Source organism: Sinohyriopsis cumingii, chromosome 6, assembly GCF_028554795.1.
Source record: "Sinohyriopsis cumingii isolate HCF-2022 chromosome 6, ASM2855479v2, whole genome shotgun sequence".
NCBI lineage: Eukaryota > Metazoa > Mollusca > Bivalvia > Unionida > Unionidae > Sinohyriopsis > Sinohyriopsis cumingii.
In genome coordinates, this window is record NC_142966.1 from 103,565,440 (window position 1) to 103,637,528 (window position 72,089).

General features: G+C 33.9%; 1 protein-coding gene across 3 annotated transcripts; it reads left to right on the plus strand.

Annotated features, from left to right (window-relative positions):
- The first annotated feature begins 22,608 nt into the window (after positions 1–22,608).
- On the plus strand, positions 22,609–32,470 carry LOC149797598 (uncharacterized). 3 transcript variants are annotated; one of them, XR_016421852.1, is made up of 5 exons: positions 22,609–23,218; positions 23,500–23,654; positions 25,793–27,646; positions 28,484–28,571; positions 32,228–32,470. XR_016421852.1 is itself a non-coding variant. In XM_089962488.1 (4 exons), the coding sequence occupies exons 1-4, from the start codon at positions 23,097–23,099 to the stop codon at positions 32,292–32,294; spliced, it is 333 nt and encodes a 110-aa protein (XP_089818614.1). In that variant the 5' UTR covers positions 22,609–23,096; the 3' UTR covers positions 32,295–32,470. The 3 variants fall into 3 exon arrangements, 1 of the variants encoding a protein (XP_089818614.1); XR_016421851.1 differs by lacking the exon at positions 23,500–23,654 and having other exon boundaries at positions 25,793–25,881; positions 27,592–27,646; XM_089962488.1 differs by lacking the exons at positions 23,500–23,654; positions 28,484–28,571 and having other exon boundaries at positions 25,793–25,881; positions 27,592–27,646.
- The last annotated feature ends 39,619 nt before the right edge of the window (positions 32,471–72,089 follow it).

Consider the following 72,089-nt stretch of genomic DNA (forward strand, 5'->3'; position numbering starts at 1 on the left):
TAAAAAGATAATATTTCAGAAAAAATAAAATATAATCTCAGAAAAAATAAAATATTTCAGAAAAAATAAAATATTTCAGAATAAATATATAATATTTCAGAAAAAATAAAATCTCAGTATAAATATATTCTCAGAATAAATAAAATCTCAAAATAAATAAAATCTCAAAATAAATAAATCTCAGAATAAATATAATCTCAGAATAAATAAAATCTCAGAATAAATAAAATCTCAGAATAAACATAATCTCAGAATAAATAAAATCTCAAAATATATAAAATCTCAGAATAAATAAAATCTCAGAATAAATATAATCTTGGGAATAAATATAATCTGAGAATAAATAGAATCTCAGAATAAATAAAATCTCAGAATAAATAAAATCTCAGAATAATATTTCTGATCAAAGATCTACACGTGGTCAGGCCCAGTTACCGAAACTTTCATTTTCATTTTCACCAGAATTATTTTGTACTACTTCACCAGTATCGAGGTTACTCGCTAACATAATTTTTCTTAATAGTCTTAAGCGAGTACTAATTGTTTTCTTTTCCTCGTACTCGTGGGATAACTCCAATCTAATTTTTTCTACTGCGGCAGAGAGAGGAACGAATTCCTTCACCTGATTGTCTTCTACAGTAGCCAGCGACCGGAACATCGCCGCCTGAATCCGTTTCATGAACTTGTATTCAGATGATAGTGTGTGTATTCCTTGGTTTTTAGGTTCTTGTAAAATTTCAAAATCAGAAACTATTTTTTCAGGATTTAGTTCATCGGATATATTAATTTCATCTTTTTCCAATTTTTTAATAGCAACAATTACATCATTAATATTTTCGTAGTTCATTATTTAGTATATATATATTTAAAATAAAAAAATATTTCCCCTATGAACATCTATTCGAGTCTTTTAGCAATTTCAAGGAAGGGGCACACAATGAATGATTGAACCTCTATTCGAGTGTTTTAGCAGGTTCAGTAAGTATGCAATGAATTAAGGACAGTACAATCCAGAACTCGTAGCTTGCCATCGTAGCTTGCCACCGACCAGTTGTCAGTCATGGAATTCGATCCTGCGGCCTAGAGCATCACATCCAGATGCTTTACCAATTGAGCTATCGAATTCATCTAACACTCTATGTTTCAAAGGGTATTATATAGCTACAGATCGGTTTAAATATTTCTGCACTAAAACAGCGGTTCTGAATAAATTGTAAATTTCTGCATTAAAACAGCGGTTGTGAATAGATTGTAAATTTCTGTATTAAAACAGCGGTTCTGAATAGATTGTAAGTTTCTGTGTTATAAACAGCGTGTTCTGAATAGATTGTAAATACATGTGCATTAAAAACAGCGGTTTCTGCCAAGATTTCTCGTAATATCTTGCACTAACAGCGTGTTCTGTACTATCACGGCACCATTGAACGTTTTACCACCTACAGATCGGTTTAAATATTTCTGTATTTCTGAACAGATTGTAAATATCTGCATTAAAAACAGCGTGTTGTGCCTCGATTTCTCATAACAGGTTTAAAAATAGCTCACTATATTGTACGATGTGAAATACGTTTATTTTTCTATTTTGTAAGTTAGAAACCATAAATATCTTTCTTTGGTATTAATTAATTACGACGTAGATGATTAATTAACCAATTACGACCATAAAAAAATCGGAAATCTACGAAAAAAACTATATATCACAGAAGTAATCTCCCTTTTGCATTATCAAAAATTCAGTAGTGTAACAATGAGGCTTTCTGACAGAAAAGGATAAATGGTCAAAAAATGGTTATTAAATATAATTCGAGGTAATGATGATAGTTTATTTCATTAACAATATTGGAAGGTGATTTTCTGTTTATATTTCCTGGAAAGAGTGGATTTATATATATTTTCCGCGACAAATTGAACTGAAGGTGGATTAATATCAAAATATTTCGCAGCCGCGTTCATCGATTGAAATATAATTTCTTCGCCAGTTTCTATGTTTATAGATTTTACCGGCCACCTTACAATTGTTTTACGTCTCCCAGTATTACCACGTGCAGAATTCTCGCTCTGTGTAACAGCTCGAAGATTGGATAAATTATTGTCAAATTTTCACCCCGTTGATATGATCGATTACAAGACCGTCTTTGAAAACTTAGTTAGATAATCCTCCACGGATTTTATAGCGTTGTTATTGACGTTATATTTTTGTCATAATAGCTGTGTTTTCCTCGCACTCCAGCACTACATCGCAGACATGGTATTGGTCCTAAGCTTCCACGGTGAACGTTTTGCATGTGTTGTCCGCAGAATTCCTTTTTACAGGATTTATTACAACGAGTCAATGAACCCACCATGAGCCATTTGCATTGAGACATTTTATACATAATATTTTAATTTAGATATTTGCTTGAAATATAATATGAACGAATTCGATAGATTATCCCGAATAAAGCCCCTGAGCGGAGATAAATTTAATCTCGACAGAATATCTCCTAACCTACCGATGCAAGATTTGGTTGATCCGAAAAACAAAGGTTTGATTAATAAAATTCACGACGCCAAGAAAGAATTTCACACAGATGGTGCATCTCATGTCTGGTCAACGTTCAAGATTATACGCAACAAAAATATCATCGAAGCTGTGATGAAGGACAAACGAGCAGCAATTATCATCAACTATCTTGATAATCGCAAATATCTTTTCAGAATAAAATTTGTCGTGTTGACAGAAACAGATGATTGGATTATCCGTGACAAATATGATCCTGTCCACGGTAATAAAAAACTGTCGTACTATGTAAACATTCCAAACCAGGTCTATTGACAGGTATTGACAAACCGTATTATGAACGAGCATATCCTGTGACAGCGGTTATTTATGGAATCTATATGATAAATGAAAAACCCAGCGTTGATAAACTGGCGCCGATGAAATTTTCAAAAATAAATTGTGTGGCTGAACGAGTAACAGAACATTTTACCGTTTCGACTCGCGGAAACGTTCTAACGGATAAAAGACGTAAAATAATAAACACATGGGAAGAAATGGTTAAAGATACCGGTGCGTCTATCAAAGATGTCGCTGAGTTAGGAAAAAGATTAAAATTTCCAATAACCGTAGCGACGATAACAGGAGAGATTTTGTATGAATCAAAATATAGATCAAAAGGAGATTCGATCGAAATTATTGATCATAACGCACACGCATGGAGTAACGCAGTAATAATATTTCCACGAGATCGAACTGTTAAAATTCACCGCGGAGACATGTTTGATTTTATTAACGAAATAAGTAAAAACGATCCTGTGTCAGTATGGTTATTTCAGTCTTGCGTGGAAGAAAAAAAGCAATTTGATCAGTTTGTGAGACCAAATGGCGTTATTTATCGAACAAATCTTCTTCACGAGAAAATGAAAAATCTTGCACTGCAATATACTGATGACACTGACGAACTATTGAGCAACTGTTTTACTGTTCCGTCAGTTGCGGCTCATTTTGCTAGAAAGAAAAATTCGTGGAAACCAACTAGGTTTGATTTTCTCAATGACATAGTATCCAGTTGTGTTGAATATGGACACGGCGGACTATGGAATACTAAATACAGTCACAGAGATGTTATTTCAGTTGATATGGTCGCGTGTTATCCCGGAAGTTTTCTTGGATACGGAGATTGTTCTGTGTATTTTGAGCGATTCGGTCATCCGACGCACGAAATGACGCGAGTATCGATAAATGGACCATTACCGGATTTTGACCTGACTGGATTTGCTCGTATCGAGTCATTCGAAATGTCTAAAGGACTTCATCCAATTTGTTATGTTTGGTTTGGAAAACATTTTTTAGAAAAAATGTGGACACTAATAGTGCTATTACGGTACATGCTTGATTGTGCGATATTAATATCGCTGACGATCAGCGAAGCAATTATATCATATCGAAAACAAACCGAAGTTTGGTTACCAAAACAAAAGGAGTATTCGGATGAAACCGATTATGAGAACAAGATTACAAAAGATCTTGGTAGAAAAATAATCGGCAAGTTTACACAAGGAGGAGCATATGATCACAGACGACATTGTACAAGATTGATCATGGATGATGCTGAGTTAGATTTCATAATCGCTGATACAACGAACAAGAACACGTTTATAAGTCGAGAAACAGCTTTCTTGTCAAATGGAAAGAAACTAGATACAATTGTGAGCTACATGGATGGTGAGTCACCTCAGTATATTCATTTAAGTTCTTCAGTGTTAGCGTACGTTTCAATAAACCTATGATCGATAATAAATAAGGTTTCTACACTCGCTGTCAGAGTCGCTACTGATTCGTTTTATATAAATAAAAAACATTCAATACTGTTAGAAAGATTAAGCATAGGCACTTATGCATCGTGGGGTTCGTGGAGAATAAAAATGGAATATATACTCGATTATTCCGAATCCGCTGATGTTGCGGTTAAAGATATTTACTGTAAAAAATATCAAACATTAAAACTATCGTCGACAACTTCGTTGTTACCATCGATATACGATCCAATAACTAGACATAAAACAGTTTATCTAAACGGACTTGGGGTTCTGGTAAAACTAATCGAGCTATCGAACTATTTCAGAATTCAGATATGATTGTGCTAACACCTACACATAGACTAGCGCGAGAGATGAAACAACGAGGAGTACAATCATGTACTTATCACAGCTTTTTCCGATGGAAGGGTGACGCATGGACATCTTTAAGGATAGGCAAGAAATATATTCCAAGGATTATAATATGGAATGAAATATGCACTGTACCGCTAGAAACAAAAATATTTCTTGATTGGTTATTAACAAGAAACACTGCTGTGATAATGTGCGGCGATCACGGTCAACCATCACCCTTAGCTGGACCATCTCCACATGATTGGCTGAAAAATTTCGTTGACCACTTCGAAGAAGTATCTGATGATCATAGAGCACTTGATGCAACGTTGAAGGAATTTAAAAAATTAATCAGACTACAACCGAATAAAATTCAGTGTGAAGTAATGCGCGAGATAATTTCAGAAACACCCATGAAAGATTTTCTGCGCATGTGGAGACCAAACGATTTGATAGTTGCAAGTAGAAAGATAGTTCGTGATACCCTTCAGCGGGAGTTGTTTCAGTTACAACGAGAAAAGCTTCCAACGTTGCCAGTTCCGTTATGTCATCGACCAGCAGATACACGACGGCAAAATATTGACGTTGATATACCAGGACACTTGACAGAGTCAAGGAAACAGAATCTTGTGTTGAATGATATTATCACAGTTGATGTTGATGTTGTTGAAGATGCTCTACGTGCTGATAAATCCCCGTGGACGCTTGGATACGCGATGACAATTCATTCATCTCAGGGATTAACTATTACTGATACAGTTGTTTGGATCGTTGATGATCGTATCGAATGGTCGAACCTAGTTTATCTTGCAGTGTCTCGAGTTAGAAAAATATCTCAATTAAGACGAATCGTCATGGACTCGTCAGTGATTAGTGATGACCTCGATCGTCGAGGCCTTGACGAATGTCAAAGCGATATAATAAGAAACAAATTATCTGGTTATAAACAGTGTGATAAAAAGGATAAACGCGATTTTGATCTTGATGTTGATTTTATTAATGCGCTGAAACAACAACAGAATAATCATTGTGCAAGTTGTAATTGTTTAATGTTATGGCGGTATCTGAAAAATGATCCAAGACAATTTACCGTAGATAGAAAAAATAACAATCTTGGTCATACACGAGAAAATATTATGTTGACCTGTCTTGAATGTAACCGACGTCAGGGTGCTGGCACCCTTGGCGCTAGTTAAGTGATTTGGGTGGTAATTGTGTGTTATCGGGAATTATCTGTAATTGTTCACGTACAAATCCACGTTGAGCAGCAGTTGAATCCAGTCTGTAGATTGCGGGTCTACCTGAGGATCTTGTCACGTTGGATATCTTATGTGTTGCAACACTCCAAATAGGATCAGTCGCTCTTTTTTCACCGCCTACAAGTTCACCGGGCTCGTATAAATACCTGACAGTGATATTACCTAATAATGGTTATGCTGAAAAATCACGTCGTTGTATTGGTATGTACGCGCTTGCAATTGCTTTGATAGGTTTCATGTTGGTTGTTCGAGTAATCTCATTATTTAATGCAGTTATCACATTTGGTAATCTTGCCACCCATTCACGAGATCTCGTATCCTGAATCAATTCCTTCTCGTATTGATATCCAAATAACCGCTCAGCAAGTGTTTGATTAAATCGTTCAACAATTGCCTGATCACGATGAATTGCAGTATGTCCTCGTCGTATTTTGGTATTGTGTTGCTTCATTAACGATGATACTTGACCAAGATATTCCTTGCCAGGATCAACTTGTAGCAGCTGTGGCCATCGTAGACCACCTCGTTGATAAATTCGTTTAAAACCATCGGCTACCTCAGATGCTGTTTTCGTTGATAGCGGTTCTGCATCTTTATATCTACTTGCAACATCAACAACAGTTATCGCGTATTTGTACGTTTTTTACGCACAGTATCATGTGGTATAAACAGAATATCAGCTTGATGAACTTCATTAGGAACACTGACACTGAAATGTGCAAATCGAATTTGCTTAGGTGGCGGTAGATAAATTTGCCCTATTTCCTGTTTGGATAATCACGCTTTAGCAGTAGAATGTTTAACCGCTGCTGCATCAGCGAGTTTACTAATTGCTGCATTACCCTTCCAGTATCCAATTGGTGAATAATAAATCGATTCCATTTTATATATTACCAGCCCCTAGTGCTAATTTACCTTTCATCGCGGATCTTACTAACCAATTAGCTAATTTTTCTTTGATATTTTTATTTTTTATAGAATCTAGCGCATGAATTAATTTCACATCTGCAATATGCCTATATTGTAGATCATTGCTTTTATATGCAACATCATGAGCATGGCATGCTTTATCAATAGCGTTTATTGGTTCCTGGCCTGGTTTTGGTTGATCCTGATTATCAAGCCTGATATCGAGTCGAGTACCAGGACCGCAATAATTATATCCTGGTAGGTGTTTTTCTCCTGGGTATTTAGCCCACGGAGTTCCCGGTAATTTTGTTAATTTTGCTGCAATATCACCTCCGCGTTGCTTTTTTTTTTAACGCTGACTTTGTCCCTGAATTATAACCGGGAATAAATTTAAACTTCTTTGTACCACACCGCGTACACTTACCCGTAACCGCTGATCTGTTATTTTTTATGGTAATAGTTGTTAGTGTATCCGTCGGGGTACGCGTCCTGCACTTCACACAATATAAATTCATGGATATTTTATACAACATGGATATAATTGATTTCTCAGCGACAAGAAAACGAGAACCTGTCAAGCACCATCCTGCGTTACCAAATTCAATTAGAATGATAATAATAGGACCATCTGGAAGTGGAAAGACACAGTTGTTACTCAATCTTATAATGAAATGGTTAACGTGGGATAAATTGTATTTGGTAGCCCGTCAGTTGATGATCAACGATGTTATAATGTGCTTAAGGATTTTAATGAAAACGCGCAAATAGATAAAGATAACGATGTTATCGAGTTTATAACCGATATTGATGAAGCACCATCAGTTGATTCCATAGACGGATTTGTTAATAATTTAGTTGTATACGATGATATGATGCTGGACAAACAATCAAATCCAGCTAGGATTTTTTCTGGAGGTAGACATAAAAACACCGATGTCATTTATGTTACTCAACGATACACACAAATACCAAAAGTGGTCAGAGATAACTGTAATATTTTAGTTGTGTTTAATGGAGTTGATACACACACGTTGCGAAATACTCATCAAACCTGGTGCAGCGGTGACATGGATATAATTAAATTCAGAAACTTCTTTTCACGAGCGCAAGCTACTCCGCACGGGTTTATAACAATAAATTTGCACGATCCTAGAACAAGATATCGAATCGGACTCGATAAAATATTTGGATAAATTAATAGTAGCTGAGGGGGGCATGACCTCAAGTTGATTCGTTGTTTTTTTTTTTTTTTGTTTTTTTTTTGTAATTTCACGAGTTTTCAGATCAGAAAATAAATGGTCTAATTAACCGGAGAATCCTCAATCATTTATTTCAAGCAAATATTCAGCTCGAAATATTTTTAGTTAGAGGCCTTATTTCGGTTTTTGCACGCTTCCAAAGTCGGTCTGTTCGCCCCCTCTGCTGCTACACAACTGTGCCCTTGAAAGAGACCTGATTTAGGGTCAATACACATGGCTGTTCAGGACCGGATTTTCGCCCATTGTCCTACAGTGGGCAATATCTGACATCGAACTACACGCTCTTCAAAACGGTCAACGTTTATTCAGTCCTCAAAAAGTACATGTAGGTAGTATATGGGAACACTATTGTTGCAATAAAACATGTTCAATACGCATATTCCACACTACGTTTCTCGAAAAAAATTAATAGTTATTTTTATAGTTTATGTATATGAATAAGCTTAAAGACTGAGGAGGAGATAAGATAGTTCAATAATCAATCAGTAAAAATAAAGATATGAGTTCGAAAACTAAACGTCTAACATAAGTAATAAACATTGCAGTGATTGATAAACTGTGTGACATCCTCTCGTGTGTTTCATTTATTTGCATTAATTATTAGCAGAATATACATCACAAATCACAAAATATGATAATTGTTGAAATTTACGCATAATGATTCAAATGAAAGCATACAGTTTCTAAGATGATTATACGTTTTATAGAATCAAATGACATGCTGAGTTTAGGTGTATTAGACGTTTTGTAACCCAACGAAGATAACTACAGTTTAATCTCTCAGTCATAAAGCAGGAAAAGAAAGCAACATTACCGTAGATATAGTTTTTTGTAGAAAATTTTAGAATAATTAAAAGAAGGTAAGTTAAAACGTTTGAAGAGAGTTTCAGATCGTAGAATATCGAAATTTCGGGAACATTAGAATGGTTTTAATGCGTAATTAGAAATGATGAGCTGTTGTATAAAATTTGACACCCAATATCACTACTGCCTAATGACTGCGGAACATCTCTAATATTTGTTGTCCATTAACAATGTAAAATCCTCATTGTGTGTCATTAATATTTTGTATTCTAATCTTTTCATTAATTACTACTTCACAACATATGCACAGGAAATAAACATATTTCTTACTAATATCCACCGAAAGTTCCGCAAGGAATGGATAAACCAGAGTACTTTTCTCGCAGGTTTGTTCTTCTCATATAAAATGTGAATGTATCTCTTTAATCGTGTACATGCCCGGACGGCCATTTGCCCAGATCAAACCGTCAAATATGTTATGAGTTATTTATTTATCTTTCTTACGTATTAGATCGAATAGTAAAAATATGTATTAGAACACATATTAAATAGTTTAAAAAAAAAAAAAAATTTCACTTGTCTGTATGATCACATGTATGTATTCTCTCTCTTTGTCACTCTGTCTGTCTGTATGTCTCTCGATATATCGATCGATCGATCGATCTCGATCTCGATCGAGGTCACGGGTTCTAACCCCGGCCGAGTCATACCAACGACTTTTAAAAATGGTACTAACAGCTGCGTCGCTTGGCGCTCAGCATTAAAAAGTTCGTGTTAGGACTGGTCGGCCTGGGGTCAGGATAATGTGACTGGGTGGAACATCATGATACATGTCTGCAGCATGATGCACCAGTGCTAGACATCGCTATAAACTGCCACACTGCAGACATAGAAGCGATACGACTGAAAAAAATTTCAAGCTCCTTTAAAAATCTAAATCACACATAAACACACACACACACACACACACACACAGACACAAACACAAATACACAGACACACACACACTCCTCTCTCTCTCTCGTTTTGTATGTTTTCTAGATAAATTGTTTTAGTACCATAAAATTAAGACATTCATAGGTTTACACACGTGGAGAGGAATGTTTTAGCATGCTAGAGGGAGGGACAATACATTTCAGTCTATCGATATGAAAACGATATAACCACCCACCCATAATGGTTATACTTGCTTTCTCAGAGGATATCATATCTGTTATTATTTGATCCATCTGTCTGCACACACAGGTACTATCATGCCTTCACATTGTGCACTCATGGACGTACGTGTACACATAAAGAAAAGCTCTAATGCTGTTTGTATATGTTATTCAATATATTGCATATTGAGGTGTTTGTATATGTTATTCAATATATTGCATATTGAGGTGTTTGTATATGTTATTCAATATATAGCCTATTGAGGTGTTTGTATACGTTATTCAATATATTGCATATTGAGGTGTTTGTATATGTTTTTCAATATATTACATACTGAGGTGTTTGTATATGTTATTCAATATATAGCATATTGAGGTGTTTCATTTTAAAAAAAGTTTGCTGTTGGGTTTCATTTATAAAGCAAACGTATTCATTTGTGTGTTGTGTACTTTGCTATTCACATCTGCATAGCACTTTGTTGTTGTTTTTTTTTAATATCTTATCGTTTTTTTGTTTTTTTTTTTTTTTTTTGGAAGCTAATGATGTTGTTCCGTAAGTATTGATTGCATCCATTTTCAAGTAGCCATTGATTCTTGTCTTTCGGAATTCTCAGCTTTAAATAATTCTCAAAATAGTAAATTAGAATAGCTTTTTGGTCTCTACACCACTTTGGATCTACTGCATTTTTATTGTTATTTATATTATTGCTCTTAATGGTGATATTGTGAATATCATTATTATTATTATTATTATTATTACTATTATTATTATTATTATTATTATTATTATTATTATTATTATTATTATTTGATGTTTGTACAATAAGTGCGGGGAAAAACTCTTACTAAAAGCACGATACTTTGGTTGAATGGAGTTGGTTTCCCTTTCAGATCCAGCTCTACTGGACTGTTTATATCTAAAGGACTGTGTGACTATGATTTACATATCTCTTTTCCAAGGAAAAGCAAACTATAGCGAAAAGATATTTGAAGTAGTTGGACTATTGATTATCGGCAAATACACAGTACGTATTTCATAATGTACCAACATTTTGGAGGCACTGTTATGAAAGGTGAACTCCATATCAAGAAAAATAAAATTCCCAAGCGATTGGGGTACCAGCTGGTACACAGCCAAACAGATCAAATAATAATTTCCCTCTAAATGATCTTGCACATGTTGTAGTTGAACACGCAGAAATATCCCCTATGATTTCCGAGACTTTCTAATTAACACTTACGTTAATGATATAGAATAATGCAGAATCTTGTCCGGTCACAGTTCATTTACTGGTAGCACTTGTTTTAAGTTCAAACTGTACTGGATACAGTATAACACACACGTAACGTCTTAAATGCAGGATTGATAAACACCCATAGCAAGCACCGGTGTGGACTCCGACGTTATAATTAAGTCAAACATTAAAAAAAATTCCCGATGGACACGGCTTTTCAACTTCCAATCTGCTGTAACAAAATGACGGATGACCACACGTTTTCGATTTATTTTCTACGTCTAACTTCACCAATGTAATTGCAGTAAGACAGGTGGAACAAGAGTCTAATTTGTTTCGTCAGCAAAGGGTACATATATTAATAATTATATTTCAATGCAGCCGAAAAACAGAAAGTGACCGTGAGATATACCATCGCATAGGGTAACGGGATCGAGAGAAGTTGGGTGTGTGGGTTGCTGTTAACTCTAAACGTAATACATGTAATATTCTTTTAGGTACGCTTGAAGGTAGGCCCCAGCCTGTATAACCTTGCAATGAACTGTGAAGAAACCCTGCTCACTCTTCCACGTTTCGCGGGGGCGGGGGGGGGGGGGGGGGTGGCAGGTCAGGTGGTAATCGTGTAGATCTTGCTTGTGCTGCTGTCGGACATTTAGCTGGTTTCTTAAAGCCTTTGCATTAGGGCAAAATTGAATTTATAACGGTTGTAATGCTACCATTCAGACCATGAGATCTCATCCACCTGTTGTTTCGATACCACCATGTCAAGCAAAATGCTAAATCCGTAGTCTCCCAATACACAACCGTTTTCGATATTCTTTCATGTATCTCTGTCTACATATTTGTTTGCAGAATGTTATCAGCAATGTGATTATACCATCATCAATCTGAAAAACAAAGTCCTACAAGTACATCTACTGAAGTGTTGTTCTATATTTGAACAAAGTGACATAAGTACATATCTAATTATGCTTTAGCCATGATGGTAACAGGACACTTGACTATTTTATCCATGCTGAAGTTACCCGATACGCACTGGCCTAAGCGTATTTTAAACTCACTTCACGTGCATTTTATACTTTCATACTTTCAGCTCACCCCACATTCATGATAATTTATGTTTTAACATGTTGAATTATTGTATTTTCCCCTGGGTGGCCGAGTGGTGTAATGCGCTCGCCTTTTCGATCACTGGCCACGGATAATGTGGGTATGTTGACAGTTTCTCCCCGTTGATCTATGGTTCTCAGCAGGCTTGTCCCAGTTTCCTCGCCAACAATTATTCTGGCCGACATGTATGGACAATCATGTACTAAACTAAGGTGTTAAATCCACAACAACAATAACAACAAGAACGTTTCTGATAATGTGTATAGGGCAAGATGGATATGTTGTGAAAGCGAATTAAAATTGTTATATATATATTAATTTGTTTTGTTATATTTTTTCCTATTATTATATATTATGTATAATTCTTTGTTGGACTTCACCTTGTCCAGAATCAAGTTTATGTTTTGCCTGAACATGGTCATTCATTTATAAACGACAGAATACATAACTAGATATTTATTTTGTTATTGTGAATTAAAATATTAGGATTATAATCAATGGAAGCAATCACGTGTATCTGAGTCTAGGACATTGGACATCATCCATGTTAAACCTTGTCTACCTGATGTTTCCCATATTCCATATTAAAATTTTAGTAATAGACATTATCTTGATGGCAATTTCGAAGTCTAAAAATTAACTTTTGACCCTCATCTTGGTTATATTATTGTGCCTGAGCTTGGTATATAATTTTGTTTACTTGACAAATTACTCATTCCTGCATTAACATCTTTAGCGGAATCAATCTTATTGCTGTATTCAGATTTTCATTTGAGTGGAATTATTTATTCAAATTAGTATTCAATGGAGAAACATAGTGTTCATCTGTAATGTTCTTGGCCTGGACAATTAATCTGAAATTGTAATCAATTCAAACAAGAACATTTTGGATTATAATACTGTGTCACATCAAAAGACAGTGAGCACATCATCACACTTCAGGCCATTGGCACATTAACACATTCAAGACTAGAGGCCTATCAATACATTCAATAGTGCACTCTCACTCACTCACTCACTCACTCTCGCTCTCTCTCTCTTATTTCATAATTGCTGATTATTTTATAAAGTATGTAGACGAGTCTTTAATTTTGCTGTGAAATGTTATACGTCGTGATTAATGTACTTTTGGCCTATTATACAGACATTGTAAAATATCTACCAACATTTGAGACTTTTTATTCTTTGTAGGAAAGAACCTAGATACATTAACTCATTTCCAATCACATTTTGTTTAATTATACGACAATAGAACATGTTTTAAACAAAATAAAAGTAAATAATTGTGCCTGAGGCTATTAATTTGGCATAGGTCAACCAGTTTAATCTAATTATTGTCAAAAGTACATGCCTGAAATTCGAATGTGTTGATTGGGAGAGTTGTGTATTATATTCATTGATAAAGGAAAATCTGGTTAAGTATTGGTGGTTTACGATTGTAGCTTTCGATGCAAATTTTTAACAAACATATGTACTTATTGAAGTCGTAGAACATAATAGTCTGTATATGCATTGTCTTAGGAGCTTTACTGGACTATGTTACTTATAAAACTTAATATCTTTAAAACATCAAGGTGTTTCTCCCCTATTTCGCAATTCTGGGTTTTCCGAAATTGCGTAGTAGTCAGGTTTTATATCGATGTCTATACACACACACACACACATATATATATGGATGGATGGATGGATGGATAGATAGATAGATAGATAGATAGATAGATAGATAGATAGATAGATAGATAGATAGATAGATAGATAGATAGATAGATAGAAAGAAAGATAGATATTTCTCAATTGTTTTTTTTACACTGGACATTTCTGTTGTGGCAGTTTGGAGTTCTATTTAATTTTTATTCAGATTATTTGGATTCTAAAGGATACATATTTTTCATGGAAAGATTTGAGTGCTCATAGAAAATTCTTAGACAAAGACATTTCATTAAATTTTATTCGAAAATTCAGACACCGGATTATTGTTTGTGAATAACACAGAACTTTAGACCATGCAACACCATAAAGGTTACATTATAAGTAATCGCCTTCCATTTTGGATTCTTTGTCGGGACTCCAAAACTTGAATTCTTTAGAACATCTCATTACTGGGATTTCTAAAATGTAATTTATGGATTATTCTTGGATTATTTTTTGGATTTAATTCTTAATATCGTAAATTCTTATATTTTCAATTTTTACATTTTTTCCCCAGGGAAATAAATCATTTGTTACATTTTTCAAAGCTTGTTGTTTTCACTCTTTCTTTTGTTATAGTTTATTAGACCCTAAACACGTAACATAAGACTGGTGCAATATTGTGGCACCAGATATAGTATTGAATCCTAGTTTGGGAAATAGGGAAGAATTTATATACTTTTCTCTTTACATTAAGTTGCAATTCACATAATATTTCCTACAACTTGGCTTCAGGCAAATCTGGTAGTAAGGCCTGTTTTGCTATACTTTATGTTGGAAAATGTTTTGATCATTTTTAGTTTCTACTTTATAACTGAATACCTTCAACGCAACATCGAGTTTTACGAAATTTCTTATATCTTGCAAATGATACCGTTGGTCTATTAACGTCATGCGCATTGAAAATATTTAAGCTACCTAGTGTAGGGAATGAAGAAGAAAAAGACAGAAAAAATATGGCATTCATATTTCGCCGATTTTAAGCTTTACTTTTAAAATATATCATATTGTTGTTGTGTTGTTTGTTTATTGTTATTAAGTAAGTAAGTATTTTCCGAAACCCTCAAAATATAAGGAGAAGATTTTGATAAATATTCGTGATTTTATTTCTAAAAAGCAAACATTTAACTGTTATCATTTAGAATGCTTATATTCTCGTTAACTCCACTCGTATGTGAAGGGTCTCGTCGAACTCTTAAGCTGTAATCTGTCCATCTTATAACCTTGGTGATGAAGAAACATATACTTTTTCATCTTTTTGATAAATGTGTGAACACTTTGAAAAGTAGCATTAGACACACTATCACGTGTCTTGAAGATATTTGTGTTTGCTGCAGTACGTTAAAAGGACGTTATCTATGTAAATATACATACATATACCTTACCGTATATGCTCACTTATAAGACGCCTGCAGATCAGTGTTAATATTATTCGGTCTACTGGTTACTCTTAACAAACTGCACAGACCCAGACCTGCCGGCTTACAATGCGACGGCAGATCTGGGTATATGCAGTTTGGAGATAGACAGGACTTAGAAGTGAGTATGTCGGGTATTGATGGTGTTCAACTCCTAGGGGAAAATATTGATTGTATGTTTTGTAATTAGACCCGGTGGCTTCAGTTATTAATATTAATTTGGTGTGGCCTATTAAGGTCAAGCTCTGAAGTAGGATTCATCCTGCTGTATCGTTATCATCCACTATAATTTACTTGCATCTGGGCATTAATATGAATGACATCGGACAGTTTAATTTTGGTATGTCGTTATGGGGGGGGGGGGGCGGCATATGTTGGAAAACTTTATCTTTCTTTTATTGCTTTGACGAGTAACAGACTATTAGGCAATTTTACTGTTTATACTTTCTACGTTAATAAAATAGTAGTGTTCATTTAATGATAAGAATATGTTGAGAATCAAACAATGCATAACGGAACAGATATGACTGACTTGTACGTTTTCAGAACAATTACATGCCTATTACTTACATATCTCGGAAGGAGAGATAGTAAAATCTATTGGTAGAAAAATATAAGAAATACACAAATAAACTAGGTTGTGTAAAAAGTAGAAGGTGTACAAGATTGTCTTCAACTAAACAATTTTGTCCACATCAAGGCATTCCGTTGCTCAGGTTTGCTCATTTTGTGTCAGCACCTTTGAATTCAAATGACCAAAACTGATTAACCATTTGAATTTATAACGATTGCCAGCAAGAAGAAAGTATGGAAAAAACAGAATCTTACTACAATTGAAGAGGAAACATATATTGATACATTATTTTGAAATACAAGATAAGTGAAGTGTATGACTTACGTAAAATGTGTAGTCTAAAATAATTTCTACTATCATGTCAATGCAACCTATATTTTATGTATTCCTATTGCTATGCATACAAACTGTATTTAAATTCAAACAATTGTTTTTTAAATTAGGCAAATATAACGAGATGATTAGCTATGCATTTTTTGTCTTATTATATATAATATATAAGTACATTGATCTTCCTGATATGAATAGTTTGCATAAGAAAACCAATCCATACTCCCTTTATGATTTACCATGGAGAGAAAGCTCAATTAATATGACATTGTCATCTATAATTATCAATTTGAATTTCTTCCCGTTTATAAAATAATTGAAACTTACTTGGGTGAGAAGACATGTGACCTCTAAACCTAAATGGAAAGAGCTTTCAACAACTTCCATGCCAGTTATAGATATCCTTTACACTTTTGACATATATTTTATGACAAAGGATTTTGCATGCATTCTGGACTGATGCATTTGCAATATATATTGAATTACATAATAAATTTACTGTAGAAAACTGAGGGTACTTTCATGCAGCTCAAATATGGATGAATCCTGATATTAAAGTTGTAAATTATTTTTTTTATGTACACTCACTGTGTGAAACGTGGAATTTTTGTATGTAAAATGAGTTAATCAATGAAAACGGTTCATGGATTAATATAGATGATGTTTGTAATACGTTTGAAATGCATGTCAACATCTTAGAGTTCAAGGCAAGCTCAGAGCCATCCAGTGTTTTTCTAACAAACATCACAAATATTAATTCAAATATATATGGCCCTTTATCACATAAAACTGTTATTTTGCTCAATAAGGGATAAAAGACTAAATAAAACGCTAAAGGTTAATACTTCTAGGTCAACATCAATATTGAAATGGAATCTAGAATATCAGATTCAATGGAATGATATTTTTCTTGCCTTTTATATTAACTAAGTGTCCTAAACTGAGATGGTTTCGAACAAACGAAATACATATAATTTTACCAACAATTATATTTTGGAACAAAATTAGAAAAGTCTCTACAAGATCGTGCCTTTTATGTAATGACTCCTTACAGACTTTCTCTCGTCTTTCTGCAGCTGTCCCAAAACTGAGTCATTTCTTTTTGGTTGTATAAGGTGGATAAGGGGTAAGTTTAATCATTTATGCAATTTCAAGTTTCAAAAACAGATTTTATTACTGATATAACAGACCAGAATAAAAGATATTCAGTGAACAGTGTATTTTTGTCGCAAATGAAATCAAATATTGATAAATGTAGATTTAACGATGAAACACTGAACATGTTACATTTACCAAGACATTAAGTTAAATTAAATGTCAGAAAAATAGTATGCACATATAAATTGTGGATGGAAAAAGGTGACGACAAAACAGCAAATAAACAAACTTATTTTGGAATGATTCTTACAATGTTTGCAAATCACAACGAAAATTTTAAATAACCTCAGATATGTCTATATTTAAAATCAAACATGTGTGCATTGATTAGGGCATGACCTTATTTATTTTGTTGTTGGGCATATTAGAACGAAAAATGTATTAGTTTTATATAAAAATATATAACGTTGAGTAAATTCAAAGGTAATAATACCATAAATTGTTAAAATACTATTTGTCTCCTAATTTATGTAGTTTTTGAGATTGGTAATAATCATTTAAAATGTTCCAGTGCAAGTATTACCAACGGGTGTAGAAAATAGGTACTGTATAAAACTTGTATGTTAAATATAGTGGTTACACCCATATGTGCATGCGGATATATGTGTACATTGTGTACATGAATGGGTGGACTGATGGATAGCTGCAATCATTTCTAACTAAAATGTTTCAACCAGCATGGAGACTTTGATATTTAGAGTATTACCACTTCTTCAATTGTTGTTCAAGCACGAATACGTTTACGTCTACAAGAAAGGAGGCAACAGTAAAAGGATAACTTAAAATCTGATCATATTTTCAATCAAACCAATGTACGAAGAGTTGTGTGCGGTGGCAGAATGTTTATATATATATATATATATATATATATATATATATATATATATATATATATATATATATATATATATATGGCAGAACGTTTATATATATATATATATATATATATATATATATATATATATCACTTGAAACATGCAGCAATATGGTGTGTTCAGGAACATTCTACCATCCAAATCGAAAATTATGCCAAGTTATAAACAAGCTTAATTCCAGAACATTCTAAGCTCGTCAACAGGGTTATGGCTTAAATCAAAAAATTTATAAATATCTTGGTTACTTGTCAGAATAAAGAAAATCAGGGAGTGACAACCCACAAATCATGGACAAATATTAAGCACACAATATACTTATATATATATATATATATATATATATATATATATATATATATATATATATATATATATATATATATAGCTCATCCCCTCATAAAGAAAAAATTGATTTGTAGCATTAAGTTCGATTGTACATATTTGCCAAATGTACTAATGATATTATAATACATGTAATCAAAATAACATGGGAAGATGCCTTCTGAATGAGACTAAGCTTAAGTACACAACATATACATATAACAAAACAATCTAGTACTGTGTTACCCGTAAAAGTGCACCTGCAATCAGATTATATTTTCTGTTGACGTGCCTAATAGCAATGTTGTATACCAGAGCATCAAACTCCTTTCCAAGAATCTCGGAAGTTTGTTTTTCATTTTTGTAATGAAGGTATGAAGGTTGTGATCATTGAATCGGAGAAGGAGCTGAAATAAAATACTCTTCAAAATATTAACTAGCCAATATCAAGACATACATTACTTTTCGGTTGTGGAAACACTTGTCTGGTGCTTACTAAGTTTTTTAGAAACAATAACACACTAATGATCCATACCATTGTTTTCTTCTTGAATCATTACTTCACCAAATCCTACATCACTTGCATTTAAAATAACATCCACATCAAAACAACTAGCGTCACGTGCTTTCTACCAGGAGGCAGTGTGAACTCAGAGATAGTCTTGGCCTTAACTTATACAGACTGAACCTGACCGTATTCCACAATATATCCTAAAATACTGAGTGGATCTAAGAATTTCATAATGGTTTCCAAGTGATCTTTCCAGATATTGCGGTAGAACTGATGTCATCGATTTATGCGTCACAATTATAAAGGCCAGATGATATTATGTTCTTTAAACTCTTGAATGTTGATGGAGGAGTTTTTAAAAGGAATGGCATGCAAGATGTGACCGACATGAGACATTTCAATGTTGAAAATGATCACAAGATACAAGTAACCAAGCTCAGTCTCACAGTAAGGAAGTCCCTTTTAGAGGACATCAAGACGAGACACTTTTGTATCATTAAAGTAGGACAATCCGGACATAAAAAATAAATTCGCTTCTCTCTACAAAATCGGTAGTATCTCCTTACGACAAAGGAGAAATGGAACATCTGGATTTAAGACTGTAATGGAAGAGGCACCAAATGTCATTCTCAGAATACCCAAAATAGAAGAGTGGATCAGCAAACAAACTTTGGAAAACATTAAGCACAAAAAAACTACCAAGGCGGAGACGATGAACGTATGTCACCGTTTTTTAAAGAGGCTGATAAAAGAATATACAGATAAAAGCAAATCTCCAGAACGGACAAATATGAGGAGCCTATACAACACACCGAAATGCTACGAGGTAACTATATCAATAAACCAAAATGTAGAACGGCATCTAATAAAATGTTGAAAATAGATGAAAGAGAAACACCGAATCAAAGCTGTACGATACTACAGAATATATGAGACAGAGACAACTCCCGAAGACTGGAAGACTGGATTGCACCATTAATACAACCGACAGTAAACGGAAACACTAATTCAACTGCTAATCAACAAAATTGATCACCTACGCTGAAACAACACAATATAAAACTCAGAATGCGTGAAAGTGTTAAAGTACTAGCCTGTTCGGGGGAAAAAGGCTCACTAACAAGAAGGAAGGAAATAAAGAAGCAAAGAAAGCTCATCTACAGGACATCAAAATAGATGGACAGAAAATAGAAAGGATTCATGGGCAGATGGGGAGGGGGCATCGCGCCGAACATGACATATACAGATGGATTCAAGAATGAAGACTAATAAACAAGACATTATCATTACACCCTAGAACAGGCACTACTTGTCAGACAAGTGATAGTAAATATTGAACTCAATACATGTCACCAGTATTCAGTGTTTGCAGGAGGTAGAATGAGACATTAAGTAACATGGTCGTTGGTCTTCACATCCTGGTGTGAGTTACATGCTGCTCTAGAAACTATCCACAGATAAACATTGATACAGGAGTCTAAGAAACAACAAGTGGCACAAATACAATGCAGAGAAAGTGTTTGAGAATAGCAATGCTAATTTTCTGTAGAATACAAAGTCAAAATTTAAAACAAACTTACGCCTTTTTTAACAAAATCCCAAATAGTACTAAACGTTATATAACAAGTCAAAATGTTTGAAGTTCCAATTGAATTCCAGTGGTATTTCAAATACGTTCCAATATTAAATGTATTGATGTGCATGTAGTCTCGAATCTGGTAATGTGCCGATGGCTTGGAATAGTGTGATGTATTAACAGTCTTTTATGTATCACAAAACTATAATCCAAAATCGTTTTGCCTGAATTCACTATTATTCCAAATTAATATTACAGTCCTAAAATATTACTGAGCACTTTGTAATTCCATTGATTAATAATTTGAATTTTAAAAAATCCACCCAAATTAAAACTGAACACAGTAATAAGAATGTTTCTGCTTCATTTGTTAATGCACGATTTAGCAATTTTTCAGATAAACAAAATTATATAAGCCTCGAATAGACCTACATAGCATTTACCATTTTCTGAAAACATTCTATCACTTAATGGAAACTTCCAATGGTACTTGTTGAAATTTCCATATAATGTTTCAAATGAAAGAACACAGTTTCTAATATAATTATACGTTTTATAGAATCAAATGATATATCGATTTTAGGTGTGGCAGTGCTTCTGTACGAGAATGAACAGTGAGAATATTGTATTTCAGGCTTTTGCTCAGGAAGTGCATATTTTGGTTGGTTTCGTCACTCATTTTGAAACGTTTAAGTGATCCTCGTCATTGATCTATATATCCGTCCCTATTATCACATTATTATGCGTACATGCCCAGACATAGATTTCCTTATATCAAACATGGTAAGAGTTGTTTACTTATCCATCTTATGGTTTAGAGCAAATATTGAATTGTTCTCTCTCTCTCTCTCTCTCTCTCTCTCTCTCTCTCTCTCTCGTTTTCTTTCTGTGTTTTTTTTTATAGGTTTATTGTTTTGGTTTCGTATAGTCATAACCATATGTAGAGGACATATATAGCATGCTAGTGTCAGGGACAGTCCGGTTCATCCCACTACATTCCCTAATGGGAATGATATAACCGCACACGGTGGCTATACTTGCCATCGTATCTGTCATTCCTTTATATTGTTTCTTTCCATCAGTTGGCACATGCATGTACTATCACGTCTGCACATAATGCATCCATGGAAACACATGTACGTATGCAGATCTTATCCACGAATGCAGGTGCAATACAACTGATGGCATATTGTCATGGGTTTCATTATTATAACGTTTGCTATAGGTTTTCATTTACATAAAAAATATATTCATTTGTGAGATGTGTTGTTTGATATTCACTTCTGCGTAGTGGATTTTTGTTTTTATTGTCCTGTATTTTTTGGAAATTATTGTTATTTTCGTCATAGTTCCTTGCATGCATTTTCACATAGTTCTGGATTCAAATAAATTGGCAAAATAGGATAAGAGGATATTTTTCTGCATTACTACCTGGATATATATATATATATATATATATATATATATATATATATATATATATATATATATATATATATATATAATTGATCGTATGCCTTATTATAATAATAATAATAATAATAATAATAATAATAATAATAATAATTATTATTATTATTATTATTATTATTATTATTATTATTTGCTATTTATATTCATATTCCTCTCCTTCATCATCTTATTCGTCTAGTTCTTGTTAGTAATAGTAGTATTTTAATCTGATCCAGAATCAATGTGCAAGGGACACATACTCTTACTAAAAGCAACACATATTGGTTGGATGGAGCTGCTTCCCCTGCCAACTCCAGCTCTGCTGGACTTTCCTATGGAAAGCCGCAGGTACCCGGCGGTGATCACAATTTTTCCCTATATTATTATATGGGCAACAATTAGCGGCTCCGATAACAATTAGCGGCTCCTAAAATGACGGTGATTACAATCTTTCCCTATATTTTTATAGGAGCTACAATTAGCGGCTCCTACAACAATTAGCGGCTCCTTCTACAATTAGCGGCTCCTAAAACACTTTTAATCTACGGCTCCGTTAATAAAAATCACAATTTACGGCTCCAGAAACACGTGTAGCTCAGTCTACAAACTACAATCACCGGCTCCTTCCACAGTAACGCCGCTGTAATTTTGATCTCCGTCTTTACTACCGAACGAGATTCGAACGAGATTTCAACTCAAAAACGAGATCTACTAAGCTATTATCTCCAGCTCCTACCATAGTAACGCCGCTGATAATCTTGAGCTCCAATTTATCTAACGAACCGAACGAGATTTAAACTCATAAACGAGATTTTAATCACGTGATGACATATTCGGAATACCATCATCTTATCCGCATAAGTGTGTTGTATCTTAGAAAATGGAGAATTATCGATTTATGTTTTAGAAGAGTGAAGGCCAGTCATCAAATATCATTCGATGCAAGGTATTTTTTTTCCAATAAGCGAATAATTATAAATATAAACGTTTTAGGCAGGTATATTATAAATAAATATCATAATTACACAAACAGCCCCTGTGATCTGTACTGTAGTATAATGCATGAAAGACCTCGAAATTACGTATCTCATGGAAGGGTGTAGTGAGTTGGAGCTTATCGCGTAGGTTGGATTTAAATTGAAATTCTTCAAATGAACTCTTGAGTAAACAGCTTTCTAACCAAATGATGTAATAATTGATGATTTTTGTCTCTTTATATTTAACTAGTCGTTAACTAGAATGGGCAAGACCGCTCCAGTGGCCTAGGGGTTAGTGTCCATCTCGGATGCGGGAGGTCGCGGGTTCGAAGCCCGGCCGATTCATACCAGAGATTTGTAAGAAGGGTAGTAACAGCTGCCTCGCTAGACACTCAGCATTAAGAGGTTAGTGTTAGGACTGGTCGGCCTGGTGTTAGGATTATGTGACTGGGTGGGATATATTTGTGGCATGATGCCCCAGTGCTAGACATCACAATAAACTGAACAACTCTTAAAGCTACGTTAAAACTCCAAAACATACACACTAGCATATGCTAATAGGTATATCATCACGCCATTGGGCACTGTTTTTCTTTGCCTCAGGCTCTATATTTTTTGTATGTAAGTAAAAGCACACAACACCAGCCCCTTATTCAGTTTAAGAAGTATCACGAATGGCTTAACTTTTGCATTAAACACCTAATATTATTGTAACACTTTGTGCTTATTTGCTTGTTTTTACTCAACAGGAATGATGTAGTTTATAACATTCTGTAAGCTTTAAATAATTCTGTACATTTCCATTACGTCGTAATGTAGTCGCACAAATAATAGGGTTATTGTGTCCTTTCATTTCAATATATTTCCACAATTGTCTTTAGTATGGGGGACATGGGTCAGTTATTTCCTCCTTAATATTCAAGGCAGCACTTGCAAATCTGGTTTACTTTGTCTATGTTCAACTGATACTCATGACTTTCTGAAAAGTGATTGTCGTGCCTCAATGAAAGAGTGAGTAACCTTTACTATAGACATTCCTTTAAAAAGGAATATCAGATTAATCAGTCACAGTGTGAATGTGGTATTGAAATTTGTTCAAATGACTGTATATGTCTGTATAATAGCTGGCCCTGAGTTAGTACTTTTATGTTGTCTTTGCTATGTTCATTAAATAAACTTTCTTGTATCATGCATTTTGTACCTTGGCATTTCATTGGTCTTAACTGCTGATATAACTTCCTGTCTGCAGCATGTTTTATGTATACATGCATGATACAAACCAGAAATCACATTATGGTAAATTATAGATATTGACATGGGTGAATTGTAATTACATTCTTTTTTTTGTTTTGTCCCATTTGTACCAAAACAACCACCATCATGTTGATATTGAAATTTACACCAAGTACAAATTATTATTATTATTATTATTATTATTATTATTATTAATACTATGGTGCTTCTATGATCTTTTCAGTAGTGGTGATGATAATAATATTATCATTATCGCAAATAATCCCAGTATTTGTATCATAATGGCACATGTATGTTTGTATTTGTCCCTCATTGCATATGCTTTGATATGGGGGGAGCGGGGCAGTAATACAAATTTCAGTCAGTAAAAGTCATTAAGTTTGTCAGGTTGGAGTTTTTTTAATGGCTTGATCACAAACAGTATAAATGCTTTGCAGAAATAATAAATGTTTTTGTTAAGTATTGTTATGGTATTTTGTGTTGTAATGTTTTTTTCACTGTTATGAAATGGGCCTGTGTGTAGGGATTTAGCCAGGTGACTTAAAGATATAATTTTTATTTGCACGAAAGTTGTGCATTATTTCATGATAAAATAAAATGTGTACATTCATTCAGGGCTGACATCAAAAGTTTATTTCCAAATGCTGTGCACATCGATGGCCCTTCATTTAAAAGCAGGGGCCCTGCCAAATTGATTCAAATTGGGCCCCACGTTTGATAAGGCCATTACTGCATTCATTGCAGAATGCAAAATATTAGGATACAATTTCCATTGGATTTTTCATTATTACCACTAGGAAATACACTGGGTTTATATTGTGCAAGGTGCAGCAATTTTGTGGGGTGGGTGGTCTTCTGTGCCCAAATACAGCCATAATTGCAATGTAAATACTATATACTGTTAGTTTCCAATCTTTTTGTATCAGGAAGACTTCCCAACTTAAGTATTCATTAAGGTTTTATTCCCAACTTTCAACCTAGAAAATTGTTTGTGAAGTCCTAAAAGAAGTTGGCAGGATGTTCCTTGGTGACATAACCAAGTTGCTGTACATTATTTTAGGACAGTAATAAACACGTAAGAATTTATGCTTGCTATAGCAATTATTCATGCTGAATGATTGCACTATATGAGGCATCCTATGTTTTGTTTTATCTTTTGTATTGATTTTCATTGTTAGCGAAATGATTTTATTTTGTTTGCCTTTTTTTATTTTCTGTTACACTTTATTTTATCAATGAATAAAGACCACATTGATAATATAAACTGCACATTGCTATTTGATTTGCAGAGAATTTGCTGATGGAATTGTACAAGAACTAGATAAGAATGATGTAGAATGGAGAAAGAGAAGAAGGCTGCATCAAAAACAATATATCGGTAAAGTGAGTTACAGTGGACAGTATTGCAAATCTTTTTAACAAGTATTCACATAAATTGCATCCCATGCAAACATGAAATATTGCAATAAATTTGTTTCTTAAAAATGAAATCTGTTTAGATGGGTCACTTGATAATAGGGTATATTTGATTACTGTTAGCGTTAGATTACATGTGACAAAGTCCTCCAATTATGATGTTACATCAGTTTGGTTGGGAAATCTATCTGTAATATAGGTCAATCAAAGAGTATCATAATAAAGCAGAGTGATTGTCGGTTATTTGTTTTTAAAAAAAAGGCTTTTCATACATGGTTTACATTAGTCTCATTTAGCATTTGTCCCATTTTTGTGTGTCACAATTATATTTTGAATTTTCAGGGAGTGTGTGATTTAGTCATGAAATGTAGCACATGGATATTTTACCTACTTATGATAGTTTGTCAATTGGTATTTTTCAACACACAGTGCTATTTATATAGCTTGTTTAATTTATGGCATTTCTTCTCAGTACACCCCAAACCATTGTATAGGTAATTAATCAGAAAATTTGTTGTTAGTATAAGCTTTTAAAATGGTTCAGTCTTATTCAGACATTTCCACTTTTAAAGCGTGGTTTCAGATGTTTTCACATTTTTATCAAGGATTGTATTTTGTATGTGTCTGGTACATTTTAATTTTGAAATGGTTTTTTATGGTCAGTGTACTTATCTCTTGCAGGGTCCAAACTATATAAGGCATATTGGTTAGTAAAAAAAATGATTGCCATATAAAAAAAATGTTATTACATGCATTCTGTGAGAGATGGCTTGCTGTTGAATGGCACAGCATTGTATGATATGTAACATTTCTTCCTGTCACATCATAGTTGATGTGGCATTTGTACAGGTCTAAAGAAAATTATTGGTAAAATTATTTCCTTCCTATATATTCTTGGTAAAAATATTCCTTTATAAAACAGGTTTTCCCACCATGCCATGTGATATGTGATTATAGATGTTATACTTACAGCAAGAAAAATTAGCATTTTGTGAGACAAAGAAAGGAATTGTAACTATGTAACCTTTCAGGCATGGAATGTATCTTTTGCTGAATATATCTGACTGTTTGCTTCATTATAACGTGATTCTGCTTATAACACGATCGCAGCATGGCTCCCATTTTTTTAATATAAGGTGACCTCTCTTTTTAACACCTAAATACATGCTATCGGAAAAACCAATTATTCTTATCCCTACCAGATTTATATGATCAAGAGGTTAGTTAAAATTGATGACATTGAACTTTCAATGCACATTTTCTGTAGGGAAGTTTTTCAAAAAATTTGTTAACTCGATCCAGCTTATATTGTGATGTTATTCTTTGGACCCGTGAGCAACGCATTATAAAGGGTTTTACCTGTATGTAATTATATATCAAATTTACAGAGTTATATATTGTCATACACCTAGTACATAATGTTGAAAACAGAAATGTCAGAGTTTGGGATATGATTGGAGTTTATATGATGTATACAGCTCTATCAGAATTTCATTTTCCCCCCATCTTTGTAAGTCCAGTCTAGGGTCATGGGTATGAATATATGGTGTTTTTCAAAAGTGGGGAAAAGATAGGGACAATGTTGCTATGCTGCATACTTTTAAGTCTTGAAATATACATGTTTCTTTATTTCAATATTTTCCTAATGTGATGTTATATTTCCTTTTTTCAGATGGGTATGATAAATTGACATCTTATGGTATTGGCATACATGGATGTATTGATAGGTATGTATGCATACATACATACATACATACGTACATACATAAAGCCACATTCAGTGGTTAGTGTGCCAGACTCAGGTCCATAAGGGGGTGGGTTTTGTATCTTACCATAGGACCAGTCTGTTCTTGGCAAGACACTTGACTCCAGTTGCCACAGCACTAAGTAACTGACCTTCGTTATTATACCTTAAAGCACCAAAACAAAAGTAGCAGAGAAAATACATAAGTGGTTATGATCTGGCAGTCTCAAAGGTTTCTAAAGTTGTGACCCAGGTAACCCAATGGTCATATAAACAAATTAGCAATAGCAAACATTTAAAACTTAAAATTATATTAAGTTCTAGGTAGAACCTTTAAGACCTATGATGGTTTAAAATTTTAAAACCAAAGTTACATTTTAGACCACTCATAAATCATGTACCATAGTTAGCATATTGAACTGTGTTTTTATCTTGAACTGTTTGTAAGTTGCATGACACAGTGAACATACACATGCATACACCACACATACACATACACAAGGACCTAAAACATCCATTGGGAAGACATCTTGATTTAAATAAATTTTATTTACAGTTGGACTAAAATGTAAAAATAGTTATTTTATAAGTCATTATTTTAGTAACAGATGTTTCCTATTTTAAGTGAAGTGCAACATTAATGGGAAAGCTGAAGATTCTGCTGTGAATGTTTATGCAAATTTGTTCTATTCATTCTTCAGCTTTTTATTATATTTCATTTCTGTTATGTACATACAGTTTATCTTGACAATGGATAAATTACCCCGCCATGTGTGATACAATGTATTTTTAAGTAATCTTATTATTCATTTTTTTGCAGAAGATAATATGGCTACATGCTGGAATAACTAATAGATGACCAGATATAGTTGCCTTGTACTTTGTCAATACAGTTGTTAAATCCCAAGGTAAATGACGACAATATCAACTCACATAATGCAAATTATAAAGTAATTACATGTTTATATATATTATTGCAATTGCAGTTAAAATGAATAATTGGCATCTCAGTATTGTCATTTTTTAAAATGAAATCTTGACAGGTATGTATTTGACTTGGAATTGTAAACTGAATAAATTTATTGCAGTGTTTATTATGTCTTCCTGTTCACACTCACGATTTTAAAGGTGGGTATACTTTTTTAATGACTGTTTTATACACCCATACAAGGAAATTATATGCCAAAACAAAGTGTTACTGTAAAAATTGAATTACTTGAAGACAGTAAATGAGATATTCAAATGCAGGATTAACTGAGCTATGTCATCTCTTCTTGGACTATGGATGTAAGCAAAGCTAGATATAATTGGTTGATTGGTCAGTCATACATCTATTTGTTTGCAGGCCTGGTGTCACACATGTAAAGCTTACTATTTTGTACAAATCTTGCATTATCTCTGCTATAGTAACGGCTAAGAGGGGCAGATTTAGAACGTTTATGATCCATATCATATGAATGTTTTGCTCATCAATCTTAATTATTATTTCTTAATTGTCCTTGAAGCAAATACTGTATTGGCATTTGGTTTTGGTATTATACGCAGTGTATCCCCTAGGGGTGCAAGACTGAGAGTCAAAAATCTCCTTGGTGTCAAAACTGGGGGTCAGACTGAGTAAAAAATAAACTTTGGTATCAAAACTGGGGGTCAAATTAAAAATTTGGGGGTCTCTGAAGCTCAAATGAGGGTGAAGGAAAATACTGATTATAGGGGAAAAAAGTATATTACTTACAGTATTCTCATGGTGAACTAGTAATTTTCTCAGTGTCTTTTTGATAACAGAACAATGCTGTTGTACACTACACAATTTGTGCAACTACCACTATGTCACAAGTTTACATGACCAATTTATGTGGTAAGTTGGATTCCAATAAAGTTTGTAAAAATTTAGTAAAATAACAAATCTTGTACATTTCCTGTACATTAGTAAAAATACAGACAGTATTTAAAGGCAAAAGAGAGCTTTAACTTCCATCACAAAAGCCGATATAAATTATTATAAATTTTGTATATGATGCTCCAGGCACTGAAAATGGCATAGTTGCTGCAGTGCAGATGGCCTTCTTAGCAATGAAAATGCCTTCATATATGGTGCATCACATGTAAACCAGGCAGGTTTTGAATTGAAAGAAGGGTAATACAGGTCAGTTAGAAACCATTGCAAGTGCCCTTTTATATATCTATATATTGTATATATTGTTTAACTCTTGTCCACGATTGTAAGGGTCATATGTAAGCAACATATTGCAAAGCTACCTTTTGTCCATGATTGTAGATTATCATCTGAGATGATATTTGTAAACATGTTTACCTGGTTTTGAGTTCAGAAAATTGTTTCGTCCATTAGAAAAAAATGTTCTCATTTGCCAGGTAGTTTGCTAAAAAGTAAAACTATAAAGTAAACAGACCTTACCTTGTTTACAAATTTGATGGGAAAAGGACCCACATCCTATATCTCTTATTGTCTTAGGTTTTTATATAAAGTTTGTGATCAATTTTATATAAAGGTTGTGATCAACACAGTTAACAACATATTCCTATTGTAACATCTCTCAAGTGAAATCTATCTTTTTAGTTGTGTTCAGTTGTAATTTCACACGATATACTTCATTTATTCACTGAAATAACAAAGTGCTTACGGATACTTTTGGACTGTTTTAGGATTAGAGTGAATTCCTTCAAGGACATTCTAGATTATATCATTGTGATGGATAAGATTATCACATCGGCACATTTAAGACTGTTGGAACTACAGCACATTCAAGATTGGAATCAATTTGGAACACCACTGTAATTCATTTGGAACACCTTTTTTCCTTTTGGATCTGTGAGAGCTATTTGGGATATATTTCATAATGTAAGCTACTTTTAAATTTTCACATTATCTGTGAAAATAAAGTATTTGTTGAATTTTACTTGTTGGTTTCACTTTTTTCTCTTTAAGATCTTTGAGGTATAATACCTCTAACTTCAGATCAGCATGCTCATCTGATTGAAAATAAGAGACTTTGCTCTGTAAGTGTTCTATATGTATGAAGTTATGAATGCAAGTACAATTAATATGAATCCTTGTTATACTTTAATACCTCGTATGAGTTTCAAAAAATGAAAAGATGGCAGAAATTGGATTAATTAGTATAGCAGTTGCTTCCCGCTTCATTTTTGTCTTGTCCTAACCATATCTTTGGAGACACCCATTCGGGTCATCATCACATACATCTGGGTCATTGCCATACCACATTTGGGTAATCATCACAAGTACATTTGGAACTCTGTCACACCACATTTGGGTCATCATCACATATACATTTGGGTCACCATCACATATAAATTTGGGTCACCATCACATATACATTTGGGTCACCATCACATATAAATTTGGGTCACCATCACATATACATTTGGGTTACCATCACATATAAATGTGGGCCACCATCACATATAAATGTGGGACATCATCACATATATACATTTGCGTCACAATCACATGTACATTTGGGTCAGTATTATTGTTTCAGGTCCGACGTTTGAAAAACCATTTATATATCTAATGTCTTGTGAGCATTGTCAAGCATAACATGTAATGAAAGATACACTTTTTGGAATCCTTAGAAGTTAAAATATCATCGGTATGGATAGATTGGATGTAATACAATAGTTATTATTTTATGCATGTATTTTCTTTTTCCAGTGAACAGGATGATACAAGTTGTTCAAGTTAATTTGGCAAATTTCCTAAAATTGCCAGATTAAAACACCTGCAGTATTTGTTACATGTATGACACATGCACGAAATGAAAATATGCCAAACCACATAAACACAAAATAGAGATCCCTTTTTCTTTCTTAAAAAAAACCCCTTTGTTTCTCTAAATGTACATTTTCTTAAAAACATTTCTTCTATGATCACATCTGAGTCATCATTTTTAATAGACGTCAAAATACATGTACTCTGTATCACTATTCCAAGCTGTGTCTGAATGTTTTCATTTTGCATAATAAGCTCGTACTGTTTTATGTAGCCTGCACACTTGGTCGGCAAGCTCCAAAACAGTTGGAAGAATAAAATGATCCAGGTCATTTTAACTTTTGTTGGTTTGAGAAACTACACTTTCTTCTAACAAAGATAACTGCTGGTGTTCTCTGTGAAATAAGAGACTTGATAACTTGTTTGAATGGACTTGTAGAATTTGTTCATATGCTCCTCCTGGTGTCAATATTATTTCGTGTACTAAAATTACAGTTTTTTTTTCTCTAAAATGTTGAATTAAAAATGAAGGGAATCTACTTACACCATACATGGTAATTTACAGCAGCTTTTCTACATTTATTATTTTTATATTGTAACCAAACAATGCATTTGAACCTGTTGTAAGCTGTTATTTCAAAGACTTTAAAGAATATGGTCTCTTAAGACAGGTTTATTTTAACAAGTCAGTTATAAGAAGCATTTTAAAAAAATGCTGCTCTATGTCAGGGATGGAATATATTCATGGTGAATGTGGCTGTTAATGCTGGTTTAACTACATCACTACAATTTAATCTTAATACAAATTTTTTTCAGGAGCAGAGAACTGTTAAGCACCAATGACAGAGGAAATTCAGGACCTGAAGGAACTGTGTCAAAATAATTATACAGAACTTGATCCAAATTTTGTTAGAATTATACAAGAAGCAACAGAGACTTATCAGATACCAAATGCAGCCGAAGACTTTTATACTACTAAAAACTTTGTTTTGTCAGAAGTGATTACAAAACTGTATCATCAGATGTAACAGAACAAATTAAATTGAATTATTATTATTATCCATACAGTTATTATCTTTACTACCATGACAAATATAATGTTTGCTTTTTACATCATGTGCTTAAGAATGAATCTAATTATCAAATCACATCACTAGCATATACCAAGAAATTAAAAGCAAATATTGTACAATTATAATAACTATGGTCTTATGAATAATGACATTATGTTAAGGTAACAATAAATACAATTCGGAGAGAGGAGCTGAGAGAGTGAGATGCAAGAAAAAGTTTTTATTCTTGCACACAGTCCTCCCTACATGATTGCCATATAATAAAATGTAATTTGTCATACAGAAAAACCAAGATAATCAAGCATGATTAAAGACTTGTAATGTCACATCTAAAGGCATTCATTAGTCTAAGCCATTGTAATTGTCATTTAATAATAAAGGCTGACTTAACGGGGAATACAGGTTCATCAGCTATTGACACAAGTGCAAGTAGAATCTACATCAGCCAATTTTTCTTTCATCAAAACAAATTAACACTTTTTGTCACAAGATCATATATAATAAGACTTTCAAGTAACACTTCATCTTGTCATTGCATCAAGCTCTTAAATATGAAGGAATATTAATATTGACTTCATTACCGATACATATACAATTGAAGAAGTATACAGGGCTCCCATGCTACTAGGAAATTTGGAAAAAGTTGGAAAAAATGATAATTTCTTTTCTGAACATGAAAATTCCTTGAAGTTTGCAAATGTTGATGAAAGTCAGGAAAGTTTGCAACTACTTGATGACAGAAACAATTACGTAATTGAGTTGTAACTGATTGTGAATTATATTTATTGAGTTCTGCCCAGAATATTCGGAGGTTGCAGTATGGATCATTAGGGTGGTTACCATAATTATAGTTGTTGAGTCAATCTTAACACTCACTGGATTAGATTAGAAGACTGGTTGTTTCACAGTCAGCTTGATATTGATATTTTTTCTGACATGAAAGGTTTGAAAACCAGTCTAGCATCACAAGACACCAACATGTTGTCGGCAAATTGTAGCCGCATACCAGATGGCCTAGCAAACTTAATGCTGTTACCCCGAGGCATACCTACATGAAACCGATATGAAAATTATTTATTTTCTCAGAAAATGCAAGTATTAGAATAATTATGTCTTTACTCTGCTGAAAGATAAGATGAAACTATGGCGTTGATGAAATTTGACCTGATACTCACCATTTGCATTGCTAGTCGCATGGGTACACAAATATCACAACCAACATATTCATGACATCATAGGTCCAGTTGTCACATGATGTCAGTAATAACCCATTTCAGATGTAGAAACAAAAAAAAATATGAAATGAAAAATAAAGTTGTAAACTGTTCGTAATAAAGAAACTACAATGAAAGAACACAGAATTCTGTATATATTTATTAAAAAAATAACTTTTGTTGTATCATGTGACTACCTTGTTGACATGTGCTCTTTGCTTGATGAACTGTCCAGATTGCAGTGACAGCGACAGGTTTCTGGTTGTTTTCTCAACATAAACATATTCTTTCTGGTTCTTACAGAAGCTTTCTGACTTTCATTTAATATATTTTAATTTTTTTACATTAGATAGAAGCTTGTTGATGTCATCCGACTATTGGATTTCTGTTGTATTGTGAGATTTGTGGAATCATATAACTAGTAATGCAAATGCAGATAGTGAGTACCGGGTCAGGTTCTATCTGTGCTGTAGTTTTGTCTAGTCTGTCACGGATTAAGACATAATGATTATAATACTCTCCATTTCTGAGAAAATGAATCGCCTTCCTATTGATTTCATACAGGTATGACTTGATGTGACATTGTTTCAAGTTTTCCAGGACCACTGGTGGGGTTCAAGTTAAATTTGTAGTCAAAATGTTGAATCTCTGATGGTAATTTTGGTGTTAAACTATGACACTGAACATGTGGCTCAAAGGATTGGTTTCAAATCCTTATCAGTCGCAGGAGAAATGTGAGATTGTTGTCCCTTGTAATGTGAGTATCACTACAGGTTTAGGTACTGCTCTTCTTTCTGTAATACTGCTCTGGTGGTCTAGTGGTTAGAGCGTCCGCCTGGGATGTGGGAGGTCGTGGGTTCGATCCCCGGCCGAGTCATACCTAAGACTTACAAAAATGGTACTAATAGCTGCCTCGCTTGACACTCAGCATTAAGAGGTTAGTGTTAGGACTGGTCAGCCTGGTGTCAGGATAATGTGACTGGGTGGGACATCATGCTACATGTCTGCGGCATGATGCCCCAGTGCTAGACATCACTATAAACTGCCACATAGCAGACATCGTAGCGATATGACTGAAAAATTGTTAAAACTATGTTAAAAATCCAAATCACATCACATCTTTCTGTAATTGCAGTTTCATTTGTAACTCATATTTTTGAATCTTTCTCTCTCTTTTTCCTGCATTTGCATCTCCCTTTTATTTTCCTGCATTTGTATTTTTATTTCTTTTCTTCCTTTTGCATTTGTCATTTCTTCTCCATTTCTTTCTCTTCTTTTTGAATTTGCATTTGTTTATCTCTTTCCTCTTTTTCAAGCTTTCTTAACTTTATTTTGTTCTTGAATTTTAATTTCAATTTCATAACTTGCAGGTTTGAGCCAGAGTCAAAGCACTTTTGTCCAAAATATTCTTCTTTACCAAATTTAAACCAAAATATTTTTTATTTCATGTTTTAACAAATATGGCTTTGCACAGGAAAGATATTGTCTGGAACGTTGGAGCAATTCGTCCTCTTTCAAAGACTGATTGTTCCTGGCTAGGATTTAAAGTACAATTCTCCACTTTAGTTTATATCGTAAAAGCTTGTTGGTTTCACTATGTAAAGTCAGAAATATTAGGGACTAAGATAACTTAAATTTCAAAACAATTTCAATTTCTGTGAAATTCATATCCCCAGTTAGCCCCCAAGTTTCTGTTACGTCTCAATGATTGCAAACTTAAGTAACAGAAAAGAAGCAAAAACAACAAATTTTATAAAACTTAACAGTTTAATTATCAAAGTTATAAATAAAAAATATGAAAGGAACATAAAGTATTATGAATTGAATCCAAGCTAGTCCTTATACTGGTCTGTGAAAGTCCTAAATGATAGAAATGTTCCTCATAAATTTCAATGCCAGAAATGTACTGGTCCTCCAAGAACTTTGTAGTTGTCAAGATGGCGTTGTCCTGAATTCCTTCAATAACAGTTCCAGACTAATATTTAAGTCCAAATAATGAGCGGTTTCTATTCAGTATTTACACTGAACAGTCCAAACAAATGTTTTTCCTGTCTAAAAATATCTAAACTTGTACAACACAAAATACATCTATAGACTTAAAACTGGAATGCAATAATGTGAATGAACACAATAATGTGAATAACTCCAAACTTCGGAATGAAACAGTGCTTAATTTTCTTCTTGTATATAACATTTGTTGTGACAGTACTTCGCAATAGACCCCACGTGACAGCATACACTATTGATTTTGCGTCGAATTACCCAAAGTGAATATTATTCACATAACCTCATGCAACCAATGGGAAGCCAAAGAAGTATCGAAACACCGGTCTCATCAGTCACTGTTAAACTACACTGTATGCCATTTTAAGTCTTATTAAGATTATTATTACTAATTGTCAACACTGAACTAAAGGAGATTTTTGCTTAAGTGTGGCGTTCAAATATCCCGAAGACCAGACACCATGTAATTTTCTCAAGAAAGAAACCAAATGAACTGGAAATTACCTAGCTTAAGTTGGAAGATGGAGTAATACTTTAACTGCAATGATTTTGAAATTTATGAAGAACTAAATTTAAGAACTGAAAAGTCCACCCTTACATTTTGTTACCAAATTTGCAAAAACACTGTTAACTATGAAAATAAATGGGGTATCAGGGCTGATCAAATATTGTTCTCACATACTCGTCCAAGACAAATACTTTCATAAAATTCACTTGTCTCACCTTACTTTTTACAAGTCCCAATAATGTAATCTCTTCCAAAGATTTGATAAAATGTATGCGTTTTATTCCGTAGATATAAGAAAGAAAATAATATACAACTTTATTTCCTAAAAGGATTTACATTTTTCACAAACATTGGTTGATGCTACACATTTTGCTGCTTAATGTGTATCTGTTTTGCTACTGGAGATGGACTTCCTGCATGCCCTCATTTTTTCTGTTAATTCCATACGATTGAAAAAAATCTTTAGGTCTTTCCTAACATATTACATCAGATCTGCCCTCTCATGCACAAAGTGCATCTTCTAACTAAAAATACACTGGTTTAATTTCTAACCTATGCCAATTTCAGATATTCTTTACAATAACTGCAATCTTAGTAAATAAATTAAAGCCAACATTTTAACCATCCACTTCACATGAAATTATATTTATTGAAACTTTTTGTTTCCTTTGTAACTCTTTTGCCACTTTCAACCACATGCTGATAGTTACTTGCACTGTAATACCTCTACCAGTTAAGTTGTTCCGAGCACTTAAACATTAAGTTAAAGGCTGAATGGCTAAAAAAAATGTATACTGTGCAAGGTGCATGTTCATATGTGAGCCATTAAACAAATTTGTGGGAGTCATCACACACCACTTAAGTGAGCGAATTCATGTAAAGTTTGTTCAAATGACACAATCACATTCCCTGGTAGGTTATCTGATGATCTGCTTATTACTATGTGATAGTTCTTAACACCTGCTTTCAAACTATAAATTTTAACAGAAATACTGTATTTTATATTTTGATAAATGCCCAGTGATAGTTATAGATCTTTTCTTAGCAAGCTTTCGTGATACTTTTGCTCATTATCCTGCCAAAGTGTCCTCAGTTTAAAAACTACCGCAATAACGTTCTTCCACCCCCCCCCCCCCATGAAATACTTAATTTAGAGATCTGTCCAGTGTTGCAAAGATATATGAGAACTTTTTTAGTCTAAGCAAAATATCTGCAGTATAAAAAAGCAAGTTAATATTTTTTACTAATGGAAAATACCTTGTTACAAATTCTGAAAACTACACGTCGCTCTATAACGGTAAAGGACACTGATGCGGATAAGATGATAGTATTCCGAGTATGACAGCACGTGATTAAAATCTCGTTTATGAGTTTAAATCTCGTTCGGTTCGTTAGTTAAATTGGAGCTCAAGATTATCAGCGGCGTTACTATCGTAGGAGCTGGAAATAATAGATAGCTAAGTAGATCTCGTTTTTGAGTTGAAATCTCGTTCGAATCTCGTTCGGTAGTAAAGACGGAGATCAAAATTACAGCGGCGTTGCTGTGGAAGGAGCCGGTGATTGTAGTTGTAGACTGAGCTTCTCGTGTTTCTGGAGCTGTAAATTGTGATTTTTATTAACGGAGCCGTAGATTAAAAGTGTTTTAGGAGCCGCTAATTGTAGAAGGAGCCGGTAATTGTTGTAGGAGCCGCTAATTGTAGTTTCTATTAAAATATAGGGAAAGATTGTAATCACCGTCATTTTAGGAGCCGCTGATTGTTATCGGAGCCGCTAATTGTTGCCCATATAATAATATAGGGAAAAATTGTGATCACCGCCGGGTACCTGCGGCTTTCCATACTTTCCGTATGTTTAAACGACTATCGTTTACATATTACATGTCATGGCAAAAGCAAAATATAGGAAGAAAATAGTTCTAGGTTACAAGTGCGTTCAACTTCTATGCGTACCGGTGGTGTATACAGACAAACTTTTCAAATAGTATTTTCTCTTGAAGTGTTTTCGTAGTCGGGGGCGATGCGGAATCATTTACAACAGGGGTCGGCAACCTATTTTACATAGCGTGCCACTTTTTTCCGGATTAATTATAAAATGAACGAGCGTGTGCCACCAGTAAGAGAGTAACACTGTTAAAATAGAGACTTTTTCGGCTGCCCTTCGAGTACCACACAAAACCTCTTGACGTGCCAACTATTGATTTAGAAAAATAAGAAAAAATTATGTTTGTACTTGTTCATGACACGTGAAATGCTAGCGTGATATTTGCGCCTATTTAAATCTATTTGACTTTGTACTACCTTTATGAACGGCATCGAAAATACGAATTAGCATAAGGAGCGAGGGATTGAATCAGTTCGATGCGTCGTTCTTGGTAAGAAACGCAAAATAAGAAGTAGTTTTCTGTACATTCCGTTAACACAGCTAAAAATTGGTGACCCTATTATATTCTATGTAAATGTGGTCTCTCTGGACAGGTTATCAGGTGAATTTTCATCATACATTGACCTAGTGCAGAAAAATGAGAATACAATATTACACTGAAGATACAAATAAAAACAACCGTTCGGGTGGCCTAGTGGTTAGAGCGTCCGCCTCGGATGCGGGAGGTCGTGGGTTAGATACAAAAGACTTACAAAAATGGTACTAACAGCTTGGCGCTCAGCATTATGAGGTTAGTGTTAGGACTGGTCAGCCTGGTGTCAGGATAATGTGACTGGGTGGGACATCAAGCTACATGTCTGCGACATGATGCCCCAGTGCTAGACATCACTATAAACTGCCACACTGCAGATATCGTAGCGATATGACTGAACAATTCTTAAAGCTACGTTAAAAATCCAAATCACACAGACACACACACACACACACACACATAAAAACAAACTAATGATTTTTGTTGAAAGCATGCATGTGAGATTTTGACTGCAGCAATCAGGTTAATTCCTTGTACAACTGGTGGCTTTTATAGTGAATTAACACTGCCACCAACCCCTCTTTTTTATATTCATTTCTGACAGCAAAGAGCTTTTTTGAATATTTTCCTGTTACAAAAGCAGCTAAAAGAATCAGTATGTGCCTTATGCATGAATACAGGTCACTAGTACTATAACAAATCAGCATACTTTTCATCACCCTTCAACCATCTCAATGTTTATATATTTACCTCTGTAGCAGATATACGTAAATACGTAAGCCAAGTGAGCTGATCAGTTGCAGCCCAAGTTATGCATTTGATCTCCAGTGCTAGTTTAACTGTGACAGACAGTTACCAAACAAGTCAACCCATTTTCAAGCATAACTCAAAGTAAATTTAAGTTGTCTATGATCAAGAGCCGTGACACAGAGCAACAGCTATGAGACACCTTCATACTTTCATGTTACTTTCCACACTTAAACCAACAGTTTCCTTATAACAAGTTAATTTCATCATTTTTCATAGCTAATATATCGTGTAGTGCTAGTGTTTGGTGATATCAGCAAAAATAGGACTATTTATAAAATCTCAAAATGTAGTGAATAAAAGTTGTAAAAGAAGCCATGCTGATTCTCTAGTAAAATACTGCAAAATATGCGTCCTAATTACGTAGCAAAATATGAACGATGCACAGCATATATAAACTGACCAGAACTCTCTCAATGATTTCATGAAGGTCAAAACTATACAAGAGCAGATAAATCTGAGGTTGACTTTAAGGGAGGCAACTCATCAGGTAACATAAAATGTATGGACCAATCTTTGTAAACTGAACCACATCAGTTGGGAAACTTAAACAATGAAGTTCTATACCCATATTCATCCCGTCTGTTGATAAAACAATATGTATAGATATTGTATTTTAAGAACACTAAGAACATCGCCTTTGCATCATTTTCACACTGGCCAGCACATATTATTCCTGAACCTGCTGCTATTTAGAGACGTTTGTTTTGCTGATGATTTTAACCTGCACAGAATCAAATTGAAAGTAAACAGACAATCGTGAAAAGTTAAAAAGGGTAACACAATGTAAAAAGTGACAGACATTTCATATAACTCACCAGAAACTCGAATGAAGTTGATGCAGGTACCTCTGTTCCTGGAAAGCTCCACAACAATTGGTGCGGCTGACTCCAAATAAAATCTTTGACGTTGTCCTGGATAGCAATATCACTTCGTCAGGTGTGCTCCTACACACCTTGAGGCCTACAAGAAAATAAAACCATACACTTCTTCTATATAGGTCATTATAACTTAAATTTATGTAAATAAGATGAAATATATATATTGAGTAGATATGTGTGTAAAAACATTAACTTAAGGCACTCATCATTAAATTAGGAAAATATACCAAGTATTATTGCAAATATTGATAAACTGAATAAGTATGTCAATTACTTCAATTAAATTACCTGGCATGAAACTTATAAGGCTTTTGTTGTTCATTAGCAGAATCTATCAGAAGCAATATCTGGTAACTCAACATTGTTGAGTTAACTCCCTTCTTCTACCCTGATTAAGTGCCATCAAATCTATAGGAAGTGTATGTTTGGAATACCTAACTATGTCAAATTCAAGACATGGAGGTAATAAGGAAATACTTTATGGCACAGGGAATCACAATTGAAAAGACTGAGAAAATGACACCGGTTATTAAGGTCTCACTGGACAGTTTATCTTGTGACTTTTCATCCGACAATGGCCTATTGCAGAAAAAAATGAGAATAATTTTACATTGAAGATACAAATATAAAGAAACTAATGATTTTTATTGAACGCATGCTAGTGAGATTTTAACTGCGACAATCAGATTAATTACTTATACAACTGGTGGCTTTTATACTGAATCAACACTGCCACCAACCCCTTTTTTACATTCATTTTTGACAGCAAAGGGCTTTTTTGAATATTTTCCTGTGACAAAGCAGCTAAAAGAATCAGTACTTGCTTTATGCACGATTAAAGGTCACTAGTAATAAAACAAATTAGCATACTTTTCATCACACCTCAACCATCTTAGATATTTATCTCTGTTGCAGACATACATAAATACGTAAGCCAAGTCGGTTATTCATTTGCAGCCCAAGTTACGCATTTGATCTCCAGTGCTAGTTTTACTGTGAAAGGCAGTCACCAAACAAGATAACCCATTTTCAAGCCTAACTCAAAGTAAATCTAAACCACATTACAGATTTAGCTTCTGTGTCAATTTATAATTGCTAGGCTTATCATAATTAGGTTAATGCCTTCTACCTTAAAAATAGGTTTCAAAATACGAAACTATTCAGTAAAACATATTTTTTGATTAAGGCAACTGCATTTTGTTATAAGTCAGGCATATATAATGTGACATTTCCTTCTTCCCCAAACAAAATGTTTGGGTACATCAGTGCCGCGTGTAGTTAATGTTGCTTTCAAAGTTGTTTCACGACTTTTTAACGAGTCTCGATAGCCAATATATGGCAATCTCGAATGGTGGAATTAAAAATCGCGTTGTAATAAAGACTTGTTCTAGCCTGTACAAATTGGAAACTGTCGACATTACGTAAGTTATCGTGATTGACATCTATAACAACTGGAGAGATTTGAGGTAGGGAGGGCTTGAGCTAGTTTTCATCTTATATAGGAGTATACGTTCGTTCTATTTTCTTTTTGTCGTCTGGATTGAAGACTTCCCGATCCAATTTAACGGTGTTGTGCCTCCGTAGATACAATTTTTGTCGCACCAGTCGCAATCTTAGCTGTCTCATTTTGTATTATGTATTGTTTCGAGTTCTCTTTTCTTGAATAATATGCATTTGTACCAGACCACATTACCATATTGCAGAATGATTCGTATGAAAGACCTAAATACAATTTCTAGAGATTTCTCATTAAGTTGGAATCTGAGTTGACTTATTACATTAAATCTTGAACATGCCTTTTCCTTTATACGGTGTATTTTTGTGCCATGAGCATTCATTTAAGTTAAAAATAGATCTACACTATGCTTTTTCACGCCGACTTAATTCATTGGTTTAGGATATATAATGGATATATAATGGTGGATGGAAGGGTTTATTAATTATCCTTGAAAGTATCAGAGGTTCGGTTGTAGAAGGGTTGTAAGATACGAGCCAATTATTTGCCAACTTTTGAATTTGTTTCCAAGTCTGAGTTGAGGTTCTGAGGTGGTACGAATGGATTATCAATTATTAGAAAGAAACTTGTATATATCTGCAAATAAACTTATTTTGGAATGTATATCATAAAACTTATAATTGGGGCACTACAAGGTCTAAAAGACCCCCATTCTAACAGCACGCGGGTAAGCATAATTTCGATGTTTTCTACCTTTCAGATGGCTAGAAGGCCAATGTTCTTTCATTTGGTGCGAATTGTTGAAACTAGTGCACAATGATTAAAATAAAAACTCATAGTATACGTTTTGTGGAATCAAATGTTATGCAGAGTTTAGGTGTGTTAGACATTCCATGAGATAATGAAGATTATACCGATTTAATCTATCTCCCTCTCAAAGTAGAAAAAGACAAATAATATTACCAAGAATCATTTGTTGAAAATGTTCAAATTTCTTAAAATAATGTAAGTGAATGTTTTGGAAAACAGTTTCAGCTCATGCAGCTCATTCGAAATTTTCAATATACTAGAATGGTTGTTTTCATATCTAATTTTTAACCATTAGGTGTTCTAGAATAGTTGACGGTCAAATATCACCACCGTCTAATTATTAGAGAATATGTATAATGTTCGTGCTTCATTAACTATGTAAAATCATCATGCTCTCATTGGGAGCAATCCCATATTATTTATTCCAAGTTTATTTTACTTACCACTTCATTAGATATAGTCAGTAACATAACACTTAACTTTCTTCCTAATTTCCGGTGCTTCCACTTGTCAGGACACGTGTACTCTCGTGTATGTGCATAGCGCATGCATGGACACGAAGTTACACATGAATATCGTATGCTGGTTGTAGATGTAACACAATTGACAACATATTGTCGTGTGTTTGATATTTATAGTCTGCTGGATTGACATGTCATTGTTGGAGTTATTCTTATTTTCCGTAATAATTCCTTGCAAAAATTTTCATGAGCTGATAATTTTTGTGTTTCTATATTTCACAACTACAATTAAATTTCCAAAAGTTTTAATGAAAATGATTTTTATGCATTACTAGTTGAAAATATTCTTTATGCATCACTGCATCATTAATCTTGTCATTTATATTAGTATGATTTATATTCAGATTGATATTGTTAATAATATTACTTGTATTATTATTATCATTATCATTATTATTATTATTATTATTATTATTATTATTATTATTTTTAAATATTAGTATTGTTGTTTTTGTATTTGATGTATGTTCAATGTGTGGGGGAGAGACAATTTTACTAATACCAAGATAGCAAGAGATTGTGGTTGAAATGGGTTGTTTCCCCTTCCATATCCTGCTCTACTGGACTTCCTATATGATTAAAAGACGATATTTTGCATATTACTTTCCTTGGAAAAGGCAAACTGTTGGAGGTGAATATCTAACGCAAGTAGCACATAGCTAATCATCAAATTCACAATACATATGACATAGTTCGCAAACATTTCAAAGGCATGGTTGTGTAAAGGGAAATCCGTACCTGTAATACGAAACTTTCCAAGTGCGTTATATTACCACCGACTGTGTATATAATCAAACAATTCAAATATTAATTTCTTTCTAAATGGGTTTTGCCCAAGATGTGGTTGAACACTGAGAAAAGGTAAACGGACTTCTATAAATATCAAACACACGACAATATGACAAGTGGAAGAGAAAGGAAAGCAATGTTTGATATGACGTATTCTGTTGAGGCAAGCATAGCCTCTGTGGCAATCTGTTCAATTATATCACTCCACAAAAAACGAAAACAGCAAATTGTCGAAAAAAAAGTACTGAACGTGGAATTGTGTCTTTCTAGACACAGGACAAAAAGTCAGAGACAAAATGTCACAAAATGACTGGCACAGGCTAAAACGCAAAATTAAGATCTGTAGTATTATGAGGTCAGCTGTTCATTATAGTTATATCCTCCCTCAAACGTGACTCTCCACTGTAAACACAGAATACACAGCGTATAAAATTCACAATGTTTCGATCATTGCGTGAACGATGTTTCGCAAAATTCGGGATAAATATTATTTGTAAGATATTTAAATGAGGACTGGCTGAACAAAAGTGTTCCATAAAGACTCAGTTTTACTCCGATTGACCTGCAACATGTACAATATCTTGACATCAGTTCAAGCCGAAAAAGCCATTTTTGTAAATGGTATTGTATTTTAAATTCATACTTTCATTATTATTTTAAAATCTGATCTTGAGCAAACTTGATTTGAGAACTCTTTCATCGCATTTTTCTGTCTTGATTAACTGTATTAATAAATGTGATTTTTTTGCTGTTTATATTTGTATATTTTGCATGCTTTCTGCAGTGCACGATATACACATTGTGTATTATCATTACAATGGCAGTTCCATTCACCATTATTTGAAGATTAAATGTGCTTAAACATAATTTGTGTAAACCTAAATTTCTAAAGCCTCAAGGTAGGACTCGTGGTACTAATTCAGTTCCCATAGTAAACCAATGCAAAAACCATGATCTTAACATTACTCTAACTTTAAATTTCTGACTGATCATGATCAGCTTCTGTGCAGCGGCATTTTCTGGATCTGCATGTGTTTGAAACATGTGCGTTCAATTCCGCACCAAAGAGTCAGGTGCTAATTTCAGTAATGAGTGTTATAAACTCAGTACTTTCAAAGGACTGAAATTCTATCAATAAAACAATGTCTCTATTTTTGTTAAGTTAGAACTAGGAGAAGCTATATAAAGATTTTTTTTCCTAAAAGAAATAACTTACATTACTAAAAATTCCTGGCCAGCCTAACACATACATGCTCTATTTTATGCTCACCCATTTCTAGACTGGTTCACATTTTTTTTTAAACATTTAGTACCGCCTGTCCAGTAAGCAGAAGTTCTTTGGTTGCTCTGCTCCTTGAAAGATACATCTGTATTCGCAATACGCTATAATTATTTCGGCTCTCGTTTTGTTGTTCAGAAACGTGAGGGAAAAAAAGAAAGCTTTGTTATGCTTCAGCATTGGATAGATAAAACATCCACCCTCGGGATCAAAATTTTGTGTACAGAAACTCGACACAACCTCTTGTCAGCATATTTATAAACGGGACAAGACTGTGAAATTAAATGTCTTTTTCTTTGAAAATTGCTTTTGTAGAAAGCACTTAATTTTTTGGAATGGTAATTAGTATCAAAATCTTTCTAATTCTTCAACTTTGTTGACGCCTTTATGCATTGGGTCATTCGACTCTGTGGTCACAAACTATGTAACAGTAAAGTAAAGAAAAGTAATCATCAAGTTTTGTAAAATTTAACAACCAATTTAATTATCACAGTTATAAATGAAACGTGAATTTATTTTGATCTAAGTACAACTAATAAACCTCTATTTACATTTAAAATGAGAATGACAATTAATATTAAAAATGCTGAATAACTGGGTTTTGCGCCATCTTTCATATATAGGTAAATCACAATGTTAAAGGGGCTCTGCCCTGAATTGTAATTTTAAATATTGGAATATTACATTTATGCAATACTGTCGAAGGATGTCTGTTTAATAAACAAAAAATTGACTTCTAATTTAAAAACTGAATTATTTTTTATCAGTTTTAGCCGTTAAAGATAGTACTATGGTATTGAATGCAGTTTTCATCATGGCCTGACACATCTAAATTCTAAATATTAATTGAAAATATATAATATGTTCGAATATACGTTCCATACTGTATGACACAGCATATGTGTATTTCTTTTAATGCTTTAACCTACAGTATATAAATTTCTTATCATTATTTTTAAAACTTTGACATATTTTTTGTTTGGCAAAAAGGTTAAAACCACAAATGGTACAAAACACAGAAATTATAGGAATCCTGCGAAAGCAGAGATGATGATTATATTCTTTTCCATAACTGTTACTATGACGATCGCCTGTATAAAAGTTTAAATTCACAACACTGAGGGCCAAAGGAAAAGGTAAAAAGTGAGAAAAATATTGTTGAAACTGTATATTCATGTCAAAACCACTTATGTTATATTGTTAGAAACACTATTAACTAGTATATATATATATATATATATATATATATATATATATATATATATATATATATATATATATATATATACTGCCCACAGAGGCCCAGAAAAATGATTAACTAAGGAGTTAAGGCATCAACAGATGAAATAAATCTCCAGACAGAACATTGTGGTAAGTGCTTTTTAACCATACTGGACACGTCTTCCTTCCTTTCTTTTCTCTTTCTTTCACTAAGTCGGACGTATTTTAATGTAATTATAACAAATACTTGAATATTATTTGAATGTAAGAAGTGCTTTCTTCTTCTTTTCTATTTTTGTTGTTGTTTGTATGTGTGTGTGTGTGTGTGTGTGTGTGTGTGTGTTTGTGTGTGTGTGTGTGTGTGTGTGTTACCTAATATTCATTTCTAGCTTGCTTCTATATATATTATTAATACCTTATTCATATCCATATCCACGTGAACGTCCAGAAACAGAGTAGAGAAGTAGTATATGAGAGAGGTTTTAATGCTGTCACGGAATCGTGTGTACGTACCGTCAATGCATTAGATACGAACGAAAATATACTCGGGTTTTGATACAGCACAGCGTGATCCGAGGAAGATTTATTTGCGTCTTTAAACATTTCAAATTATTTCACTCACTGCTTCACAAGCAAATTGCATTTATTGAATAAGGGATCCAAAACATGTGCGCGCACACGTATATCATAATATTCGTGCGTGACCATGTCTAGTGTACTACACCCCTCAGTAATTGTAGTTTTAGTTGTTTTTATGATAGGGAAAAAAAACTGTGAAACCGGAGACGCCACGAGATGCTTTCTTACATTTCTTAATTATTAATATTCACAATATGAATAAATACTCAATATCAATTTAATGATGAAATCACTAAATAAGTATGGATATATGAGTGAAAATAAAGACAATAAATATGTCATACTTGTGTATGAAACAGTATTAATATATTTTATTAAATCGTCTGACCCCTGCTAGCGTTATATAATGTCTTAATGTTCAGGCTTCAGGTAGCCTGCTTGTTTCAAAACACTGGTTTGGTTTAATCACCACGTATGCCGTTTAAAGGAAAAAAAGCAACAACAAAGAAAACATGTAATATGTATGGAAATTTTAGATGTGTTTAGCTTAGAGTTGAGACTTCTTATTAAAGCATAACATATTCCATGTCAGCTTCTTGCTATGAAAAGCCTTAGATGATATGTTATCATATAAAATTAATTTTTATATTGTTGATACTTTTCAAGGTTACAGAAATGAACCGAAAATATATTATTGTAATTGCGATTCTAGGTTTGCTTTGCTGTACCTATCATACAGTGGCTTATTGTGCTAGTGCTGGTAGTTTCTACGGACGGAAGAAGTTTACGGAGGAGGATAGATTACTGTCCTCAAAGCAAATTGTATCGCGGGCATCGATGGATGGATACAGTGATGGTACAAAAAGGCTGCCAGGAATAGGTTGCTTCATAATGTGTCCTGTAAGCATTGTACAATATTTGTCTTACCTACTTACTCGTCTATATCTCTCTTTTTAAGTCTTTACATCTGGTGAGAGACTCAGCAGGAAAATACACAATTCTACTTCTTTGGGAAACTTAACGATATTTCAAATGCTATGTACACATAGCCTAAAGTGTGTGCATATTACCGCACCTGGGCTAAGAATGAACATCGTAGACAATTTAACTGCGAGAGATTTGTTTATGTATATGAAAGTAGAGGTCCAATGCATGCTTAATGGCAGCTGACATCAAGCGAAAGCTTGACGTCTGTGTAAATGAGGTCAAGTGAAAACTATTGAAATGAAGGTGAACTGTGCTTTTCACTGCTCATTAAACTTTGCCAAGATAAGCAGTTAATTTTTGTTATAAGAATCCATTTATGTTACACATGCATGATGCTTACATGTACGCTGATTTTACTTGAAGTGATAATAATTAAACATTATTTTGGTGACCATTAGCCATGCCTGCCTGCCCCGCCCAAATGAAAGGAATAAATTAAATTGCAAAGAGTGTAATCCTGAGGACAATACCAACAAGAGCTTGACTGAAATCAGCCATGTGCATTTGCAAGCTGGCTTTAATATCGTCACATTGATATTACCACAGCAGTCCTAAGCAGCATCTGATACTAAAACCAGGCAAGAGAAAGACATAACGATTCCATTTCAGGCCAGTCTAGATTTCGGTTGAAGTATCCAGCCAATGTGGTATCTAAAATGTACCTGAATTAAAATCCACATCAAACGGAGGGAAATGAGCTTCTGAAAACCCCACTTAAGGCACCAGGGAGGATCGTACACATGAAATGTTAATAGAATGTCACCAGATTAATGGAGTATATACAGAAAGGTGAAACGCATTTGCTGCAAATAAATATCGATAGGATAAGTAAATAAATGAAAATGGTGGAAAAATCAAAAAGGAAGCTTGAGAAGATACAAGAATTACACGATTAAAGCCGATCATAGAAACGGTGGTATGAAGTCGAGCGATATAATAATAATAATAATAATAATAATCATCGTCATCATCATAGCTGCTTTATGGGGGTGTAGCTGCATGGTTTTATTCTTGCTCTTCTTAATACATTTGGAAAAGAGTGAATACTACTACTACTACTACTACTACTACTAATAATAATAATAATAATAATTGTTTTCATTATTATGATTATTATTATTATTATTATTATTATTATTATTATTATTCATGTATAGGGTCAGCGGGTATTTTAACGTATAAAGGTTCTGGCAGAGGTTCTCATTTGGGACCTAAAGAGATATATAACTGAAATATTGAACATACTACATTGAGACTATGGTTACACAAATATGCTCTGATATACTTTCAAATCTGACTCTTTTAGCTATTTAATTGTGCACTGGTTTCGGTAACTTAATGGATTTCGCAGATTTTGTATGTCAGGAGAAAGTTTACAGTTTGTTTTAAACAAATCTTATTGGCACATAGGATACAAAGGGATTGGGCACAATTTCTAACAACTTAAATTAGCCTTCTCCCTACATTGCACAAGTATTGCAACGTATTCAACATGACAACAGTTTCGGATCGACATAATGGCATCTGATTGATAATAAAACTAACTCCTGTATTCGAATTTCAGAACAACACCTTTTGATTGCAGACAGAGCGGGGCATATCTTTACAGATGGCTATGCCATTATTTTAAGATCAATCTAATTATGTACGTAATATTACTGTTTTGTTATCTTAACGTACTTATGACATGGCGGATTGTGGGAGCTTTACTATAAAGGTGATCAAAGCCATTGAAGAAAGCATGTTATTACTTTTATCTTCATCAGCTGTCATATCGCTTTTGTTTCTTTTTTAAGATGGTAACATCGGCCATACCATAATTAGTTCATAATGTTCATTACGGATTCTGCTTAAGGATCCATTCACATCGGAAAGGATAATAAAGTCCCTCAGAGTGTGTGCACATATTTACCATCATATAAATTTTAGTGTTGAATAAAATTATTATTATCCTTGTGTCATGTTATCACATTATGTTTAATATTTTTAAGAAAACATAATTTCATCCAAATTGCATTTATGATGGTATTTTATCTATAAAAAATGGGGGGGGGGGTAGCTGCTTCGTTTTGTTATTATTCTTTTTAATTCATTTGTTCGTCTACTTTATACTATTTTAGTTTCATACGATATCGTGGATCCTATTGTACCAAGGTATTCCAATTTTACTGTATTTGTCTGCATAGCGCCACCTACGGTTTGCTTCTCTTATATATACTACATGACCATAAGTTACTACTTCTGCATCACCAGATGATTTCGGGAAAATGTCGGGATTTCTACGACTGCTCTATTTTAAAAATACACCCATGAATACCGCTGTTTCCAAATAATGTCCGGTCCTCATATTCTTAAATAAAATTTAATCTTCTTAAAATCGCTATAAATGTAACAAATCGGTTAAACAGTTTGACCTATGCTAGTGTCCAATGATGTAATGCAAGAGTTAGATCACATGATTACCGTATTTGTCAAGAACTAGATCAAATCTACGGGAACAAATAAGAGTCATAGTGTGAAGCATCGACGGTTGTTGTTTTCTGGTGGCTTTCGCAATTGACCTGTCGCCAGTTGTCAATCATTCTGCTCGATTGACCAATCAGCGAGCGTTATTATACACACCTCCAGGCACTGTTTACGTCCGCCATTTTCCTTCGACAATCTGCTTCTGTCGATATCGACTCGGCTATTGTATATATTTTCAAATTTCGCAACCGTTCGGAGAAGTCGACCCACTTCGCCTGGAGGAGTCGCCCCAAGGATCATATATAGCAATTCTGAGATATAGGCACATGGTTAAGGCTTTATTTATTGTTGTTTTTCTTCAAATTAATAACTTATTAAATTTATAAAATTTGCAATATTTCAACTTTTCCATTTGATCAACTCCGCTTCTGTACCTGACCAAAAATAAGTGTTATCTGTCCCTTTTGCTCCGCTCTTCAAATCATCAGATGCATTTTAATAATATTTGTAGAGATAGTGTTATCAATATTTTTCTTTTACATTTACACGTAAAAATGAAACATGCGTACTAGATGCAGTATAAGTAAAATTAATCGTCGGGTGAAAATGATTTAGGCGATCAATATTTTTTTTTCTTCAGTTATTCAATTGAATGCTTCCAGATCATAAATATGTCATTTAAAAATCTGAACCAAAGAGATGGATTAAACTTTTCGTTTTGAATAAAATCCTTTTCTAATTCACCCATGAAAGGAAAGAGTATATAGGAGCCATATTAATACCCATTATCTGTATGTAATTCGTATTATTAAATTGAAAATAATTATTTTCTAAGATAAGTTTTTATTATTTTACAAATATCTTCGCTAGATAGTGTGCACGCTTCAATACCATCTGCATGCGGAATGTTGGTATGCAGTGATGTTACATCTAATGATACCAGGATTGAAATTATCAGATAGATGTGGAATAGACTTCGACTTTTTAATGAAACTAGTTGTATCTTTTATGTACGAAGGAAGTGATTTCATTAAAGGTTGTAAAACACTATCAATAAATTTGGATAGGTTTTCAGTATATGAACTACAACCTGATATAATGGGTCGTCCTGGAAAATTTAAAGGTAAATTATGGTCAGGATTTTTATGAGTTTTGGGTAATATGTAGAATTGAGGTGTACGTATGTTAAGAGGAAAGGTATCAAATTCCTCATATACTGAATTATTATGTTTGAGGTGCACGTATGTTAAGAGGGATAGTATCAAATTCCTCATATACGGAATTATTATTTTTGAGGTGCACGTATGTTAAGAGGGAAAGTATCAAATTCCTCACATACGGAATTATTATTTTTGAGGTGCACGTATGTTAAGAGGGAAAGTATCAAATTCCTCACATACGGAATTATTATTTTTAGCGATCTCATTAATGCATGTTGATTTTTTAAATTTAATTTCTAATTGACGTTCAACTTCTTTAACATAATCATCTTGATTCACAGTAATAATAGTGTTTGACTTATCATCCTTTTTAATCACTATACTGTCGTCATTCATTGGAGTATATGCAGACTTAATTTCGTCCTTATAAATATTACTGTGATATTGCTTTAATTTAGTTAATATCTCTTTTGTGATCGCGTATATATAAAAATATAATTATAAATCATGTAAAAGATGACTTAATTCTGTTATAAAAAGGTTACTTGGGTGACAAGCTTTATATGACTTCTCCAACCAATTGGGGCGACTTCTCCAACCACTCTGGGGCGACTTCTCCAGATACGTGGGGGCGAGTTCTCCGCATACCGACGTAACTTAGAGAAGTGCAAGCGATGGATAAATGCTCTCGCTTTCTGTCTCAATCTCAATGTTGTTTCATATGGTAAATATTGCTCACCACTATCGTCTGGTATATCTTTTAATGTTATCACGCCCGCCATTTTCACAGAATGTTTGTCGGAGGTTAAGACGTTGTCAAGTCACGTGTTCGGTAGGCGGAGCGATCTACCTTCTGGCATAAGGTCAATTAAGAGGTGTTGACTTTAACACTTTGTTGTACCCGATCTATTACGTTTCATTGGAACAACGAGTTTTTTTTTTTTAAACAGCCCGAGGTCGAGAGTACTTTCATCTTCACGTTGGTGGGAAATTATCACCGACAATCCCGGTGGTACTCAACCATCACAGGTGGATACAAATGCATTTATTGAATTCTCTCTGAGAAGCTTCTGTCTGACGGCACAGGCGGCATAATGGGAGTGATTGAAGGATCATCCATTTTTCAAGCTGTTTTTCACTTTGTGCAATATATGCATCACTTTTACAACATTAGGACAAGTTAATGCCATAGTAAAAATATATCTTCGGTATTACCATCATATCAGAGTAACTCCTTTTGCATAACCTGGAATATACATGGCGTCTGTTTATCGATCGTTGTGCCGCATTCATCCGATTTAAACTGGAAATTAAATGCATTTTTAATTTGTCTTTGTATTGTTCTCTTTTTCACACGAATTGAACGATATATTAAAATAATTATATAACATGTTTCTCTGGAATTCTTTTTCATCCCTGTTTGATTTTCTTGGCAAGAAAATCTAAATAGAGTATCGACCTTTTCTCATGTATTTCTTACAACTGTTTATTCTGCAAAATACAATTTAGTATCATTGTTTCCGTGTGATATAAAATAATCGGTACGTATAGAATATCAAGTTGGCTAACTAATACCGTACGAACCATTTAGGCTGAAACCTGGGATTCATTTTCCTAAAAATTAATTGTGAATGTTGCCTGTATACCCTTTATTTATAAACGAATATATATATATATATATATATATATATATATATATATATATATATATATATATATATATATATATATATATATATATATATATATAAACAACGCTGAAATGCTGAAACTTGGGGAAAAGGTTATGGTGTAAAACTTAGGCTATTAATACTATACCGCGTGGGAATCATGTATATATCTGGAGGAAAGAAACCCTGATAATGCCATACAACATACGACTGCACATCTTTTCATTGCAATAGCTTTCATCATATGTTTGGGTTTTTTTATCTTGAGGGAAGACAACAATATTTGTCGTTCTAACCTGGTTCATACCTCAGCATAAATTATGCTCTGAAATGTTAAATAAAAGCAAAATGTTATTTTGCGGTTCAGCTAAAATTTATTTTGACAAAGTTGCATGGGCTCAATTTTCTGAGGTTCGAGATATCTTATTGTATAATAAACTGTGTTGTATAGTAGTGGTAATAATAGTAGTAGTGTTAGTAGTAGTAGTAGTAGCAGTAGTAGTAGTAGCAGCAGCAGTATTAGTAGTAGTAAAAGGTTACATCTGTGTATTTGATGAGGCGATAAACTATGCAGCTCTCGTAGAAAGAGCTAGGATTTCAGTTGATGACTACACAATGTTTATGATGAGAACTTCATTTTGTATTAAATTGTTTCGTATCGAATATATATTGATTAAGTGGAAATCTTACAAGCGGAAACATGTGTGCCTTTCTTAACTGTGTTTAACAACTGGACTAATAGCTGAACCAGATTTTGACAACTATGATCTACCTACTGTATGGATTTAATTATAAAGAAGACGAAAACACGTGTAGTAGAACCGTCAAGACGTAAGGGAGATAACTAATGAAGGAGAGAAATGTTGACACCTATGTTAGCTGCTTGGATTAAGGATCGCTAATTTTAGATGCTGATCAGATAGATGCATAGGGAAATTTACAAGTATTGAAGGTTACCCAGCCTCAGCAATAGGTTACTTTTCAGCTAACGTATGTGTTTCTAAAAATAAATCGTCTTTTGACATATATGAAAGGTTAGAATCAATGTCCCCGCAAAATGTTGCTGTTTTTTTGAAGAGGAAGTTATTGTTGTTAGACAGCGCATGCAACAGTTCACAAATGACTGCAGTTTCTTGGAAGTTGTTTTATTCATATTCTTAGTCTCCAAAACTAACAGACCTTTGTTGCATCATCTGTTATACGCGATATACCTGAAAACCGTAAGTAAAACAGGAAGAAATTAACATATTTGTTATGAAGAAAGACGATGCCGAATGTTCAATAGTATGTACTCGCTTATAACAAACCAATTTTCAAACAACAAAGATCCAGATCTGTCGTAGAATAATGCGCCTGCAGACCAGGGCCTATGTCGTTTGCTCTTTGGATTACTCCTAATAAATCTGCCGGCGCATGATGTGGAAGATCTTTGTACATTTTGTAGTTGGACTCGTCTTTTTAGCGAGTAAAGACGGTGTCGAAAATGAATTTAATTTTTTACTGCGTGTCCCCTGTATGGAGCATAATGAAGAAGTATTTACCCTCCAGCTGACATAAGAAGCCAACATTAAAACAATTTAGGACTTTTATACAAAATGATGCAAAAATCATTTTGACAATTAATTTATCATCGTTTACGACAAAAGTCTTAAAGATTACAGAAAAAAGAAGATATATATATATATATATATATATATATATATATATATATATATATATATATATATATATATATATATATATTTATATATAGTGTTATGTATATTTGATTTAATTATATCTGATTTAATTGTTTGTCAGTTTAAAAAAAACAATTTTCATTACATGATATTGTAATGTAAATTTATTCACTAGAGATGATACTTTTTTAGAAAATAGTTTGACCTTGACTGTTAGTTTATAAACACCAGGTGTTGATCTAAATCCTGATCTTGTTTCAGAATTTGTAGCAACCTTCCTAAACAAGTTGTTGTTGTTGTAGGGTTTAACGCCAGTTTCAGCAAACGATAGGCTTTACATGGCGGCCAGTATTAATGGTGAAGGAAGAACCCGGGAAAACCCCGGAAAGAACCACCGACCCACGAGAAGCTACTGGTAAGCTTTCTCACATACCCACATTGGCTGAATACGAGACTCGAACCCACGCAGACAGAGGTGAGATGGCAGTGATCCGTAACGGAAAGCGCTTTAGACCACTCTGCCACTCGGGGCCCCCGTAAACATGTTGTCTTTCATTTTAAAATGATTATTTGTTTGCAAGGTCATGATGGGACTTTGTCTTTAAGATATTAACAGTTTGTTTTATTTGTTATTTCTGAGAGTAAAAATGATCAGGGTCACACTGAGTAAACGTGATTTGTAAGAAGTATTTGCTTCTATAAACTTCCGGAAGATGATCACGTGATCCTTGTTTAGGTTTTAGAAAGCCCATAAAACCCATGTTTCAGAGAATTAATCTCAGTATAAGTTTGGCTGTTAAACTGTTAGTTGTATTTTGTGCTGTTTAGAGTTATTTCAAATTACTTGGTTTGGAGTAATTTCAAATTCCTTGGATTCAAAAGGATTAATTCTGTTATTTTTCTGGAAAATACGTGTGCTCATGTAATAAGGACAAAAATTTATTCACCTATCAGAAACCGGAGTGATAATTCTTCTTTCTACAAGAAACTGTAGACTTCAACACTATATATTGTAGCATACGTCATCGTCTTCCATTTTGGAAATAAATTATTGTATTTTTAAAAGCTTGTTGTTTTCACTCTTTCTTGTGTTTATGTTTATTCAAGCCTAAACAAGTGACATAACAATATATATAAATATCAGTATTAATAAAATCTTTTACTTGCTCATTGCAGTTTTTACGGTTCTATTTAATTTATATGGTGTGACCATACATATATTTATATTTTAGCTCATTAGAAGAAAAACAAAATGAATAAACGAATGTATAAAAGTTTCAAAGGTTACGATGATCTTCTGTCACACACAGAACACCTTCTTGTACCGCGTTATGTATAGATATGCATTATGGACCAGTAACCTGTAATACAAATCGTTATTATTATTATTATTATTATTATTATTATTATTATTATTATTGTTATTATTATTATTATTATTATTTCTTAAGTAGAAAGCTACCAGTAGCTTCTCGTGGGTTGGTGGTTTTTACAAGGGCTTTCTCAGATTCTTCCACCACCAGTCATACCTGATACCAATGTGTAGCCTATCGTGTGCTGAAAAATGACGTAAACCCACAATAATAATATAATAATAATAATAATAATAACAACAACAACAACAATAACAGTAGTAGTAGCAGTAATGGAATTCGCAGCAGGCGCGCCACCTACGATGGTTTGGACATTTACAACGAATTGATGAAGAACACATACCTAAGGACATCTTCTACATCGCCAGGTCGCAGACACCAGCGTGTCCTACATGTGTGCATGACAGAGCCGAACAGTGTAGCAGTTTCGTTTTGCCCACGACAGAAGCACTCCAACAAAAAAAGATTAAATAAAAGCTGCTATAATTATGCAAATTGTTAATAAAGAAAGCACTGTATACTGGAACATAATTTCTTTGAAGAACGACATTAAAATATATTTGCAAACTCTTTGACGAAAATATCAGTCATGCAAATTATGATAGAAAAAACATTGTGGGTGGGGCTGTGCGTGTATGTGTGTGTTTAATTAGTTCTGGTAAAGATTGTTGCACGTATATTAAACATGTAGATTCATACACATCACACAAACAACGGACAGATTACCAAACACTGATCCATAACATACATATATAAAACAAAGTTTTAAGCATACATACATACATGCATACATACATAAATACATACATACATACATACATACATACATACATACATACATACATTATCTGACAACAATAAAGACATTGTTAGGGCACACATTAGCTCATAGTTCGCTATTTATGATGAAGCAAATATTTATGGCATGGGTTAACTTGAAAATATGAGTCAAACTTCCGGAAATGATCATAAAATAATTCCATTGGTTAAGCCTCGCGTGGAAGTCCACCATTCACGAACCAGATATATTAATTTATAGCACGCGTCCAACAGCCATCCAATCAAACTGCCGTCCGATGATGAGCAGCCATGTTAGATACTGTTGTTTGTTATAGTCGTGTTTTCCAGTAAGCAAGGTCGATCCTAGTCCTCCGGTGCGTTATGCGATGAATAATCTCTTTGTATGCTGTTCTAATATAAGTGTGCTCTATACGGGTTTAAATACCGTATTTATTTATGGCGCTGTTTTAAGTACACTGAAGCCAGAAAATTACACAGTGTACAGTGTTTGAATTTTAGCCTTTTTTTTTTTTTTGATACAGTGTGTTTAACTATATATATTTAAATACTACATGACATAATCTGATTTTTGTCATAACCGGTATTTATTTTTCTCACTTTAGTCCAAAATGCAGAAAACTTTGCAATGTGTTCATGCCCGAGAACCTTGTCTAATAAGTGGGTATAACTAATTTTATCATGTAAACTTGTTTCATAATTGTATGTTGTGTTAGCCGTGTCTTGTGTACAAATGATACGTAGTATGCACAGAAACACATTCATCCTAATAACCGTCTTGTTTGCCATTTGACAATAAGAATACCTATGCGACTATAGTAGGATAAAACTTGAAAGAAAAGAAATGATGTTTTGCAAATATCAAATGGGTTATAATTCTCATGAGTAATAAATTTCTCATCAAGTATTATTCTATGTAAGATCACGGATTATTCATGTCGCTGTGGTTATAAGCAGTTCAGTATAGGTGCACTCGTGTCTTCGTGTATGTATGTATGTATGTATGTATGTATAATTTAATGACTGACTGACTGCCTTTGTTTCATCTACAACAGAGATTACATCAGATTAATCAATTTCAGGATAATACAAGATCATGAAATACAACAGAAAAGTGACAAAAATACAAAAGTAGTACTATGTCAGCTACCCTAGAAACAAAATGAAATATCTCAGTACCTGCAATTATGCAAATCTGTAAGCAGAGCTAACTAGCATTTTACTTAGCATGGCACTGATCTTTTAAAAATTAATTGATGATGATACTATTTCGAAAATGTCAATACGTCTATATTGTTTTGTGCTGAACATTAACTTTGAAATAGTAACGAAAAGGAAATGGAAAACTTATACCAGTGTAATTATATATGTAGTTCTTTTTACATGACACAAGTGTTTATGCATATATATATTTGCTTGCGCGTATGCGTGCGTGCATGCATTTATCTATGACTGACAGTCTACCTGACCTCAGTACCTCTTCAACAAAGATTATATCAGGTTAATAAAAAACGGATTATACATATCATAAGATTATGAGACTTATGAGACAGCATAGACAAGAACGCAAGCAAGAGAAATACGTCGTCAACTAATGCATTTACAAGATTATATATATATATATATATATATATATATATATATATATATATATATATATACAAATACACATATTCACACATATACACATATTTACACATATACACATACATATACACTGTATACAGCTGTCATACAACACAATTTGCGGATTTTACAAGAAAACGTTGGCCTTTATTTATTTTTTTTAATGATAATTTACTATTTATTATTGCTGTTATGTTTGGACATGTTGGGTGATAGTAGGGCGTACATTTTATTGTAGAATGAAGCTATGCTGTTTGCCTTCACCAACATTAGTCTATCCAACACATCATTGTCAATTGACGACATGCAGTCAACCCTGCTTCATGGCTAACTATTTCCTAGCAAACCGAAATAGCATCATGGTTAATAGATTTCAGAATAAAGGGTGATACTGAAACACTGTACAGAATAAAATTACAAACTAGAAACGAAATTTTGAATAGTGTGTCAACTATCATTCAACTATCATATTTACATAGTATATTATCTAATAAGATATGATCATAAGAATATACTTTTATTTATATCTAAACGATTTTATCGTATGTATGTATGTATGTATGTATGTATGTATCTATGTATAACACTGATCATTCTATAAACATTTGCTTAGAAATTTGTACACGTGGCATCTATTGATAAATGATGAATATTTACCTGGTGTGCTTGGAGTATATTTGATATTATACTTAATTTTCCTCCTGAAACATTTTAAACACATTTAGAGTACCAACAATTAGGAAAATGTACATAGATGGTAGCAGTGGAGTGTCTTTCCTGATTCGTGTCAAATGTGGGTAGTTATCGACGAGTTCGTACTTAATAATAAGCCGATGATCTCTATAGGACAAATATACATGTCATATTAAAGTGAGCGAAGAAAACTCGAAATCTTCTGTTGTATATAATGATACGTGTATTAAAGGATGATTTACAAATATGTTTTGTGCATTAAAAACTTACAATATTAATAACAAGAGATTATAATCAACTGCAATCTCTAATCTCAGTGAGGTCATTTATCGACAAATCCGATAATTATCCTTGAATGTATTCAGTACTCAATTTCATAACCATTTATTGTCATTATATATTGAGTGGCTATATTGGCTTAAATAATTATGACAACCTCAACCAGGTAGACTGGTTTCGAATAAGTGTGACCCCTAATGTGCACTTACTTGTTTTCAACATAAAGTTGGTTAGCAGAATGTTGATTGCTGTTGCATTACGATAACCTTCCTATCGTGTGCCTACTTCATTTCCGTGTTCATCTGTCTTGCCAACAATTACATCGCATTTCCTAATCCATCTGTCTCGACAGTCAAATACAGCCTGTGAAGGATGATTCTATATTCATTATATTGGACGCAGAAGATGTCACTTAAACGTGGTCAGTCACACGCAACTTTAACACTAACTTGATGAGTTGTAACGCCCTTTTTTTGTGGCCCAAAATACGACCGTTTCTTATTTATGAGCAGATCCTAAAGCTGTTCATTATTTCTAACTCAATAGACGAGGAAACCGTTAAGCTCCAAAATCACTGTTATTTATTCATTGCAAACAATAACACACTCACACGAATCATTTTGATTGAACAAGGAGCTTGTTTCAAAGCACAAATGCTAAACGTTTCAGGGTCGACAACCATAAACTTTAGGCCTGGAATAAAAAAACAGTAGCTTCATGGAGACTTTACTTCGCACAGTGGGTCTTACTTCTTTTTATGAAGACGTAAGCAGTTAAGTATAGCCCAGTGAGGTGGTATAAATTTATCTCGGTGAGTTTAAGCGAGTAAATTTGACGTTTCCCAATGAGACCTCGTTATTACTACCTGACTTCTCAAGAGCGTTCAAACTGATCCCGAAATTCCGCTTTGTCTCGAAACCAAGCCTACAACTAAGAAGAGACCATCCTCAATTGCATAGATCACTAAGATATAGGTAAATGAAGCGAGCATAGTGAATTTAATTTAACGCACTGACACTCAAAACTGTGCATCAGTGAAAATCCCATGATAGTATATATTCATTCTTAACATATTTAAGGTTTTCAGAGGTATATTTGAGTATCCCTTTGCAGGTTGATTGGTAATGAGGAGTACCAGCTGTTGTCCGTTTATGAAGGTGTCTAAAGGGAAGCCGTTTAGTCATTTTCGCAACAGTTCAAGTTAATACATTACACTTTACAAGGAGGTTGAGTGGCAAAGCAACAAACTGCCCGATATTAGTAGAAACATATTTTACGTCCACTAATCCCAATCTGTGTTTGTAAAACGACATATCAATATACTTAGGACCTATTACTTCAACCATATTTGAACGTAGATAATAGTCTAACACTAAGTGTTCTAATTAACAATGAACATTTATTCCAGTAACTGTACTTTTGGCAGTTAATCGTGCAAATTTGCTGGTGTAAATGTACGAATACCAGTTAATAATTAATACGTAAAATGGATAATGCTGTAGAAAGATAACCAGATGGGATTTTGGATTTACAACAGAACGCTTTTGAAGGTGATACAAATACAATGTTTAATAACGAATTGAATGAGCAAATAGTTATGATTAATATGTGCGTGTATATGATCCAAATATTAGATCAATTAATATAAAATGCACGGACTTAATGAAAATGCAAATAAATGACCTTACACAGTACAAGGACAAGAGGTGAATGATTCACTGTGATTTCACAACGAAAAGATTGATGTGTTTAACTCAAATAGTAAAACAAAACGTATTATTCTACTCATATAGTAAAATGTATTCACTCGAATAGTGAAATTATGTAAACAGATGTACAAATTTTCTTTACAGTCTCAAAACTACACTGGGTTTTACAAACCCTCAAAATTAGCCCACGGCTAAACGATTACAGGTATCGAGTTAGACACACCGTCACCAGCACACTCGGCTACCAGTCACACTGGCCAATCAAGCCGTCAGTATTCCAGGTTGGTCAATCAAGCGATCCGCGCCCATCAATCTCGGTCAGCAACGCCCGATCGCCTGTTACTCGAACATCAACACCGTTTATTAAAATCTACGGTTACTATGGTTCAGCTTCACATCTGCTATGGTCGAATTCTATGGTTAGCTCTGTGGTGGGATAAATGACATTCTCTGTTTTGCACGTTTTGTTTGGACCTTGTATGTTTAATTTTTCTTTAGTCACTATGCTAGAAAATGTCCTGGTCTCTATCATATGTTGACAGGTTTTTCACCGTTTATCGCCACAGGGGCCAGATTGAATAGGGTGGTCTTGTTTAGTGATTGGCGTTAATCACTTTAATGTCAATCACTAATCAAGATGATCCTAGTTAAATGCATGTAAGATCTGTAGCATTTAGTATGTCGGAGAAACTGAAAAGCTACACAAAATGATCAACCTTCATAGATCTGATTGGATGACGAAGAAGCTGCACATAAGCCCGGTTGCAGAACACGTATCTCCTCCTGGTCACACTTTCAGTGACGTATATAAAACACTTATTGCAATTGCTCACAACCCCAACTGAAGTCCCCAAACTAGGACCAAAAAAGAAATCTTACTGGATTTAGTGATTGGCGTTAATCACTTTAACGCCAATCACTAATCAAGACGATCCTAGTCAAATACATGCAATATCTGTGGCATTCAGTATGTCGGAGAAACTGAAAAGCTAGAAAAATAAACAAAGACAAGACAAATAAAACAGAAAAACGGTTATGCTTGCGAAACTTTACATGGCTGTTTCTACAGGAATTCAATGCTAATGCTGGACAATATTTGCATTGACCTAGACACATTTTCTTTTAAATAATCAATCCTTGACACACCCTTAGAAAATTGAAACCACGCAGTTTAAACCAAGAAGACAAGAAAAAAAAAAAACAAATAAAATTATCTTTTGCAGCCGACTCATTTTTCTTTTAAATAATTCTCTAAAATTGCTTAATAGCCTACGACTACTATAACAATGAAATATCCGGGATATAAGTTGCGCTTACATAAATTTACATAAAATAACAGATGTCGTTGTAGCTCATGAATTTCTAGGTCAATACAAATATTGTGCTGTATTAGGAACAAGCTGAAATAAACTAGTTGAAACATAATAAAGTTAAAAGATTGAATTCCTGTAGAAACAGCCATGTAAAGTTTCGCAAGCATAACCGTTTTTCTGTTTTGTTTGTCTTGTCTATGTTTTGTATTTGCCTTTGAAAACATTTCGCACTATTCGTTCTCAGTTTACTGCATTTACCTGAATCAATCCTTGACAAACGTGATCTCTTGCTGAATCCAGTGCACTTGAAAGGGTTCTTACTCGCCATATGATTTATATTCATTATATATATATATATATATATATATATATATATATATATATATATATATATATATCATAGAAATATGTTATTAATGTATTAAGAAACTGAAAAAGTTGAACAATCAATTTAAATATCCCCCAGATAGAGAACCAACTTGAATGATGTTTTCATTTAAAAAGGCATCCACTTTGATTTATAAGCGGAAGAATAATGGATACAATTATGTATGAAATAAGCGGAAATAACTGATTCATATTAGCTTCATATACAACGCATTAAAATAACAACACGCTATATATATTGAATTGTGCATAGTTTATAAATTTTAAGGTAACCTTATTTTGTTTCTTCAAAATATCAGACTATTTGTAAAAGTTCAACGTTTTCTCATATACTTTCTTTACTTCAGTACGTATAACGGGAATGCATATCGTTATAGAGGCAACTCCCACATAATATTTATGTATAGCTTAAGGTAAGTTTGCATGTTCTTCTCACTGACTACTGTTATTAGATAATAAATCCCAGTCGATCGTTATTTGAGGTCACGTAACAGTATATAGTTATTAAGCGGTAGATACCAGTGTATCATTATTAGAGAGTACCTGCTGGTATGTACGAGTCGATTGTTATTAGAGGCACGTGACATTCGATCATTAATAGGTGGTTGGTACCAGTCGATCGCTATTAGAAGGTATATAACAGATGCTGCATATGATCTACAATTGGTAGAGTATTTGGAACTTAGTTATCTGTTAATATCAGAAAAGGCTTAATAGTAACACACGAATTCGGCAATCTCATGGTGCACTAACTAACTGTAGGCTAGTTAGTTTTCCTCAGAACAAGAACATCAGTCAACTTGTTTTACTTGTAAAAATCCATTAGGAACTAGTTTTATACCGATTAATAATAAATGCTTTGCTTATTCAAGGCAACATTCCACGTGTTGTGCATAACAGACTTCGAAGAAGACATACACGACCAATAACACACTTTTGATATGACGGAATTACTATTAATGATTTCTTTTGATTGGATAACTTGAGTCTATATATATATATATATATATATATATATATATATATATATATATATATATATATATATATATATATATATATCCTATGAAGATACAATCATTTGTTATAGGCAGGCTTGCTATTTGCTTTCTAGTCCATTTAATATAAAAATTTATTAGGCATTTTTATGCTTCGCTGGAATGTTTCAATTCAAGGAAGTTACACATCGTACTAAATGAACGAAATAAAGCGACAGTGATGCGGAAACTAACTAGAGTGGCAAATGACATTCGGTTTGATAGATAGGAAGTTACATGAGGAAGTCTACCACTGTTAATAGCCAATCAAAAAGCATTAATAACTGTAGTGTGTGTAAGGTTTAACCTTATCATGAAAGCATATCCATCAAAACCTTTCCTGTCAATTTATACTTAAATTAGTTAAACTGCACTTTGACGGGGTTGACATATCACGATGTCAAACGATGGTCACCTTTAACCTAAAATTGAAATGAACTAGTCTTCGTAATTTGTTTTGTCCAACCTCACAAACTTGTGTTATCAACCGACAGATAAATATTTCTAAGTATTTTTTTCGTAAAGCATGGAAGGTGGAATATGATATATTTCTCATCAATATCCTTCAAAATTGTCAATTACTATTACATGCTCAAATTTTTTAATATCTGGTATTGTGTGCAGACAGTACATCAAAGCATTTTCCCCTCAATTTAGTATCAAAAGTGGATGGTTTGGGAGATAACAATCAGAGCCCATGTAAGAAAAAGAGTAATGTACAGTTAAAAGGGAATAAGTGTATCAGATCCCTGTATCTAATACAGACTTTGATAGACTGAAGATTCATATTGATATCGAAGAGTTCACTAAACAATATTCACTTTAAATCAGACTCTTGTCACGAGAAAGCTTGATATACTTCTCAGCTCTATTAAGCACACCTACTACAATAATCTTTATGTCTAGTAACATATGACACATCACTCAAAAAGTCTCATTAACACGCAAGGGAGTGAAAGTTTTCTCCTGCTATTCCCCATTCGAAATATTAATAGCATTGCATTTACGGTATAAGTATAAACGTTAGTAGATGAAATGGTAAATCGTCTTGTCAATACTAATTTTAAATCCCACTGTATAAACGTTGCTAATACGTCTATCACCATCCAATGATCGGAATCGGGGCACTTTGCAAAAGGGTGCGAGGTTAACAGGAATAGTTCGTTCGGCATAAAAGTATTAAATTGCTACTTTTCTTGCATTAAACATTGTACTATTTGGACTGGCAAAGGTATGGTCCACCAAGACTATCCAAACCACCCGCAGCTTCATCGACAGTAAAAGCAATGGTATTAACTCGTTAAATATAGCAAATGACAGCAAAACGCCTCAAATGTTGGCAAACAGAAATTTGGGAACAGATACCAAGGTCTTGATCAGGCTATACATGTCATTAGTTCGATCTAATATTGACTATGGCGAAATTGTGTGTGAACAAGCGTATAAATCTTGCCTCCAGATGTTTGATCCAATATGCAATCAGTGATTTATACTTTCTATGGGTGCATTTCAAACTTCAGCTTCAGAATTATTATATGCTGAGGCAAATTAACTATTACGGTATCCTATAGCGACAATAGGAAATTAACATTTCAGGACCGTATAGCGATAAGAGAAATATAACACTTGTGACACTATGGAACAAATGGCAACAGTATTGCAAGTGGCTGACCTCAGTCAGGCGCAAACTTAGTAACATTGTTCGCGTTGACCTCAATATGTGTTACTGCGGGTAGGTAGGTATGACAGCTGTTTTTATAATGACAAAAAAACATAGACTTACACCATGCAAATTAATAGTGGCAAGATTTATAGCGACAATGGTGATATCACGGGACTTTATAGCAACTAGGAGAATGAAACAGGGTTGATGTCATGGAGCTTTAGAGCGGCAATGGAAATTGAACATGGGTGACGTGATGGGGTTTAATAGGAATAAAAGTGTTTTTTATAGGGACAACAACCATACCATAGATATACACAAACAAACACATACATATGTAAACAACAGAAAGACACATATTTGGGGGGGGGGGGTAATAGTGAAAAAGTATATACTTTCAAGACAAGTGAGAAATTAAAAACCACTGGTATCTATTTAAAGAAACAACTTTTGGAAATTCCAATGGAAAAATAGTACCTATTTATAGCTACAACTCGTAGAAATTCCTTTGGATAAACCAAGGTTATATTGGAAAAACCTAGTATTTATTGCGGGAAATAATTTGTGGTAAAATCCTACGTAAAAGCCTAATAGCTATTTATAGCTTTAACTTGTAGAAATTCCGTGGAAAAACCGAAGTATATATGTATAGCCACAAAACCAACCACTGTTACAAGTGGCTGACCTCAATCGTGTGGGCACTTAGTAACAATGCTGCAAGTTGCTGTCCTCAATACGCGCTACTGTACGGAAGTAGGTGAAATGGAATGTATTGGGGCAAAATGGGTTTTTATAGGGACATAGTTTTTTTAGGGACTAACAATGACCTCCACACACACACACACACACACACACACAAACACACACACTCCATACGTCAGGTGTTAGCTTAGAATGTAAACGAAGCTCAAATCGCACATAATAGACTATTCCATACACCATAAAATATACTATCCATCATACCACTATACTATCCAGGATATCATACACACTATCCAAACTGCCTTGCATTCGCCTAGAATGTAAGATAAGGAGATGAAATCTCACAAAATATAATTTATCTTACACCACATAAATGCTATCCATCACATACTTATATCATCCAACATTCCTATTCTATTCCACATCCCATGTACACACTATCAGAAGCTTAAAATGTAAGAGATAAAGATGGAATCCCACAAATATACACTCACATACATGATATACAATCCAACATCACATTATACATGCAATCCGTAACACTATCTAGATTATCGAGAGTGTAAATTGGCAAACCCTTTCTGTCCTCCCAGGTGTCAAAATGTCTAAGTGAGATCAAGTTTATGTCCATTTACAACCCACAACCAATTCTTGTCACCAATTGATACATAGTATGGTAAGAAAAATGGTTCAGTACAGAAGAAAGGATTTGCAAATTGACGTTCTAGATAGTCTGTCGAATGTGCAAACGCTAGCGCAGAGGCACTATTTTAGCTACACTACCTTGGAACAAAACAATGAGTCACTCGTCATGAGCCCTTTCATTGGCTAGACTTATTTTCTTGCTGCATTTGCTTCGAGTTGACTTCAGTAGCTCTTCACATAGTGAAGTGATAAGCACTTTGTTTTTGACTGTAAACAATGAACATTGTTCACATGTAATGCATGGTTGTCTTAATTATCTTTGTCTTATAATAGCGCAAAATATAACAGAACCAAACACGGTGTCTTACTTTTATGTATTTTACCTTTATGACTTTCTCACTGTACGATGTAATGTTAATTCTGTCTGTCCAGCTCTCAAAGCACTAGTCTCCAGACTAACGTACCGCCTGATCTACTGTCCCCCAATGCAGTAACACTTTTGTATGTGTGTATGCGTGCGTGCGTGTGTGCACGCGTGTGTATGTGTGTGTTAGCTTTTGCATAGACATGTATCGTTTTTACCACAATTTAATATGACAATTACATACAATCACATAAAAGTACATAGCAAACATATACTTAAAAAGTTTAATTGCACCATATTGGTGTATGTCATTGTTCCATTTATTTCTGAAAGTCACTTTTGGGGTTGCTAGATTGTAGACAATAATCTTCATAAAGAACCAAACAAATTTCTTTCTTCGCTGGTCTTTGTTCTGTCATCCTATTAGATTTAACACTGAGATTCCATTCTCTCTAAAACTCTATGTCTCACTTTGTAGTGAACTCAAATGGTGTTGAAAATGAAGTAATCAGATAATCTTCAAGATCGCAAGCACGAAGTTCTACCAACACATTTTGAAACGTTTTGGTGACACGGATTGCTATTGGCGTATGGTGTCTGCTTTCTCCTTGTATCATCGTTTCATCTTGATTACAAACTTTAATTTGACAACGTTTACCACACTACCTGAACTTTTTACATCTCATGGTGTTCGTTCTAAATTTTCTGAAAGTGATGTTTTGCGTCTCTCCAGCGTGACAATAATTTAGGGACGAACACATTTATTTTGGGCTGAATCAGAACTCTCTTGGTTTTTGTGATATAAGTAGAGAGCGTTGATTCCGGCTTTATTATATCGTCTTCGCAATCACTGGCATGGATTTGAGCTAACATTATAGGTCGTGTGTTTTCATCTTGATTGCCAAATATTTTGTTTGATTAGAGTTCACAAGCAACAGATCCCTGTATTTAGGGGCAAGTGTCTTACAGTAAAAGTATTCATTCAACTCTAAAGTAGTCAAGGAAATGGAAGAGTCAACACAGGTTGACCTGCTGGTCGAAGATTTGCTTAGAGTCACACGAAAGCAAAAACCACAGACGAAAGAGTCAACACAACTTAAATTCTTGTTGACGATTAGACGAAAGTCACAAGAAAGTGTATAAGTGCTGATGAAGTTTGCTATATCTACAAGGTAAATGGACATTGTCTCCAGCATATCCGCTTCATCCAAGAAATAGAGACAACGTTCAAGATATCTGTTATCGGTTTCAGGAGAAAGAACATTGTACTTCTGGGTGCTCTAATAAGAGAGAAGAATCAAGAGGAGAAAGAGGAGAGGTGTTCAGAAGAATAAGAATGCGATGATGAGAAAGAACTTGTGACTTTAAAGATATGGAATGGAATAATGGACAAATTGAGCCGATGTGTTGGCCTTGATGAAATGTGGAATTTCACTGTAACAGAGAATATACAGAAATAACACGTAAGTGTCTCTTGGTCTTGAATTTATATGAAAAGGATAGTATTATTTTTTTTACACTTTATGAATATATGCTCCTTTACCTCTCTTTATCCCTCTGTGAGATTTCATCTTCTTCGTTTACATTCTAAGCTATAACACAATATTGTTTGAATAGTGCGTGTAAGGGTGTTGAATGGTATATTTGGTGCGATGGATAGTATTTTTGGTGGTGTAAGAGATTTATATGTTGTGAAATTTCATCTGATTCTTTTACAACTAAGCTAACACAGAACGCTCGTGAGATTAAGTATATAGTGTTGGATGCAATCGGCATGTTCTATGGTATAATCAGTGTGATGAATAGTATTCTTTTGGTGTAAGGGATAGTGTATTTGTGAGATTCCATCTCCTTCGCGTCCATTCTAAGCGAACACAAGGCATTTTGGATAGTGAGTATGAACTGCTGGATGGTATAGCTGGTGTGAAAGGAAAGTTATAGGAATATTCTGTTTTGTGAGATATAATCTGCCTCTTTTTCGCTTTAAGCTGACTAAGGACTTTTTGTGGATAATGTATGGGATGAGAGATGGTGTAGATGGTGTAACGGATAGTATGAGATGTTGAATGGTATATAAGGTGTATGAGGGTATGTTTTGTTTGCTTTCATCTCCTTTATCACTCTAAGATAATACAGTACCTTTTTGGATAGTGGTTGGGGGTTATTGATGGTATTTTATAGGGTGTTGGTTAGTATGTAAGGTATGATAGAGTATGTTTAGTTTGCTGTCATCCCCTTCTCTTTGTCTAAGCTTACATAAGACGTTTTTGTTTTGGGTAGTGTATGTGGGGTGATGAATGGCATTTGTATGGATTGTTGGATGGATATGATGTATGTGGGAGTATGTTTGGTTTGCTGTAATCTTCTTCTCTTACACTCTAAGCTGACACAGGACGTTTTCGGACTAGTGTGTTGGGTAACAGATGGTATAGATGATGTAACTGATGTAATTTTATGGGACGCTGGATAGTTCATAAGGTTCGTTAGAGTATGTTTTGTTTGCATTCGTCTCCTTCTTTTCACTCTAAGCTAACACAAGACGTTTTGTGAATTGTAAGTGTAGGTGATGGTTGGTATTTTTATGGAGTGATGGATGTTATACAAGGTACGAGAGAGTATGTTTTGTTTGCTATCATATCCTTGTCTTACACGCTAAGCTAACACTTGATGGGGTATTTTTAATAGTGTGTCGGGTGATGTGTGGTATAGATGGTATAATGTATAGTATTTGTTGGGGTGTTGGATGGAATTGGACTGTTGGATGATACAATGGTGTAATGGGGAGTATGTTTGTGATGTAAGTGATAGCACATTCTGTGAGATTTAATCTGCTTCTTTTTCACTTTAAGCTAACACGATTCATTTATTCTATAGTGTGTCTGGTGATAGATGGTATAGATTGTATAATGGATAGTATTTATATGTGGTGTTGGTTGATTTATAAAGTGTGTAAGAGTATGTTTTGTTTGCTTTCATCTGCTTCTTCACTCTAAGCTAACACAAGACAATATTTTAATAATGTGTGTGGGTGGTGGATGGTAATTATATGGGGTGTTGGATGGAAAAAAGGTATGCGAGAGTATGTTTTATTTGCTTTCATCTCTTTCTCTTACACCATAAGCTACCGCTTTATGTGTTTTAATAGTGTCTTGGGTGATATAGATGGTATAATGTATGGTATTTGTTTGGAACGTTGGATGGTATAGGGATGTTGTAAGGTATAGTGGTGTAATGGTAGAGCATAATTGTGAGATTTCGTCTGCTTCTCTTCCACTCTAAACTATCACAGGGCGTTTTTGGGATAGTGGGTGTGGTGATAGATAGTATAGATGTTATAAATGGATAACATTTCTATGGGGTGTTTGATGGTATAGCATGTGAGTTTTCTTTTCTTCCATCTCCTCCTTTTACATTATAAGCAAACACAAGGTGTTGTGTGCGTAAGTGTTGTGGGATAGTATAGTCGATGTTTTAGATATTATGTTTGTGAGATTTCTTCTCCTTTTCTTACTTTCAAAGCTAAACCGAAGTGTTTTGTATAGAATGTATAATGTGATGTTGGAATATATATAATGTATGTGATAATAATTTTTTTGGGATTTCATCTTCTTCTCTTACACTCTAAGCTACAATAGTCCGCGTTTGATAGTGCGTGCATGGGGTGTTGACTATAATATAAGTGTTGTATGATGTAGTCGTGTGATCAATATTATTTCTTGTGATGTAAGGGATAGTATATTTTGTGATATTTCATCTTCTTTTCTTACATTATAGGCGAACACAAGGCAATTTGGATAGTGTGTATTATATGCTGGATAGTATAGTCGTGTGACGGATAATATCTTTATAGTGTAAGGAATGGTCTATTTTGTGATCTTTTATCTTCGTTTACATTATTAGTAAACACATGACGTTTTGGAGTGTGTATGTAACTTTGTATCTGTGTGTGTGTGTGTGTGTGTGTGTGTAAGTATGTTTAGGTCTTTGTTCGTCTCTATAAAACTCCCACTGACCCCTTCAAAACCTTTTTATTTTATTAAATTAATTTCACCTACTTACCTATAGTAGTGCGTATTAAAGACGACCATTGCAGCACTGTTACTTGGTAGCCACCCGACTGAAGTCAGCCACTTGCAACAATGTTAGTAAGTTCCAGACCAATTGAAGTCAGCCGTTTGTAACACTGGTTGGTTTTGAGGCCGGGTTTTTCTTTAGGAATGTCATCCAGTGGTAGCTATAAATAGATTCCCTAGTGTCCAGTGCCTTGACGTCACCCATGTTAAATTCCCCTTGTCGCCCTATGGCCCTACCATGTTAAATTCCTCTTAACCGCTATACTGTTCCACAATGTTAATTTCCCATTGTCGCTATTGGATCCCCTGTTACTACTCATGTTATTCTGCATACTACTAAACTATATTCTAATGCATGCAATCCCACGTGTTCTATAACATTTGGGCCAAAATACCAGAGAATATATGCTCAAAAGCACAAACTGAATCATAAAATATATTAATCAGCATGGTCTTCTTACGTGGGAATTTTTTTGTTGTTCTCGATACAACAAAATCA

Excerpts from the sequence above, each read along its gene's own strand:
- LOC149797598 (XM_089962488.1), top strand. The coding sequence starts at position 23,097 with ATGACATATTCGGAATACCATCATCTTATCCGCATAAGTGTGTTGTAT. Across the intron at positions 23,219-25,792 it reads CAAATATCATTCGATGCAAG|AGAATTTGCTGATGGAATTG; the intron begins GTATTTTTTTTC and ends TTTGATTTGCAG. Across the intron at positions 25,882-27,591 it reads GCATCAAAAACAATATATCG|ATGGGTATGATAAATTGACA; the intron begins GTAAAGTGAGTT and ends TCCTTTTTTCAG.